The following is a 71,861-nucleotide window of genomic DNA, read 5'->3' as shown; positions in this document are numbered from 1 at the left end:
AACATGCTAGATGAAGTACGGCTTTCACACACACTTATCTCCCAGAACTGAGCATGTGGATAGACGTTCGTTCATCTAGCACCAAGGGAAAGGGTTGCAGGAGAAACTTGTACTCTGGTTTCCCAGTCTGTTTCCTAGTGCCGGTATGAAGTTCCTGCCGTTTTCACTGTAAAACAGTGTTGGAGCTAGTACATCCCCATACATATGTATGGAGAAGAGTTTGCACCTGAAAAGAAACTTTGTGTTCCCAACAAGCTATGTGAAGGACGGCTTTCACACACACTTTTCTCTCAGAACTGAGCATGTGGAGAGACGTTCGTTCATCTAGCACCAAGGGAACGGGTTGCAGGAGAAACTTTTACTCAGGTTTCTCAGTCTGTTTCCTAGTGCCGGTTTGAAGTTCCTGCAGTTTTCACTGTAAAACCGAGTTGGAGCTTGTACCTCCCCATATATATGTATGGAGTGGAGTTTGCACCTGAAAAGAAACTTTGTGTTCCCAACAAGCTAGGTGAAGGACGGCTTTCACACACACTTATCTCCCAGAACTGAGCATGTGGAGAGACGTTCGTTCATCTAGCACCAAGGGAAAGGGTTCAGGAGAAACTTGTACTCTGGTTTCCCAGTCTGTTTCCTAGTGCCGGTATGAAGTTCCTGCCGTTTTCACTGTAAAACCGAGTTGGAGCTAGTACATCCCCATACATATGTATGGAGAGGAGTTTGCAACTAAAAAGAAATTTTGTGTTCCCAACAAGCTAGGTGAAGGACGGCTTTCACACACACTTATCTCCCAGAACTGAACATGTGGAGAGACGTTCGTTCATCTAGCACCAAGGGAAAGGGTTGCAGGAGAAACTTGTACTCTGGTTTCCCAGTCTGTTTCCTAGTGCCGGTATGAAGTTCCTGCCGTTTTCACTGTAAAACAGTGTTGGAGCTAGTACATCCCCATACATATGTATGGAGAAGAGTTTGCAACTAAAAAGAAACTTTGTGTTCCCAACAAGCTAGGTGAAGGACGGCTTTCACACACACTTATCTCTCAGAACTGAGCATGTGGAGAGACGTTCGTTCATCTAGCACCAAGGGAACGGGTTGCAGGAGAAACTATTACTCTGGTTTCTCAGTCTGTTTCCTAGTGCCGGTTTGAAGTTCCTGCAGTTTTCACTGTAAAACAGAGTTGGAGCTTGTACCTCCCCATATATATGTATAGAGTGGAGTTTGCACCTGAAAAGAAACTTTGTGTTCCCAACAAGCTAGGTGAAGGACGTCTTTCACACACACTTATCTCCCAGAACTGAACATGTGGAGAGACGTTCGTTCATCTAGCACCAAGGGAAAGGGTTGCAGGAGAAACTTGTACTCTGGTTTCCCAGTCTGTTTCCTAGTGCCGGTATGAAGTTCCTGCCGTTTTCACTGTAAAACAGAGTTGGAGCTAGTACATCCCCATACATATGTATGGAGAGGAGTTAGCAACTAAAAAGAAACTTTGTGTTCCCAACAAGCTAGGTGAAGGACGGCTTTCACACACACTTATCTCTCAGAACTGAGCTTGTGGAGAGACGATCGTTCATCTAGCACCAAGGGAACGGGTTGAAGGAGAAACTTTTACTCAGTTTTCTCAGTCTGTTTCCTACTGCCGGTTTGAAGTTCCTGCAGTTTTCACTGTAAAACCGAGTTGGAGCTTGTACCTCCCCTTATATATGTATGGAGTGGTGTTTGCACCTGAAAAGAAACTGTGTTCCCAAAAAGCTAGGTGAAGGACGGCTTTCACACACACTTATCTCTCAGAACTGAGCATGTGGAGAGACGTTCGTTCATCTAGCACCAAGGGAACGGGTTGCAGGAGAAACTTTTACTCAGGTTTCTCAGTCTGTTTTCTAGTGCCGGTTTGAAGTTCCTGCAGTTTTCACTGTAAAACCGAGTTGGAGCTTGTACCTCCCCATATATATGTATGGAGTGGAGTTTGCACCTGAAAAGAAACTTTGTGTTCCCAACATGCTAGATGAAGTACGGCTTTCACACACACTTATCTCCCAGAACTGAGCATGTGGATAGACGTTCGTTCATCTAGCACCAAGGGAAAGGTTTGCAGGAGAAACTTGTACTCTGGTTTCCCAGTCTGTTTCCTAGTGCCGGTATGAAGTTCCTGCCGTTTTCACTGTAAAACAGTGTTGGAGCTAGTACATCCCCATATATATGTATGGAGAGGAGTTTGCAACTAAAAAGAAACTTTGTGTTCCCAACAAGCTAGGTGAAGTACGGCTTTCACACACACTTATCTCTCAGAACTGAGCATGTGGAGAGACGTTCGTTCATCTAGCACCAAGGGAACGGGTTGCAGGAGAAACTATTACTCTGGTTTCTCAGTCTGTTTCCTAGTGCCGGTTTGAAGTTCCTGCAGTTTTCACTGTAAAACCGAGTTGGAGCTTGTACCTCCCCATATATATGTATAGAGTGGAGTTTGCACCTGAAAAGAAACTTTGTGTTCCCAACAAGCTAGGTGAAGGACGTCTTTCACACACACTTATCTCCCAGAACTGAACATGTGGAGAGACGTTCGTTCATCTAGCACCAAGGGAAAGGGTTGCAGGAGAAACTTGTACTCTGGTTTCCCAGTCTGTTTCCTAGTGCCGGTATGAAGTTCCTGCCGTTTTCACTGTAAAACAGTGTTGGAGCTAGTACATCCCCATACATATGTATGGAGAAGAGTTTGCAACTAAAAAGAAACTTTGTGTTCCCAACAAGCTAGGTGAAGGACGGCTTTCACACACACTTATCTCTCAGAACTGAGCATGTGGAGAGACGTTCGTTCATCTAGCACCAAGGGAACGGGTTGCAGGAGAAACTATTACTCTGGTTTCTCAGTCTGTTTCCTAGTGCCGGTTTGAAGTTCTTGCAGTTTTCACTGTAAAACAGAGTTGGAGCTTGTACCTCCCCATATATATGTATAGAGTGGAGTTTGCACCTGAAAAGAAACTTTGTGTTCCCAACAAGCTAGGTGAAGGACGTCTTTCACACACACTTATCTCCCAGAACTGAACATGTGGAGAGACGTTCGTTCATCTAGCACCAAGGGAAAGGATTGCAGGAGAAACTTGTACTCTGGTTTCCCAGTCTGTTTCCTAGTGCCGGTATGAAGTTCCTGCCGTTTTCACTGTAAAACAGAGTTGGAGCTAGTACATCCCCATACATATGTATGGAGAGGAGTTAGCAACTAAAAAGAAACTTTGTGTTCCCAACAAGCTAGGTGAAGGACGGCTTTCACACACACTTATCTCTCAGAACTGAGCTTGTGGAGAGACGATCGTTCATCTAGCACCAAGGGAACGGGTTGAAGGAGAAACTTTTACTCAGGTTTCTCAGTCTGTTTCCTACTGCCGGTTTGAAGTTCCTGCAGTTTTCACTGTAAAACCGAGTTGGAGCTTGTACCTCCCCTTATATATGTATGGAGTGGAGTTTGCACCTGAAAAGAAACTGTGTTCCCAACAAGCTAGGTGAAGGACGGCTTTCACACACACTTATCTCCCAGAACTGAGCATGTGGAGAGACGTTCGTTCATCTAGCACCAAGGGAAAGGGTTGCAGGAGAAACTTGTACTCTGGTTTCCCAGTCTGTTTCCTAGTGCCGGTATGAAGTTCCTGCCGTTTTCACTGTAAAACCGAGTTGGAGCTAGTACATCCCCATACATATGTATGGAGAGGAGTTTGCAACTAAAAAGAAACTTTGTGTTCCCAAAAAGCTAGGTGAAGAACGGCTTTCACACACACTTATCTCTCAGAACTGAGCATGTGGAGAGACGTTCGTTCATCTAGCACCAAGGGAACGGGTTGCAGGAGAAACTTTTACTCAGGTTTCTCAGTCTGTTTCCTAGTGCCGGTTTGAAGTTCCTGCAGTTTTCACTGTAAAACCGAGTTGGAGCTTGTACCTCCCCATATATATGTATGGAGTGGAGTTTGCACCTGAAAAGAAACTTTGTGTTCCCAACAAGCTAGGTGAAGGACGGCTTTCACACACACTTATCTCCCAGAACTGAGCATGTGGAGAGACGTTCGTTCATCTAGCACCAAGGGAAAGGGTTCAGGAGAAACTTGTACTCTGGTTTCCCAGTCTGTTTCCTAGTGCCGGTATGAAGTTCCTGCCGTTTTCACTGTAAAACCGAGTTGGAGCTAGTACATCCCCATACATATGTATGGAGAGGAGTTTGCAACTAAAAAGAAATTTTGTGTTCCCAACAAGCTAGGTGAAGGACGGCTTTCACACACACTTATCTCTCAGAACTGAGCATGTGGAGAGACGTTCGTTCATCTAGCACCAAGGGAACGGGTTGCAGGAGAAACTATTCCTCTGGTTTCTCAGTCTGTTTCCTAGTGCCGGTTTGAAGTTCCTGCAGTTTTCATTGTAAAACCGAGTTGGAGCTTGTACCTCCCCATATATATGTATAGAGTGGAGTTTGCACCTGAAAAGAAACTTTGTGTTCCCAACAAGCTAGGTGAAGGACGTCTTTCACACACACTTATCTCCCAGAACTGAACATGTGGAGAGACGTTCGTTCATCTAGCACCAAGGGAAAGGGTTGCAGGAGAAACTTGTACTCTGGTTTCCCAGTCTGTTTCCTAGTGCCGGTATGAAGTTCCTGCCGTTTTCACTGTAAAACAGTGTTGGAGCTAGTACATCCCCATACATATGTATGGAGAAGAGTTTGCAACTAAAAAGAAACTTTGTGTTCCCAACAAGCTAGGTGAAGGACGGCTTTCACACACACTTATCTCTCAGAACTGAGCATGTGGAGAGACGTTCGTTCATCTAGCACCAAGGGAACGGGTTGCAGGAGAAACTATTACTCTGGTTTCTCAGTCTGTTTCCTAGTGCCGGTTTGAAGTTCCTGCAGTTTTCACTGTAAAACCGAGTTGGAGCTTGTACCTCCCCATATATATGTATGGAGTGGAGATTGCACCTGAAAAGAAACTGTGTTCCCAACAAGCTAGGTGAAGGACGGCTTTCACACACACTTATCTCCCAGAACTGAGCATGTGGAGAGACGTTCGTTCATCTAGCACCAAGGGAAAGGGTTGCAGGAGAAACTTGTACTCTGGTTTCCCAGTCTGTTTCCTAGTGCCGGTATGAAGTTCCTGCCGTTTTCACTGTAAAACCGAGTTGGAGCTAGTACATCCCCATACATATGTATGGAGAGGAGTTTGCAAATAAAAAGAAACTTTGTGTTCCCAAAAAGCTAGGTGAAGGACGGCTTTCACACACACTTATCTCTCAGAACTGAGCATGTGGAGAGACGTTCGTTCATCTAGCACCAAGGGAATGGGTTGCAGGAGAAACTTTTACTCAGGTTTCTCAGTCTGTTTTCTAGTGCCGGTTTGAAGTTCCTGCAGATTTCACTGTAAAACCGAGTTGGAGCTTGTACCTCCCCATATATATGTATGGAGTGGAGTTTGCACCTGAAAAGAAATTTTGTGTTCCCAAAAAGCTAGGTGAAGGACGTCTTTCACACACACTTACCTCCCAGAACTGAACATGTGGAGAGACGTTCGTTCATCTAGCAACAAGGGAAAGGGTTGCAGGAGAAACTTGTACTCTGGTTTCCCAGTCTGTTTCCTAGTGCCGGTATGAAGTCCTGCCGTTTTCACTGTAAAACCGATTTGGAGCTAGTACATCCCCATACATATGTATGGAGAGGAGTTTGCAACTAAAAACAAACTTTGTGTTCCCAACAAGCTAGGTGAAGGACGGCTTTCACACACACTTATCTCTCAGAACTGAACATGTGGAGAGACGTTCGTTCATCTAGCAACAAGGGAACGGTTTGCAGGAGAAACTTTTACTCTGGTTTCTCAGTTTTTTGCTACTGCCGGTTTGAAGTTCCTGCAGTTTTCACTGTAAAACCGAGTTGGAGCTTGTACCTCCCCATATATATGTATGGAGTGGAGTTTGCACCTGAAAAGAAACTTTGTGTTCCCAACAAGCTAGGTGAAGGACGGCTTTCACACACACTTATCTCCCAGAACTGAGCATGTGGAGAGACGTTCGTTCATCTAGCACCAAGGGAAAGGGTTGCAGGAGAAACTTGTACTCTGGTTTCCCAGTCTGTTTCCTAGTGCCGGTATGAAGTTCCTGCCGTTTTCACTGTAAAACCGAGTTGGAGCTAGTACATCCCCATACATATGTATGGAGAGGAGTTTGCAACTAAAAAGAAACTTTGTGTTCCCAACAAGCTAGGTGAAGGACGGCTTTCACACACACTTATCTCTCAGAACTGAGCATGTGGAGAGACTTTCGTTCATCTAGCACCAAGGGAACGGGTTGCAGGAGAAACTTTTACTCAGGTTTCTCAGTCTGTTTCCTAGTGCCGGTATGAAGTTCCTGCCGTTTTCACTGTAAAACCGAGTTGGAGCTAGTACATCCCCATACATATGTATGGAGAGGAGTTTGCAACTAAAAAGAAACTTTGTGTTCCCAACAAGCTAGGTGAAGGACGGCTTTCACACACACTTATCTCTCAGAACTGAGCATGTGGAGAGACTTTCGTTCATCTAGCACCAAGGGAACGGGTTGCAGGAGAAACTTTTACTCAGGTTTCTCAGTCTGTTTCCTACTGCCTGTTTGAAGTTCCTGCAGTTTTCAATGTAAAACCGAGTTGGAGCTTGTACCTCCCCATATATATGTATGGAGTGGAATTTGCACCTGAAAAGAAACTTTGTGTTCCCATCAAGCTAGGTGAAGGACGGCTTTCACACCCACTTATCTCCCAGAACTGAGCATGTGGAGAGTCTGTCGTTCATCTAGCACCAAGGGAACGGGTTGCAGGAGAAACTTTTACTCTGGTTTCTCAGTCTGTTTCCTAGTGCAGGTTTGACGTTCCTGCAGTTTTCACTGTTAAGCCGAGTTGGAGCTAGTACCTACCCACATATATGTATGGAGTGGAGTTTGCACCTGAAAAGAAACTTTGTGTTCCCAACAAGCTAGGTGAAGGACGGCTTTCACACACACTTATCTCTCAGAACTGAGCATGTGGAGAGACGTTCGTTCATCTAGCACCAAGGGAACGGGTTGCAGGAGAAACTTGTACTCTGGTTTCTCAGTCTGTTTCTAGTGCCGGTTTGAAGTTCCTGCAGTTTTCTCTGTAAAAGCGAGTTGGAGCTTGTACCTCCCCATATATATGTATGGAGAGAAGTTTGCACCTGAAAAGAAACTTTGTGTTCCCAACAAGCTAGGTGAAGGACGGCTTTCACACACACTTATCTCTCAGAACTGAGCATGTGGAGAGACTTTCGTTCATCTAGCACAAAGGGAACCGGTTGCAGGAGAAACTTTTACTCTGGTTTCTCAGTCTGTTTCCAAGTGCCGGTTTGAAGTTCCTGCAGTTTTCACTGTAAAACCGAGTTGGAGCTTGTACCTCCCCATATATATGTATGGAGTGGAGTTTGCACCTGAAAAGAAACTTTGTGTTCCCAACAAGCTAGGTGAAGGACGGCTTTCACACACACTTATCTCCCAGAACTGAGCATGTGGAGAGACGTTCGTTCATCTAGCACCAAGGGAAAGGGTTGCAGGAGAAACTTGTACTCTGGTTTCCCAGTCTGTTTCCTAGTGCCGGTATGAAGTTCCTGCAGTTTTCACTGTAAAACCGAGTTGGAGCTAGTACATCCCCATACATATGTATGGAGAGGAGTTTGCAACTAAAAAGAAACTTTGTGTTCCCAACAAGCTAGGTGAAGGACGGCTTTCACACACACTTATCTCTCAGAACTGAGCATGTGGAGAGACGTTCGTTCATCTAGCACCAAGGGAACGGGTTGCAGGAGAAACTTTTACTCAGGTTTCTCAGTCTGTTTCCTACTGCCTGTTTGAAGTTCCTGCAGTTTTCACTGTAAAACCGAGTTGGAGCTTGTACCTCCCCATGTATATGTATGGAGTGGAGTTTGCACCTGAAAAGAAACTTTGTGTTCCCAACAAGCTAGGTGAAGGACGGCTTTCACACACACTTATCTCCCAGAACTGAGCATGTGGAGAGACTTTCGTTCATCTAGCACCAAGGGAACGGGTTGCAGGAGAAACTTTTACTCTGGTTTCTCAGTCTGTTTCCTAGTGCAGTTTTGACGTTCCTGCAGTTTTCACTGTTAAGCCGAGTTGGAGCTAGTACCTACCCATATATATGTATGGAGTGTAGTTTGCACCTGAAAAGAAACTTTGTGTTCCCAACAAGCTAGGTGAAGGACGGCTTTCACACACACTTATCTCTCAGAACTGAGCATGTGGAGAGACGTTCGTTCATCTAGCACCTAGGGAACGGGTTGCAGGAGAAACTTGTACTCTGGTTTCTCAGTCTGTTTCCTAGTGCCGGTTTGAAGTTCCTGCAGTTTTCTCTGTAAAAGCGAGTTGGAGCTAGTACCTCCCCATATATATGTATGGAGAGAAGTTTGCACCTGAAAAGAAACTTTGTGTTCCCAACAAGCTAGGTGAAGGACGGCTTTCACACACACTTATCTCTCAGAACTGAGCCTGTGGAGAGACTTTCGTTCATCTAGCACAAAGGGAACGGGTTGCAGGAGAAACTTTTACTCTGGTTTCTCAGTCTGTTTCCAAGTGCCGGTTTGAAGTTCCTGCAGTTTTCACTGTAAAACCGAGTTGGAGCTTGTACCTCCCCATATATATGTATGGAGTGGATTTTGCACCTGAAAAGAAACTTTGTGTTCCCAACAAGCTAGGTGAAGGACGGCTTTCACACACACTTATCTCCCAGAACTGTGCATGTGGAGAGACGTTCGTTCATCTAGCACCAAGGGAAAGGGTTGCAGGAGAAACTTGTACTCTGGTTTCCCAGTCTGTTTCCTAGTGCCGGTATGAAGTTCCTGCCGTTTTCACTGTAAAACCGAGTTGGAGCTAGTACATCCCCATACATATGAATTTAGAGGAGTTTGCAACTAAAAAGAAACTTTGTGTTCCCAACAAGCTAGTTGAAGGACGGCTTTCACACACACTTATCTCTCAGAACTGAGCATGTGGAGAGACGTTCGTTCATCTAGCACCAAGGGAACGGGTTGCAGGAGAAACTTTTACTCAGGTTTCTCAGTCTGTTTCCTAGTGCCGGTTTGAAGTTCCTGCAGTTTTCACTGTAAAACCGAGTTGGAGCTTGTACCTCCCCATATATATGTACGGAGTGGAGTTTGCACCTGAAAAGAAACTTTGTGTTCCCAACAAGCTAGGTGAAGGACGTCTTTCACACACACTTATCTCCCAGAACTGAACATGTGGAGAGACGTTCGTTCATATAGCACCAAGGGAAAGGGTTGCAGGAGAAACTTGTACTCTGGTTTCCCAGTCTGTTTCCTAGTGCCGGTATGAAGTTCCTGCCGTTTTCACTGTAAAACCGAGTTGGAGCTAGTACATCCCCATACATATGTATGGAGAGGAGTTTGGAACTAAAAAGAAACTTTGTGTTCCCAACAAGCTATGTGAAGGACGGCTTTCACACACACTTATCTCTCAGAACTGAGCATGTGGAGAGACGTTCGTTCATCTAGCATCAAGGGAACGGGTTGCAGGAGAAACTTTTACTCAGGTTTCTCATTCTGTTTCCTAGTGCCGGTTTGACGTTCCTGCAGTTTTCACTGTAAAACAGAGTTGGAGCTTGTACCTCCCCATATATATGTATGGAGTGGAGTTTGCACCTGAAAAGAAACTTTGTGTTCCCAACAAGCTAGGTGAAGGACGGCTTTCACACACACTTATCTCTGAGAACTGAGCCTGTGGAGAGACTTTCGTTCATCTAGCACAAAGGGAACGGGTTGCAGGAGAAACTTTTACTCTGGTTTCTCAGTCTGTTTCCAAGTGCCGGTTTGAAGTTCCTGCAGTTTTCACTGTAAAACCGAGTTGGAGCTTGTACCTCCCCATATATATGTATGGAGTGGATTTTGCACCTGAAAAGAAACTTTGTGTTCCCAACAGGCTAGTTGAAGGACGGCTTTCACACACACTTCTCTCCCAGAACTGTGCATGTGGAGAGACGTTCGTTCATCTAGCACCAAGGGAAAGGGTTGCAGGAGAAACTTGTACTCTGGTTTCCCAGTCTGTTTCCTAGTGCCGGTATGAAGTTCCTGCCGTTTTCACTGTAAAACCGAGTTGGAGCTACTACATCCCCATACATAAGTATGGAGAGGAGTTTGCAACTAAAAAGAAACTTTGTGTTCCCAACAAGCTAGGTGAAGAACGGCTTTCACACACACTTATCTCTCAGAACTGAGCATGTGGAGAGACGTTCGTTCATCTAGCACCAAGGGAACGGGTTGCAGGAGAAACTTTTACTCTGGTTTCTCAGTCTGTTTCCTAGTGCCGGTTTGAAGTTCCTGCAGTTTTCACTGTAAAACCGAGTTGGAGCTTGTACCTCCCCATATATATGTATGGAGTGGAGTTTGCACCTGAAAAGAAACTTTGTGTTCCCAACAAGCTAGGTGAAGGACGGCTTTCTCACACACTTATCTCCCAGAACTGAGCATGTGGAGAGACGTTCGTTCATCTAGCACCAAGGGAACGGGTTGTAGGAGAAACTTGTACTCTGGTTTCTCAGTCTGTTTCCTAGTGCCGGTTTGAAGTTCCTGCAGTTTTCTCTGTAAAAGCGAGTTGGAGCTAGTACCTCCCCATATATATGTATGGAGAGAAGTTTGCACCTGAAAAGAAACTTTGTGTTCCCAACAAGCCAGGTGAAGGACGGCTTTCACACACACTTATCTCTCAGAACTGAGCATGTGGAGAGACGTTCGTTCATCTAGCACCAAGGGAACTGGTTGCAGGAGAAACTTTTACTCTGGTTTCTCAGTCTGTTTCCTAGTGCCGGTTTGAAGTTCCTGCAGTTTTCACTGTAAAACCGAGTTGGAGCTACTACATCCCCATACATATGTATGGAGAGGATTTTGCAACTAAAAAGAAACTTTGTGTTCCCAACAAGCTAGGTGAAGGACGGCTTTCACACACACTTATCTCTCAGAACTGAGCATGTGGAGAGACGTTCGTTCGTCTAGCACCAAGGGAACGGGTTGCAGGAGAAACTTTTACTCTGGTTTCTCAGTCTGTTTCCTAGTGCCGGTTTGAAGTTCCTGCAGTTTTCACTGTAAAACCGAGTTGGAGCTTGTACCTCCCCATATATATGTATGGAGTGGAGTTTGCACCTGAAAAGAAACTTTGTGTTCCCAACAAGCTAGGTGAAGGACGGCATTCTCACACACTTATCTCCCAGAACTGAGCATGTGGAGATACTTTCGTTCATCTAGCACCAAGGGAAAGGGTTGCAGGAGAAACTTGTACTCTATAATCCCAGTCTGTTTCCTAGTGCCGGTATGAAGTTCCTGCCGTTTTCACTGTAAAACCGAGTTGGAGCTAGTACATTCCCATACATATGTATGGAGAGGAGTTTGCAACTGAAAAGAAACTTTGTGTTCCCAACAAGCTAGGTGAAGGACGGCTTTCACACACACTTATCTCTCAGAACTGAGTATGTGGAGAGACGTTCGTTCATCTAGCACCAAGGGAACGGGTTGCAGGAGAAACTTTTACTCTGGATTCTCAGTCTGTTTCCTAGTGCAGGTTTGAAGTTCCAGCAGTTTTCACTGTAAAACCGAGTTGGAGCTTGTACCTCCCCATATATATGTATGGAGTGGAGTTTGCCCCTGAAAAGAAACTTTGTGTTCCCAACAAGCTAGGTGAAAGACGGCTTTGTCACACACTTATCTCCCAGAACTGAGCATGTGGAGAGACGTTCGTTCATCTAGCACCAAGGGAAAGGGTTGCAGGGGAAACTTGTACTCTGGATTCCCAGTCTGTTTCCTAGTGCCGGTATGAAGTTCCTGCCGTTTTCACTGTAAAACCGAGTTGGAGCTAGTACATCCCCATACATATGTATGGAGAGGAGTTTGCAACTAAAAAGAAACTTTGTGTTCCCAACAAGCTAGGTGAAGGACGGCTTTCACACACACTTATCTCTCAGAACTGAGCATGTGGAGAGACTTTCGTTCATCTAGCACCAAGGGAACGGGTTGCAGGAGAAACTTTTACTCAGGTTTCTCAGTCTGTTTCCTACTGCCTGTTTGAAGTTCCTGCAGTTTTCAATGTAAAACCGAGTTGGAGCTTGTACCTCCCCATATATATGTATGGAGTGGAATTTGCACCTGAAAAGAAACTTTGTGTTCCCATCAAGCTAGGTGAAGGACGGCTTTCACACCCACTTATCTCCCAGAACTGAGCATGTGGAGAGTCTGTCGTTCATCTAGCACCAAGGGAACGGGTTGCAGGAGAAACTTTTACTCTGGTTTCTCAGTCTGTTTCCTAGTGCAGGTTTGACGTTCCTGCAGTTTTCACTGTTAAGCCGAGTTGGAGCTAGTACCTACCCACATATATGTATGGAGTGGAGTTTGCACCTGAAAAGAAACTTTGTGTTCCCAACAAGCTAGGTGAAGGACGGCTTTCACACACACTTATCTCTCAGAACTGAGCATGTGGAGAGACGTTCGTTCATCTAGCACCAAGGGAACGGGTTGCAGGAGAAACTTGTACTCTGGTTTCTCAGTCTGTTTCCTAGTGCCGGTTTGAAGTTCCTGCAGTTTTCTCTGTAAAAGCGAGTTGGAGCTTGTACCTCCCCATATATATGTATGGAGAGAAGTTTGCACCTGAAAAGAAACTTTGTGTTCCCAACAAGCTAGGTGAAGGACGGCTTTCACACACACTTATCTCTCAGAACTGAGCATGTGGAGAGACTTTCGTTCATCTAGCACAAAGGGAACGGGTTGCAGGAGAAACTTTTACTCTGGTTTCTCAGTCTGTTTCCAAGTGCCGGTTTGAAGTTCCTGCAGTTTTCACTGTAAAACCGAGTTGGAGCTTGTACCTCCCCATATATATGTATGGAGTGGAGTTTGCACCTGAAAAGAAACTTTGTGTTCCCAACAAGCTAGGTGAAGGACGGCTTTCACACACACTTATCTCCCAGAACTGAGCATGTGGAGAGACGTTCGTTCATCTAGCACCAAGGGAAAGGGTTGCAGGAGAAACTTGTACTCTGGTTTCCCAGTCTGTTTCCTAGTGCCGGTATGAAGTTCCTGCAGTTTTCACTGTAAAACCGAGTTGGAGCTAGTACATCCCCATACATATGTATGGAGAGGAGTTTGCAACTAAAAAGAAACTTTGTGTTCCCAACAAGCTAGGTGAAGGACGGCTTTCACACACACTTATCTCTCAGAACTGAGCATGTGGAGAGACGTTCGTTCATCTAGCACCTAGGGAACGGGTTGCAGGAGAAACTTGTACTCTGGTTTCTCAGTCTGTTTCCTAGTGCCGGTTTGAAGTTCCTGCAGTTTTCTCTGTAAAAGCGAGTTGGAGCTAGTACCTCCCCATATATATGTATGGAGAGAAGTTTGCACCTGAAAAGAAACTTTGTGTTCCCAACAAGCTAGGTGAAGGACGGCTTTCACACACACTTATCTCTCAGAACTGAGCCTGTGGAGAGACTTTCGTTCATCTAGCACAAAGGGAACGGGTTGCAGGAGAAACTTTTACTCTGGTTTCTCAGTCTGTTTCCAAGTGCCGGTTTGAAGTTCCTGCAGTTTTCACTGTAAAACCGAGTTGGAGCTTGTACCTCCCCATATATATGTATGGAGTGGATTTTGCACCTGAAAAGAAACTTTGTGTTCCCAACAAGCTAGGTGAAGGACGGCTTTCACACACACTTATCTCCCAGAACTGTGCATGTGGAGAGACGTTCGTTCATCTAGCACCAAGGGAAAGGGTTGCAGGAGAAACTTGTACTCTGGTTTCCCAGTCTGTTTCCTAGTGCCGGTATGAAGTTCCTGCCGTTTTCACTGTAAAACCGAGTTGGAGCTAGTACATCCCCATACATATGAATTTAGAGGAGTTTGCAACTAAAAAGAAACTTTGTGTTCCCAACAAGCTAGTTGAAGGACGGCTTTCACACACACTTATCTCTCAGAACTGAGCATGTGGAGAGACGTTCGTTCATCTAGCACCAAGGGAACGGGTTGCAGGAGAAACTTTTACTCAGGTTTCTCAGTCTGTTTCCTAGTGCCGGTTTGAAGTTCCTGCAGTTTTCACTGTAAAACCGAGTTGGAGCTTGTACCTCCCCATATATATGTACGGAGTGGAGTTTGCACCTGAAAAGAAACTTTGTGTTCCCAACAAGCTAGGTGAAGGACGTCTTTCACACACACTTATCTCCCAGAACTGAACATGTGGAGAGACGTTCGTTCATATAGCACCAAGGGAAAGGGTTGCAGGAGAAACTTGTACTCTGGTTTCCCAGTCTGTTTCCTAGTGCCGGTATGAAGTTCCTGCCGTTTTCACTGTAAAACCGAGTTGGAGCTAGTACATCCCCATACATATGTATGGAGAGGAGTTTGGAACTAAAAAGAAACTTTGTGTTCCCAACAAGCTATGTGAAGGACGGCTTTCACACACACTTATCTCTCAGAACTGAGCATGTGGAGAGACGTTCGTTCATCTAGCATCAAGGGAACGGGTTGCAGGAGAAACTTTTACTCAGGTTTCTCATTCTGTTTCCTAGTGCCGGTTTGACGTTCCTGCAGTTTTCACTGTAAAACAGAGTTGGAGCTTGTACCTCCCCATATATATGTATGGAGTGGAGTTTGCACCTGAAAAGAAACTTTGTGTTCCCAACAAGCTAGGTGAAGGACGGCTTTCACACACACTTATCTCTCAGAACTGAGCCTGTGGAGAGACTTTCGTTCATCTAGCACAAAGGGAACGGGTTGCAGGAGAAACTTTTACTCTGGTTTCTCAGTCTGTTTCCAAGTGCCGGTTTGAAGTTCCTGCAGTTTTCACTGTAAAACCGAGTTGGAGCTTGTACCTCCCCATATATATGTATGGAGTGGATTTTGCACCTGAAAAGAAACTTTGTGTTCCCAACAGGCTAGTTGAAGGACGGCTTTCACACACACTTCTCTCCCAGAACTGTGCATGTGGAGAGACGTTCGTTCATCTAGCACCAAGGGAAAGGGTTGCAGGAGAAACTTGTACTCTGGTTTCCCAGTCTGTTTCCTAGTGCCGGTATGAAGTTCCTGCCGTTTTCACTGTAAAACCGAGTTGGAGCTAGTACATCCCCATACATATGAATTTAGAGGAGTTTGCAACTAAAAAGAAACTTTGTGTTCCCAACAAGCTAGTTGAAGGACGGCTTTCACACACACTTATCTCTCAGAACTGAGCATGTGGAGAGACGTTCGTTCATCTAGCACCAAGGGAACGGGTTGCAGGAGAAACTTTTACTCAGTTTTCTCAGTCTGTTTCCTAGTGCCGGTTTGAAGTTCCTGCAGTTTTCACTGTAAAACCGAGTTGGAGCTTGTACCTCCCCATATATATGTACGGAGTGGAGTTTGCACCTGAAAAGAAACTTTGTGTTCCCAACAAGCTAGTTGAAGGACGTCTTTCACACACACTTATCTCCCAGAACTGAACATGTGGAGAGACGTTCGTTCATCTAGCACCAAGGGAAAGGGTTGCAGGAGAAACTTGTACTCTGGTTTCCCAGTCTGTTTCCTAGTGCCGGTATGAAGTTCCTGCCGTTTTCACTGTAAAACCGAGTTGGAGCTAGTACATCCCCATACATATGTATGGAGAGGAGTTTGGAACTAAAAAGAAACTTTGTGTTCCCAACAAGCTATGTGAAGGACGGCTTTCACACACACTTATCTCTCAGAACTGAGCATGTGGAGAGACGTTCGTTCATCTAGCACCAAGGGAACGGGTTGCAGGAGAAACTTTTACTCAGGTTTCTCAGTCTGTTTCCTAGTGCCGGTTTGACGTTCCTGCAGTTTTCACTGTAAAACAGAGTTGGAGCTTGTACCTCCCCATATATATGTACGGAGTGGAGTTTGCACCTGAAAAGAAACTTTGTGTTCCCAACAAGCTAGGTGAAGGACGGCTTTCACACACACTTATCTCTCAGAACTGAGCATGTGGAGAGACGTTCGTTCATGTAGCACAAAGGGAACGGGTTGCAGGAGAAACTTTTACTCTGGTTTCTCAGTCTGTTTCCTAGTGCAGGTTTGAAGTTCCTGCAGTTTTCACTGTTAAGCCGAGTTGGAGTTAGTACCTCCCCATATATATGTATGGAGTGGAGTTTGCACCTGAAAAGAAACTTTGTGTTCCCAACAAGCTAACTGAAGGACGGCTTTCACACACACTTATCTCTCAGAACTGAGCATGGGGAGAGACGTTCGTTCATCTAGCACCAAGGGAACGGGTTGCAGGAGAAACTTTTACTCTGGTTTCTCAGTCTTTTTCCTAGTGCCGGTTTGAAGTTCCTGCAGTTTTCACTGTAAAACCGAGTTGGAGCTACTACATCCCCATACATAAGTATGGAGAGGAGTTTGCAACTAAAAAGAAACTTTGTGTTCCCAACAAGCTAGGTGAAGAACGGCTTTCACACACACTTATCTCTCAGAACTGAGCATGTGGAGAGACGTTCGTTCATCTAGCACCAAGGGAACGGGTTGCAGGAGAAACTTTTACTCTGGTTTCTCAGTCTGTTTCCTAGTGCCGGTTTGAAGTTCCTGCAGTTTTCACTGTAAAACAGAGTTGGAGCTTGTACCTCCCCATATATATGTATGGAGTGGAGTTTGCACCTGAAAAGAAACTTTGTGTTCCCAACAAGCTAGGTGAAGGACGGCTTTCTCACACACTTATCTCCCAGAACTGAGCATGTGGAGAGACGTTCGTTCATCTAGCACCAAGGGAACGGGTTGTAGGAGAAACTTGTACTCTGGTTTCTCAGTCTGTTTCCTAGTGCCGGTTTGAAGTTCCTGCAGTTTTCTCTGTAAAAGCGAGTTGGAGCTAGTACCTCCCCATATATATGTATGGAGAGAAGTTTGCACCTGAAAAGAAACTTTGTGTTCCCAACAAGCCAGGTGAAGGACGGCTTTCACACACACTTATCTCTCAGAACTGAGCATGTGGAGAGACGTTCGTTCATCTAGCACCAAGGGAACGGGTTGCAGGAGAAACTTTTACTCTGGTTTCTCAGTCTGTTTCCTAGTGCCGGTTTGAAGTTCCTGCAGTTTTCACTGTAAAACCGAGTTGGAGCTACTACATCCCCATACATATGTATGGAGAGGATTTTGCAACTAAAAAGAAACTTTGTGTTCCCAACAAGCTAGGTGAAGGACGGCTTTCACACACACTTATCTCTCAGAACTGAGCATGTGGAGAGACGTTCGTTCGTCTAGCACCAAGGGAACGGGTTGCAGGAGAAACTTTTACTCTGGTTTCTCAGTCTGTTTCCTAGTGCCGGTTTGAAGTTCCTGCAGTTTTCACTGTAAAACCGAGTTGGAGCTTGTACCTCCCCATATATATGTATGGAGTGGAGTTTGCACCTGAAAAGAAACTTTGTGTTCCCAACAAGCTAGGTGAAGGACGGCTTTCTCACACACTTATCTCCCAGAACTGAGCATGTGGAGATACTTTCGTTCATCTAGCACCAAGGGAAAAGGTTGCAGGAGAAACTTGTACTCTGGAATCCCAGTCTGTTTCCTAGTGCCGGTATGAAGTTCCTGCCGTTTTCACTGTAAAACCGAGTTGGAGCTAGTACATTCCCATACATATGTATGGAGAGGAGTTTGCAACTGAAAAGAAACTTTGTGTTCCCAACAAGCTAGGTGAAGGACGGCTTTCACACACACTTATCTCTCAGAACTGAGTATGTGGAGAGACGTTCGTTCATCTAGCACCAAGGGAACGGGTTGCAGGAGAAACTTTTACTCTGGATTCTCAGTCTGTTTCCTAGTGCAGGTTTGAAGTTCCAGCAGTTTTCACTGTAAAACCGAGTTGGAGCTTGTACCTCCCCATATATATGTATGGAGTGGAGTTTGCCCCTGAAAAGAAACTTTGTGTTCCCAACAAGCTAGGTGAAAGACGGCTTTCTCACACACTTATCTCCCAGAACTGAGCATGTGGAGAGACGTTCGTTCATCTAGCACCAAGGGAAAGGGTTGCAGGGGAAACTTGTACTCTGGATTCCCAGTCTGTTTCCTAGTGCCGGTATGAAGTTCCTGCCGTTTTCACTGTAAAACCGAGTTGGAGCTAGTACATCCCCATACATATGTATGGAGAGGAGTTTGCAACTAAAAAGAAACTTTGTGTTCCCAACAAGCTAGGTGAAGGACGGCTTTCACACACACTTATCTCTCAGAACTGAGCATGTGGAGAGACGTTCGTTCGTCTAGCACCAAGGGAACGGGTTGCAGGAGAAACTTTTACTCTGGTTTCTCAGTCTGTTTCCTAGTGCCGGTTTGAAGTTCCTGCAGTTTTCACTGTAAAACCGAGTTGGAGCTTGTACCTCCCCATATATATGTATGGAGTGGAGTTTGACCTGAAAAGAAACTTTGTGTTCCCAACAAGCTAGGTGAAGGACGGCTTTCTCACACACTTATCTCCCAGAACTGAGCATGTGGAGAGACGTTCGTTCATCTAGCACCAAGGGAACGGGTTGTAGGAGAAACTTGTACTCTGGTTTCTCAGTCTGTTTCCTAGTGCCGGTTTGAAGTTCCTGCAGTTTTCTCTGTAAAAGCGAGTTGGAGCTAGTACCTCCCCATATATATGTATGGAGAGAAGTTTGCACCTGAAAAGAAACTTTGTGTTCCCAACAAGCCAGGTGAAGGACGGCTTTCACACACACTTATCTCTCAGAACTGAGCATGTGGAGAGACGTTCGTTCGTCTAGCACCAAGGGAACGGGTTGCAGGAGAAACTTTTACTCTGGTTTCTCAGTCTGTTTCCTAGTGCAGGTTTGAAGTTCCTGCAGTTTTCACTGTAAAACCGAGTTGGAGCTTGTACCTCCCCATATATATGTATGGAGTGGAGTTTGCACCTGAAAAGAAACTTTGTGTTCCCAACAAGCTAGGTGAAGGACGGCTTTCTCACACACTTATCTCCCAGAACTGAGCATGTGGAGATACTTTCGTTCATCTAGCACCAAGGGAAAGGGTTGCAGGAGAAACTTGTACTCTGGATTCCCAGTCTGTTTCCTAGTGCCGGTATGAAGTTCCTGCCGTTTTCACTGTAAAACCGAGTTGGAGCTAGTACATTCCCATACATATGTATGGAGAGGAGTTTGCAACTGAAAAGAAACTTTGTGTTCCCAACAAGCTAGGTGAAGGACGGCTTTCACACACACTTATCTCTCAGAACTGAGTATGTGGAGAGACGTTCGTTCATCTAGCACCAAGGGAACGGGTTGCAGGAGAAACTTTTACTCTGGATTCTCAGTCTGTTTCCTAGTGCAGGTTTGAAGTTCCAGCAGTTTTCACTGTAAAACCGAGTTGGAGCTTGTACCTCCCCATATATATGTATGGAGTGGAGTTTGCCCCTGAAAAGAAACTTTGTGTTCCCAACAAGCTAGGTGAAAGACGGCTTTCTCACACACTTATCTCCCAGAACTGAGCATGTGGAGAGACGTTCGTTCATCTAGCACCAAGGGAAAGGGTTGCAGGGGAAACTTGTACTCTGGATTCCCAGTCTGTTTCCTAGTGCCGGTATGAAGTTCCTGCCGTTTTCACTGTAAAACCGAGTTGGAGCTTGTACATCCCCATACATATGTATGGAGTGGAGTTTGCACCTGAAAAGAAACTTTGTGTTCCCAACAAGCTAGGTGAAGGACGGCTTTCTCACACACTTATCTCCCAGAACTGAGCATGTGGAGAGACGTTCTTTCATCTAGCACCAAGGGAACGGGTTGTAGGAGAAACTTGTACTCTGGTTTCTCAGTCTGTTTCCTAGTGCCGGTTTGAAGTTCCTGCAGTTTTCTCTGTAAAAGCGAGTTGGAGCTAGTACCTCCCCATATACATGTATGGAGAGAAGTTTGCACCTGAAAAGAAACTTTGTGTTCCCAACAAGCCAGGTGAAGGACGGCTTTCACAAACACTTATCTCTCAGAACTGAGCATGTGGAGAGACGTTCGTTCAACTAGCACCAAGGGAACGGGTTGCAGGAGAAACTTTTACTCTGGTTTCTCAGTCTGTTTCCTAGTGTCGGTTTGAAGTTCCTGCAGTTTTCACTGTAAAACCGAGTTGGAGCTACTACATCCCCATACATATGTATGGAGAGGAGTTTGCAACTAAAAAGAAACTTTGTGTTCCCAACAAGCTAGGTGAAGGACGGCTTTCACACACACTTATCTCTCAGAACTGAGCATGTGGAGAGACGTTCGTTCGTCTAGCACCAAGGGAACGGGTTGCAGGAGAAACTTTTACTCTGGTTTCTCAGTCTGTTTCCTAGTGCCGGTTTGAAGTTCCTGCAGTTTTCACTGTAAAACCGAGTTGGAGCTTGTACCTCCCCATATATATGTATGGAGTGGAGTTTGCACCTGAAAAGAAACTTTGTGTTCCCAACAAGCTAGGTGAAGGACGGCTTTCTCACACACTTATCTCCCAGAACTGAGCATGTGGAGAGACGTTCGTTCATCTAGCACCAAGGGAAAGGGTTGCAGGAGAAACTTGTACTCTGGATTCCCAGTCTGTTTCCTAGTGCCGGTATGAAGTTCCTGCCGTTTTCACTGTAAAACCGAGTTGGAGCTAGTACATTCCCATACATATGTATGGAGAGGAGTTTGCAACTGAAAAGAAACTTTGTGTTCCCAACAAGCTAGGTGAAGGACGGCTTTCACACACACTTATCTCTCAGAACTGAGTATGTGGAGAGACGTTCGTTCATCTAGCACCAAGGGAACGGGTTGCAGGAGAAACTTTTACTCTGGATTCTCAGTCTGTTTCCTAGTGCAGGTTTGAAGTTCCAGCAGTTTTCACTGTAAAACCGAGTTGGAGCTTGTACCTCCCCATATATATGTATGGAGTGGAGTTTGCCCCTGAAAAGAAACTTTGTGTTCCCAACAAGCTAGGTGAAAGACGGCTTTCTCACACACTTATCTCCCAGAACTGAGCATGTGGAGAGACGTTCGTTCATCTAGCACCAAGGGAAAGGGTTGCAGGGGAAACTTGTACTCTGGATTCCCAGTCTGTTTCCTAGTGCCGGTATGAAGTTCCTGCCGTTTTCACTGTAAAACCGAGTTGGAGCTAGTACATCCCCATACATATGTATGGAGTGGAGTTTGCACCTGAAAAGAAACTTTGTGTTCCCAACAAGCTAGGTGAAGGACGGCTTTCTCACACACTTATCTCCCAGAACTGAGCATGTGGAGAGACGTTCTTTCATCTAGCACCAAGGGAACGGGTTGTAGGAGAAACTTGTACTCTGGTTTCTCAGTCTGTTTCCTAGTGCCGGTTTGAAGTTCCTGCAGTTTTCTCTGTAAAAGCGAGTTGGAGCTAGTACCTCCCCATATACATGTATGGAGAGAAGTTTGCACCTGAAAAGAAACTTTGTGTTCCCAACAAGCCAGGTGAAGGACGGCTTTCACAAACACTTATCTCTCAGAACTGAGCATGTGGAGAGACGTTCGTTCATCTAGCACCAAGGGAACGGGTTGCAGGAGAAACTTTTACTCTGGTTTCTCAGTCTGTTTCCTAGTGTCGGTTTGAAGTTCCTGCAGTTTTCACTGTAAAACCGAGTTGGAGCTACTACATCCCCATACATATGTATGGAGAGGAGTTTGCAACTAAAAAGAAACTTTGTATTCCCAACAAGCTAGGTGAAGGACGGCTTTCACACACACTTATCTCTCAGAACTGAGCATGTGGAGAGACGTTCGTTCGTCTAGCACCAAGGGAACGGGTTGCAGGAGAAACTTTTACTCTGGTTTCTCAGTCTGTTTCCTAGTGCCGGTTTGAAGTTCCTGCAGTTTTCACTGTAAAACCGAGTTGGAGCTTGTACCTCCCCATATATATGTATGGAGTGGAGTTTGCACCTGAAAAGAAACTTTGTGTTCCCAACAAGCTAGGTGAAGGACGGCTTTCTCACACACTTATCTCCCAGAACTGAGCATGTGGAGATACTTTCGTTCATCTAGCACCAAGGGAAAGGGTTGCAGGAGAAACTTGTACTCTGGATTCCTAGTCTGTTTCCTAGTGCCGGTATGAAGTTCCTGCCGTTTTCACTGTAAAACCGAGTTGGAGCTAGTACATTCCCATACATATGTATGGAGAGGAGTTTGCAACTGAAAAGAAACTTTGTGTTCCCAACAAGCTAGGTGAAGGATGGCTTTCACACACACTTATCTCTCAGAACTGAGTATGTGGAGAGACGTTCGTTCATCTAGCACCAAGGGAACGGGTTGCAGGAGAAACTTTTACTCTGGATTCTCAGTCTGTTTCCTAGTGCAGGTTTGAAGTTCCAGCAGTTTTCACTGTAAAACCGAGTTGGAGCTTGTACCTCCCCATATATATGTATGGAGTGGAGTTTGCCCCTGAAAAGAAACTTTGTGTTCCCAACAAGCTAGGTGAAAGACGGCTTTCTCACACACTTATCTCCCAGAACTGAGCATGTGGAGAGACGTTCGTTCATCTAGCACCAAGGGAAAGGGTTGCAGGGGAAACTTGTACTCTGGATTCCCAGTCTGTTTCCTAGTGCCGGTATGAAGTTCCTGCCGTTTTCACTGTAAAACCGAGTTGGAGCTAGTACATCCCCATACATATGTATGGAGTGGAGTTTGCACCTGAAAAGAAACTTTGTGTTCCCAACAAGCTAGGTGAAGGACGGCTTTCTCACACACTTATCTCCCAGAACTGAGCATGTGGAGAGACGTTCTTTCATCTAGCACCAAGGGAACGGGTTGTAGGAGAAACTTGTACTCTGGTTTCTCAGTCTGTTTCCTAGTGCCGGTTTGAAGTTCCTGCAGTTTTCTCTGTAAAAGCGAGTTGGAGCTAGTACCTCCCCATATACATGTATGGAGAGAAGTTTGCACCTGAAAAGAAACTTTGTGTTCCCAACAAGCCAGGTGAAGGACGGCTTTCACAAACACTTATCTCTCAGAACTGAGCATGTGGAGAGACGTTCGTTCATCTAGCACCAAGGGAACGGGTTGCAGGAGAAACTTTTACTCTGGTTTCTCAGTCTGTTTCCTAGTGTCGGTTTGAAGTTCCTGCAGTTTTCACTGTAAAACCGAGTTGGAGCTACTACATCCCCATACATATGTATGGAGAGGAGTTTGCAACTAAAAAGAAACTTTGTGTTCCCAACAAGCTAGGTGAAGGACGGCTTTCACACACACTTATCTCTCAGAACTGAGCATGTGGAGAGACGTTCGTTCGTCTAGCACCAAGGGAACGGGTTGCAGGAGAAACTTTTACTCTGGTTTCTCAGTCTGTTTCCTAGTGCCGGTTTGAAGTTCCTGCAGTTTTCACTGTAAAACCGAGTTGGAGCTTGTACCTCCCCATATATATGTATGGAGTGGAGTTTGCACCTGAAAAGAAACTTTGTGTTCCCAACAAGCTAGGTGAAGGACGGCTTTCTCACACACTTATCTCCCAGAACTGAGCATGTGGAGATACTTTCGTTCATCTAGCACCAAGGGAAAGGGTTGCAGGAGAAACTTGTACTCTGGATTCCTAGTCTGTTTCCTAGTGCCGGTATGAAGTTCCTGCCGTTTTCACTGTAAAACCGAGTTGGAGCTTGTACATTCCCATACATATGTATGGAGAGGAGTTTGCAACTGAAAAGAAACTTTGTGTTCCCAACAAGCTAGGTGAAGGACGGCTTTCACACACACTTATCTCTCAGAACTGAGTATGTGGAGAGACGTTCGTTCATCTAGCACCAAGGGAACGGGTTGCAGGGGAAACTTTTACTCTGGATTCTCAGTCTGTTTCCTAGTGCAGGTTTGAAGTTCCTGCAGTTTTCACTGTAAAACCGAGTTGGAGCTTGTACCTCCCCATATATATGTATGGAGTGGAGTTTGCCCCTGAAAAGAAACTTTGTGTTCCCAACAAGCTAGGTGAAAGACGGCTTTCTCACACACTTATCTCCCAGAACTGAGCATGTGGAGAGACGTTCGTTCATCTAGCACCAAGGGAAAGGGTTGCAGGGGAAACTTGTACTCTGGATTCCCAGTCTGTTTCCTAGTGCCGGTATGAAGTTCCTGCCGTTTTCACTGTAAAACCGAGTTGGAGCTAGTACATCCCCATACATATGTATGGAGAGGAGTTTGCAACTAAAAAGAAACTTTGTGTTCCCAACAAGCTAGGTGAAGGACGGCTTTCACACACACTTATCTCTCAGAACTGAGCATGTGGAGAGACTTTCGTTCATCTAGCACAAAGTGAACGGGTTGCAGGACAAACTTTTACTCTGGTTTCTCAGTCTGTTTCCAAGTGCCGGTTTGAAGTTCCTGCAGTTTTCACTGTAAAACCGAGTAGGAGTTTGTACCTCCCCATATATATGTATGGAGTGGATTTTGCACGTGAAAAGAAACTTTGTGTTCCCAACAAGCTAGGTGAAGGACGGCTTTCACACACACTTATCTCTCAGAACTGAGCATGTGGAGAGACGTTCGTTCATCTAGCACCAAGGGAACGGGTTGCAGGAGAAACTTTTTCTCTGGTTTCTCAGTCTGTTTCCTAGTGCAGGTTTGAAGTTCCTGCAGTTTTCACTGTTAAGCCGAGTTGGAGTTAGTACCTACCCATATATATGTATGGAGTGGAGTTTGCACCTGAAAAGAAACTTTGTGTTCCCAACAAGCTAACTGAAGGACGGCTTTCACACACACTTATCTCTCAGAACTGAGCATGTGGAGAGACGTTCGTTCATCTAGCACCACGGGAACGGGTTGCAGGAGAAACTTTTACTCTGGTTTCTCAGTCTGTTTCCCTGTGCCGGTTTGAAGTTCCTGCAGTTTTCACTGTAAAACCGAGTTGGAGCTAGTACATCCCCATACATATGTATGGAGAGGATTTTGCAACTAAAAAGAAACTTTGTGTTCCCAACATGCTAGGTGAAGGACGGCTTTCACACACACTTATCTCTAGAACTGAGCATGTGGAGAGACGTTCGTTCATCTAGCACCAAGGGAACGGTTTACAGGAGAAACTTTTACTCTGGTTTCTCAGTCTGTTTCCTAGTGCCGGTTTGAAGTTCCTGCAGTTTTCACTGTAAAACCGAGTTGGAGCTTGTACCTCCCCATATATATGTATGGAGTGGAGTTTGCACCTGAAAAGAAACTTTGTGTTCCCAACAAGCTAGGTGAAGGACGGCTTTCTCACACACTTATCTCCCAGAACTGAGCATGTGGAGAGACGTTCGTTCATCTAGCACCAAGGGAAAGGGTTGCAGGAGAAACTTGTACTCTGGATTCCCAGTCTGTTTCCTAGTGCCGGTATGAAGTTCCTGCCGTTTTCACTGTAAAACCGAGTTGGAGCTAGTACATCCCCATACATATGTATGGAGAGGAGTTTGCAACTAAAAAGAAACTTTGTGTTCCCAACAAGCTAGGTGAAGGACGGCTTTCACACACACTTATCTCTCAGAACTGAGCATGTGGAGAGACGTTCGTTCATCTAGCACCAAGGGAACGGTTGCAGGAGAAACTTGTACTCTGGTTTCTCAGTCTGTTTCCTAGTGCCGGTTTGAAGTTCCTGCAGTTTTCTCTGTAAAAGCGAGTTGGAGCTAGTACCTCCCCATATATATGTATGGAGAGAAGTTTGCACCTGAAAAGAAACTTTGTGTTCCCAACAAGCTAGGTGAAGGACGGCTTTCACACACACTTATCTCTCCGAACTGAGCATGTGGAGAGACTTTCGTTCATCTAGCACAAAGGGAACGGGTTGCAGGAGAAACTTTTTCTCTGGTTTCTCAGTCTGTTTCCAAGTGCCGGTTTGAAGTTCCTGCAGTTTTCACTGTAAAATCGAGTTGGAGCTTGTACCTCCCCATATAAATGTATGGAGTGGAGTTTGCTCCTGAAAAGAAACTTTGTGTTCCCAACAAGCTAGGTGAAGGACAACTTTCACACACACATATTTCTCAGAACTGAACATGTGGAGAGACGTTCGTTCATCTAGCACCAAGGGAACGGTTTGCAGGAGAAACTTTTACTCTGGTTTCTCAGTCTCTTTCCTACTGACGGTTTGAAATTCCTGCAGTTTTCACTGTAAAACCGAGTTGGAGCTTGTACCTCCCCATATATATGTATGGAGTGGAGTTTGCACCTGAAAGGAAACTTTGTGTTCCCAACAAGCTAGGTGAAGGACGGCTTTCACACACACTTATCTCTCAGAACTGAGCATGTGGAGAGACGTTTGTTCATCTAGCACCAAGGGAACGGGTTGCAGGAGAAACCTTTACTCAGGTTTCTCAGTCTGTTTCCTACTGCCGGTTTGAAGTTCCTGCAGTTTTCACTGTAAAAGCGAGTTGGAGCTTGTACCTCCCCATATATATGTATGGAGTGGAGTTTGCACCTGAAAAGAAACTTTGTGTTCCCAACAAGCTAGGTGAAGGACGGCTTTCACACACACTTATTTCTCAGAACTGAACATGTGGAGAGACGTTCGTTCATCTAGCACCAAGGGAAAGGTTTGCAGGAGAAATTTTACTCTGGTTTCTCAGTCTGTTTCCTACTGCCGGTTTGAAGTTCCTGCAGTTTTCACTGTAAAACCGAGTTGGAGCTTGTACCTCCCCATATATATGTATGGAGTGGAGTTTGCACCTGAAAGGAAATTTTGTGTTCCCAACAAGCTAGGTGAAGGACGGCTTTCACACACACTTATCTCCCAGAACTGAGCATGTGGAGAGACTTTCGTTCATCTAGCAACAAGGGAACGGGTTGCAGGAGAAACTTTTACTCTGGTTTCTCAGTCTGTTTCCTAGTGCAGGTTTGAAGTTCCTGCAGTTTTCACTGTTAAGCCGAGTTGGAGCTTGTATCTACCCATATATATGTATGGAGTGGAGTTTGCACCTGAAAAGAAACTTTGGGTTCCCAACAAGCTAGGTGAAGGACGGCTTTCACACACACTTATCTCTCAGAACTGAGCATGTGGAGAGACGTTCGTTCATCTAGCACCAAGGGAACGGGTTGCAGGAGAAACTTTTTCTCTGGTTTCTCAGTCTGTTTCCAAGGGCCGGTTTGAAGTTCCTGCAGTTTTCACTGTAAAACCGAGTTGGAGTTTGTACCTCCCCATATATATGTATGGAGTGTATTTTGCACGTGAAAAGAAACTTTGTGTTCCCAACAAGCTATGTGAAGGACGGCTTTCACACACACTTATCTCTCAGAACTGAGCATGTGGAGAGACGTTCGTTCATCTAGCACCAAGGGAACGGGTTGCAGGAGAAACTTTTACTCTGGTTTCTCAGTCTGTTTCCTAGTGCAGGTTTGAAGTTCCTGCAGTTTTCACTGTTAAGCCGAGTTGGAGCTAGTACCTACCCATATATATGTATTTAGTGGAGTTTGCACCTGAAAAGAAACTTTGTGTTCCCAACAAGCTAACTGAAGGACGGCTTTCACACACACTTATCTCTCAGAACTGAGCATGTGGAGAGACGTTCGTTCATCTAGCACCAAGGGAACGGGTTGCAGGAGAAACTTGTACTCTGGTTTCTCAGTCTGTTTCCTAGTGCCGGTTTGAAGTTCCTGCAGTTTTCACTGTAAAACCGAGTTGGAGCTAGTACATCCCCATACATATGTAAGGAGAGGAGTTTGCAACTAAAAAGAAACTTTGCGTTCCCAACCAGCTAGGTGAAGGACGGCTTTCACACACACTTATCTCTCAGAACTGAGCATGTGGAGAGATGTTCGTTCATCTAGCACCAAGGGAACGGGTTGCAGGAGAAACTTTTACTCAGGTTTCTCAGTCTGTTTCCTAGTGCCGGTTTGAAGTTCCTGCAGTTTTCACTGGAAAAGCGAGTTGGAGCTTGTACCTCCCCATATATATGTATGGAGTGGAGTTTGCATCTGAAAAGAAACTTTGTGTTCCCAACAAGCTGGGTGAAGGACGGCTTTCACACTCACTTATCTCCCTGAACTGAGCATGTGGAGAGACGTTCGTTCATCTAGCACCAAGGGAAAGGGTTGCAGGAGAAACTTATACTCTGGTTTCCCAATCTGTTTCCTAGTGCCGGTATGAAGTTCCTGCCGTTTTCACTGTAAAACCGAGTTGGAGCTAGTACATCCCCATACATATGTATGGAGAGGAGTTTGAAACTAAAAAGAAACTATGTGTTCCCAACAAGCTAAATGAAGGACGGCTTTCACACACACTTATCTGTCAGAACTGAGTATGTGGAGAGTCGTTCGTTCATCTAGCACCAAGGGAAAGGGTTGCAAGAGAAACTTTTACTCTGGTTTCTCAGTCTGTTTCCTAGTGCCGGTTTGAAGTTCCTGCAGTTTTCACTGGAAAAGCGAGTTGGAGCTTGTACCTCCCCATATATATGTATGGAGTGGAGTTTGCACCTGAAAAGAAACTTTGTGTTCCCAACAAGCTAGGTGAAGGACGGCTTTCTCACACACTTATCTCTCAGAACTGAGCATGTGGAGAGACTTTCGTTCATCTAGCACCAAGGGAACGGGTTGCAGGAGAAACTTTTACTCTGGTTTCTCAGTCTGTTTCCAAGTGCCGGTTTGAAGTTCCTGCAGTTTTCACTGTAAAACCGAGTTGGAGATTGTACCTCCCCATATATATGTATGGAGTGGATTTTGCACGTGAAAAGAAACTTTGTGTTCCCAACAAGCTAGGTGAAGGACGGCTTTCACACACACTTATCTCTCAGAACTGAGCATGTGGAGAGACGTTCGTTCATCTAGCACCAAGGGAACGGGTTGCAGGAGAAACTTTTACTCTGGTTTCTCAGTCTGTTTCCTAGTGCAGGTTTGAAGTTCCTGCAGTTTTCACTGTTAAGCCGAGTTGAAGCTAGTACCTACCCATATATATGTATTTAGTGGAGTTTGCACCTGAAAAAAACTTTGTGTTCCCAACAAGCTAACTGAAGGACGGCTTTCACACACACTTATCTCTCAGAACTGAGCATGTGGAGAGACGTTCGTTCATCTAGTACCAAGGGAACGGGTTGCAGGAGAAACTTTTACTCTGGTTTCTCAGTCTGTTTCCTAGTGCAGGTTTGAAGTTCCTGCAGTTTTCACTGTTAAGCCGAGTTGGAGCTAGTACCTACCCATATATATGTATTTAGTGGAGTTTGCAACTGAAAAGAAACTTTGTGTTCCCAACAAGCTAACTGAAGGACGGCTTTCACACACACTTATCTCTCAGAACTGAGCATGTGGAGAGACGTTCGTTCATCTAGCACCAAGGGAACGGGTTGTAGGAGAAACTTGTACTCTGGTTTCTCAGTCTGTTTCCTAGTGCCGGTTTGAAGTTCCTGCAGTTTTCTCTGTAAAAGCGAGTTGGAGCTAGTACCTCCCCATATACATGTATGGAGAGAAGTTTGCACCTGAAAAGAAACTTTGTGTTCCCAACAAGCCAGGTGAAGGACGGCTTTCACAAACACTTATCTCTCAGAACTGAGCATGTGGAGAGACGTTCGTTCATCTAGCACCAAGGGAACGGGTTGCAGGAGAAACTTTTACTCTGGTTTCTCAGTCTGTTTCCTAGTGTCGGTTTGAAGTTCCTGCAGTTTTCACTGTAAAACCGAGTTGGAGCTACTACATCCCCATACATATGTATGGAGAGGAGTTTGCAACTAAAAAGAAACTTTGTGTTCCCAACAAGCTAGGTGAAGGACGGCTTTCACACACACTTATCTCTCAGAACTGAGCATGTGGAGAGACGTTCGTTCGTCTAGCACCAAGGGAACGGGTTGCAGGAGAAACTTTTACTCTGGTTTCTCAGTCTGTTTCCTAGTGCCGGTTTGAAGTTCCTGCAGTTTTCACTGTAAAACCGAGTTGGAGCTTGTACCTCCCCATATATATGTATGGAGTGGAGTTTGCACCTGAAAAGAAACTTTGTGTTCCCAACAAGCTAGGTGAAGGACGGCTTTCTCACACACTTATCTCCCAGAACTGAGCATGTGGAGATACTTTCGTTCATCTAGCACCAAGGGAAAGGGTTGCAGGAGAAACTTGTACTCTGGATTCCTAGTCTGTTTCCTAGTGCCGGTATGAAGTTCCTGCCGTTTTCACTGTAAAACCGAGTTGGAGCTTGTACATTCCCATACATATGTATGGAGAGGAGTTTGCAACTGAAAAGAAACTTTGTGTTCCCAACAAGCTAGGTGAAGGACGGCTTTCACACACACTTATCTCTCAGAACTGAGTATGTGGAGAGACGTTCGTTCATCTAGCACCAAGGGAACGGGTTGCAGGGGAAACTTTTACTCTGGATTCTCAGTCTGTTTCCTAGTGCAGGTTTGAAGTTCCTGCAGTTTTCACTGTAAAACCGAGTTGGAGCTTGTACCTCCCCATATATATGTATGGAGTGGAGTTTGCCCCTGAAAAGAAACTTTGTGTTCCCAACAAGCTAGGTGAAAGACGGCTTTCTCACACACTTATCTCCCAGAACTGAGCATGTGGAGAGACGTTCGTTCATCTAGCACCAAGGGAAAGGGTTGCAGGGGAAACTTGTACTCTGGATTCCCAGTCTGTTTCCTAGTGCCGGTATGAAGTTCCTGCCGTTTTCACTGTAAAACCGAGTTGGAGCTAGTACATCCCCATACATATGTATGGAGAGGAGTTTGCAACTAAAAAGAAACTTTGTGTTCCCAACAAGCTAGGTGAAGGACGGCTTTCACACACACTTATCTCTCAGAACTGAGCATGTGGAGAGACTTTCGTTCATCTAGCACAAAGTGAACGGGTTGCAGGACAAACTTTTACTCTGGTTTCTCAGTCTGTTTCCAAGTGCCGGTTTGAAGTTCCTGCAGTTTTCACTGTAAAACCGAGTAGGAGTTTGTACCTCCCCATATATATGTATGGAGTGGATTTTGCACGTGAAAAGAAACTTTGTGTTCCCAACAAGCTAGGTGAAGGACGGCTTTCACACACACTTATCTCTCAGAACTGAGCATGTGGAGAGACGTTCGTTCATCTAGCACCAAGGGAACGGGTTGCAGGAGAAACTTTTTCTCTGGTTTCTCAGTCTGTTTCCTAGTGCAGGTTTGAAGTTCCTGCAGTTTTCACTGTTAAGCCGAGTTGGAGTTAGTACCTACCCATATATATGTATGGAGTGGAGTTTGCACCTGAAAAGAAACTTTGTGTTCCCAACAAGCTAACTGAAGGACGGCTTTCACACACACTTATCTCTCAGAACTGAGCATGTGGAGAGACGTTCGTTCATCTAGCACCACGGGAACGGGTTGCAGGAGAAACTTTTACTCTGGTTTCTCAGTCTGTTTCCCTGTGCCGGTTTGAAGTTCCTGCAGTTTTCACTGTAAAACCGAGTTGGAGCTAGTACATCCCCATACATATGTATGGAGAGGATTTTGCAACTAAAAAGAAACTTTGTGTTCCCAACATGCTAGGTGAAGGACGGCTTTCACACACACTTATCTCTAGAACTGAGCATGTGGAGAGACGTTCGTTCATCTAGCACCAAGGGAACGGTTTACAGGAGAAACTTTTACTCTGGTTTCTCAGTCTGTTTCCTAGTGCCGGTTTGAAGTTCCTGCAGTTTTCACTGTAAAACCGAGTTGGAGCTTGTACCTCCCCATATATATGTATGGAGTGGAGTTTGCACCTGAAAAGAAACTTTGTGTTCCCAACAAGCTAGGTGAAGGACGGCTTTCTCACACACTTATCTCCCAGAACTGAGCATGTGGAGAGACGTTCGTTCATCTAGCACCAAGGGAAAGGGTTGCAGGAGAAACTTGTACTCTGGATTCCCAGTCTGTTTCCTAGTGCCGGTATGAAGTTCCTGCCGTTTTCACTGTAAAACCGAGTTGGAGCTAGTACATCCCCATACATATGTATGGAGAGGAGTTTGCAACTAAAAAGAAACTTTGTGTTCCCAACAAGCTAGGTGAAGGACGGCTTTCACACACACTTATCTCTCAGAACTGAGCATGTGGAGAGACGTTCGTTCATCTAGCACCAAGGGAACGGTTGCAGGAGAAACTTGTACTCTGGTTTCTCAGTCTGTTTCCTAGTGCCGGTTTGAAGTTCCTGCAGTTTTCTCTGTAAAAGCGAGTTGGAGCTAGTACCTCCCCATATATATGTATGGAGAGAAGTTTGCACCTGAAAAGAAACTTTGTGTTCCCAACAAGCTAGGTGAAGGACGGCTTTCACACACACTTATCTCTCCGAACTGAGCATGTGGAGAGACTTTCGTTCATCTAGCACAAAGGGAACGGGTTGCAGGAGAAACTTTTTCTCTGGTTTCTCAGTCTGTTTCCAAGTGCCGGTTTGAAGTTCCTGCAGTTTTCACTGTAAAATCGAGTTGGAGCTTGTACCTCCCCATATAAATGTATGGAGTGGAGTTTGCACCTGAAAAGAAACTTTGTGTTCCCAACAAGCTAGGTGAAGGACAACTTTCACACACACATATTTCTCAGAACTGAACATGTGGAGAGACGTTCGTTCATCTAGCACCAAGGGAACGGTTTGCAGGAGAAACTTTTACTCTGGTTTCTCAGTCTCTTTCCTACTGACGGTTTGAAATTCCTGCAGTTTTCACTGTAAAACCGAGTTGGAGCTTGTACCTCCCCATATATATGTATGGAGTGGAGTTTGCACCTGAAAGGAAACTTTGTGTTCCCAACAAGCTAGGTGAAGGACGGCTTTCACACACACTTATCTCTCAGAACTGAGCATGTGGAGAGACGTTTGTTCATCTAGCACCAAGGGAACGGGTTGCAGGAGAAACCTTTACTCAGGTTTCTCAGTCTGTTTCCTACTGCCGGTTTGAAGTTCCTGCAGTTTTCACTGTAAAAGCGAGTTGGAGCTTGTACCTCCCCATATATATGTATGGAGTGGAGTTTGCACCTGAAAAGAAACTTTGTGTTCCCAACAAGCTAGGTGAAGGACGGCTTTCACACACACTTATTTCTCAGAACTGAACATGTGGAGAGACGTTCGTTCATCTAGCACCAAGGGAAAGGTTTGCAGGAGAAATTTTACTCTGGTTTCTCAGTCTGTTTCCTACTGCCGGTTTGAAGTTCCTGCAGTTTTCACTGTAAAACCGAGTTGGAGCTTGTACCTCCCCATATATATGTATGGAGTGGAGTTTGCACCTGAAAGGAAATTTTGTGTTCCCAACAAGCTAGGTGAAGGACGGCTTTCACACACACTTATCTCCCAGAACTGAGCATGTGGAGAGACTTTCGTTCATCTAGCAACAAGGGAACGGGTTGCAGGAGAAACTTTTACTCTGGTTTCTCAGTCTGTTTCCTAGTGCAGGTTTGAAGTTCCTGCAGTTTTCACTGTTAAGCCGAGTTGGAGCTAGTATCTACCCATATATATGTATGGAGTGGAGTTTGCACCTGAAAAGAAACTTTGGGTTCCCAACAAGCTAGGTGAAGGACGGCTTTCACACACACTTATCTCTCAGAACTGAGCATGTGGAGAGACGTTCGTTCATCTAGCACCAAGGGAACGGGTTGCAGGAGAAACTTTTTCTCTGGTTTCTCAGTCTGTTTCCAAGGGCCGGTTTGAAGTTCCTGCAGTTTTCACTGTAAAACCGAGTTGGAGCTTGTACCTCCCCATATATATGTATGGAGTGTATTTTGCACGTGAAAAGAAACTTTGTGTTCCCAACAAGCTATGTGAAGGACGGCTTTCACACACACTTATCTCTCAGAACTGAGCATGTGGAGAGACGTTCGTTCATCTAGCACCAAGGGAACGGGTTGCAGGAGAAACTTTTACTCTGGTTTCTCAGTCTGTTTCCTAGTGCAGGTTTGAAGTTCCTGCAGTTTTCACTGTTAAGCCGAGTTGGAGCTAGTACCTACCCATATATATGTATTTAGTGGAGTTTGCACCTGAAAAGAAACTTTGTGTTCCCAACAAGCTAACTGAAGGACGGCTTTCACACACACTTATCTCTCAGAACTGAGCATGTGGAGAGACGTTCGTTCATCTAGCACCAAGGGAACGGGTTGCAGGAGAAACTTGTACTCTGGTTTCTCAGTCTGTTTCCTAGTGCCGGTTTGAAGTTCCTGCAGTTTTCACTGTAAAACCGAGTTGGAGCTAGTACATCCCCATACATATGTAAGGAGAGGAGTTTGCAACTAAAAAGAAACTTTGCGTTCCCAACCAGCTAGGTGAAGGACGGCTTTCACACACACTTATCTCTCAGAACTGAGCATGTGGAGAGATGTTCGTTCATCTAGCACCAAGGGAACGGGTTGCAGGAGAAACTTTTACTCAGGTTTCTCAGTCTGTTTCCTAGTGCCGGTTTGAAGTTCCTGCAGTTTTCACTGGAAAAGCGAGTTGGAGCTTGTACCTCCCCATATATATGTATGGAGTGGAGTTTGCATCTGAAAAGAAACTTTGTGTTCCCAACAAGCTGGGTGAAGGACGGCTTTCACACTCACTTATCTCCCTGAACTGAGCATGTGGAGAGACGTTCGTTCATCTAGCACCAAGGGAAAGGGTTGCAGGAGAAACTTATACTCTGGTTTCCCAATCTGTTTCCTAGTGCCGGTATGAAGTTCCTGCCGTTTTCACTGTAAAACCGAGTTGGAGCTAGTACATCCCCATACATATGTATGGAGAGGAGTTTGAAACTAAAAAGAAACTATGTGTTCCCAACAAGCTAAATGAAGGACGGCTTTCACACACACTTATCTGTCAGAACTGAGTATGTGGAGAGTCGTTCGTTCATCTAGCACCAAGGGAAAGGGTTGCAAGAGAAACTTTTACTCTGGTTTCTCATTCTGTTTCCTAGTGCCGGTTTGAAGTTCCTGCAGTTTTCACTGGAAAAGCGAGTTGGAGCTTGTACCTCCCCATATATATGTATGGAGTGGAGTTTGCACCTGAAAAGAAACTTTGTGTTCCCAACAAGCTAGGTGAAGGACGGCTTTCTCACACACTTATCTCTCAGAACTGAGCATGTGGAGAGACTTTCGTTCATCTAGCACCAAGGGAACGGGTTGCAGGAGAAACTTTTACTCTGGTTTCTCAGTCTGTTTCCAAGTGCCGGTTTGAAGTTCCTGCAGTTTTCACTGTAAAACCGAGTTGGAGATTGTACCTCCCCATATATATGTATGGAGTGGATTTTGCACGTGAAAAGAAACTTTGTGTTCCCAACAAGCTAGGTGAAGGACGGCTTTCACACACACTTATCTCTCAGAACTGAGCATGTGGAGAGACGTTCGTTCATCTAGCACCAAGGGAACGGGTTGCAGGAGAAACTTTTACTCTGGTTTCTCAGTCTGTTTCCTAGTGCAGGTTTGAAGTTCCTGCAGTTTTCACTGTTAAGCCGAGTTGAAGCTAGTACCTACCCATATATATGTATTTAGTGGAGTTTGCACCTGAAAAAAACTTTGTGTTCCCAACAAGCTAACTGAAGGACGGCTTTCACACACACTTATCTCTCAGAACTGAGCATGTGGAGAGACGTTCGTTCATCTAGCACCAAGGGAACGGGTTGCAGGAGAAACTTTTACTCTGGTTTCTCAGTCTGTTTCCTAGTGCAGGTTTGAAGTTCCTGCAGTTTTCACTGTTAAGCCGAGTTGGAGCTAGTACCTACCCATATATATGTATTTAGTGGAGTTTGCAACTGAAAAGAAACTTTGTGTTCCCAACAAGCTAACTGAAGGACGGCTTTCACACACACTTATCTCTCAGAACTGAGCATGTGGAGAGACGTTCGTTCATCTAGCACCAAGGGAACGGGTTGCAGGAGAAACTTTTACTCTGGTTTCTCATTCTGTTTCCTACTGACGGTTTGAAGTTCCTGCAGTTTTCACTGTAAAACCGAGTTGGAGCTTGTACCTCCCCATATATATGTATGGAGTGGAGTTTGCACATGAAAAGAAACTTTGTGTTCCCAACAAGCTAGGTGAAGGATGGCTTTCTCACACACTTATCTCCCAGAACTGAGCATGTGGAGAGACGTTCGTTCATCTAGCACCAAGGGAAAGGGTTGCAGGAGAAACTTGTACTCTGGATTCCCAGTCTGTTTCCTAGTGCCGGTATGAAGTTCCTGCCGTTTTCACTGTAAAACAGAGTTGGAGCTAGTACATCCCCATACATATGTATGGAGAGGAGTTTGCAACTAAAAAGAAACTTTGTGTTCCCAACAAGCTAGGTGAAGGACGGCTTTCACACACACTTATCTCTCAGTACTGAGTATGTGGAGAGACGTTCGTTCATCTAGCACCAAGGGAACGGGTTGCAGGAGAAACTTGTACTCTGGTTTCTCAGTCTGTTTCCTAGTGCAGGTTTGAAGTTCCTGCAGTTTTCACTGTAAAACCGAGTTGGAGCTTGTACCTCCCCATATATATATATGGAGTGGAGTTTGCACCTGAAAGGAAACTTTGTGTTCCCAACAAGCTAGGTGAAGGACGGCTTTCACACACACTTATTTCTCAGAACTGAACATGTGGAGAGACGTTCGTTCATCTAGCACCAAGGGAACGGGTTGCAGGAGAAACTTTTACTCTGGTTTCTCATTCTGTTTCCTACTGACGGTTTGAAGTTCCTGCAGTTTTCACTGTAAAACCGAGTTGGAGCTTGTACCTCCCCATATATATGTATGGAGTGGAGTTTGCACATGAAAAGAAACTTTGTGTTCCCAACAAGCTAGGTGAAGGATGGCTTTCTCACACACTTATCTCCCAAGAACTGAGCATGTGGAGAGACGTTCGTTCATCTAGCACCAAGGGAAAGGGTTGCAGGAGAAACTTGTACTCTGGATTCCCAGTCTGTTTCCTAGTGCCGGTATGAAGTTCCTGCCGTTTTCACTGTAAAACAGAGTTGGAGCTAGTACATCCCCATACATATGTATGGAGAGGAGTTTGCAACTAAAAAGAAACTTTGTGTTCCCAACAAGCTAGGTGAAGGACGGCTTTCACACACACTTATCTCTCAGTACTGAGTATGTGGAGAGACGTTCGTTCATCTAGCACCAAGGGAACGGGTTGCAGGAGAAACTTGTACTCTGGTTTCTCAGTCTGTTTCCTAGTGCAGGTTTGAAGTTCCTGCAGTTTTCACTGTAAAACCGAGTTGGAGCTTGTACCTCCCCATATATATATATGGAGTGGAGTTTGCACCTGAAAGGAAACTTTGTGTTCCCAACAAGCTAGGTGAAGGACGGCTTTCACACACACTTATTTCTCAGAACTGAACATGTGGAGAGACGTTCGTTCATCTAGCACCAAGGGAAAGGTTTGCAGGAGAAACTTTTACTCTGGTTTCTCAGTCTGTTTCCTACTGCCGGTTTGAAGTTCCTGCAGTTTTCACTGTAAAACCGAGTTGGAGCTTGTACCTCCCCATATATATGTATGGAGTGGAGTTTGCACCTGAAAGGAAACTTTGTGTTCCCAACAAACTAGGTGAAGGACGGCTTTCACACACACTTATCTCCCAGAACTGAGCATGTGGAGAGATTTTCGTTCATCTAGCACCAAGGGAACGGGTTGCAGGAGAAACTTTTACTCTGGTTTCTCAGTCTGTTTCCTAGTGCAGGTTTGACGTTCCTGCAGTTTTCACTGTTAAGCCGAGTTGGAGCTAGTACCTACCCATATATATGTATGGAGTGGAGTTTGCACCTGAAAAGAAACTTTGTGTTCCCAACAAGCTAGGTGAAGGACGGCTTTCACACACACTTATCTCTCAGAACTGAGCATGTGGAGAGACGTTCGTTCATCTAGCACCAAGGGAACGGGTTGCAGGAGAAACTTGTACTCTGGTTTCTCAGTCTGTTTCCTAGTGCCGGTTTGAAGTTCCTGCAGTTTTCTCTGTAAAAGCGATTTGGAGCTAGTACCTCCCCATATATATGTATAGAGAGAAGTTTGCACCTGAAAAGAAACTTTGTGTTCCCAACAAGCTAGGTGAAGGACGGCTTTCACACACACTTATCTCTCAGAACTGAGCATGTGGAGAGACGTTCGTTCATCTAGCACCAAGGGAACGGGTTGCAGGAGAAACTTTTTCTCTGGTTTCTCAGTCTGTTTCCTAGTGCAGGTTTGAAGTTCCTGCAGTTTTCACTGTTAAGCCGAGTTGGAGTTAGTACCTACCCATATATATGTATGGAGTGGAGTTTGCACCTGAAAAGAAACTTTGTGTTCCCAACAAGCTAACTGAAGGACGGCTTTCACACACACTTATCTCTCAGAACTGAGCATGTGGAGAGACGTTCGTTCATCTAGCACCACGGGAACGGGTTGCAGGAGAAACTTTTACTCTGGTTTCTCAGTCTGTTTCCCTGTGCCGGTTTGAAGTTCCTGCAGTTTTCACTGTAAAACCGAGTTGGAGCTAGTACATCCCCATACATATGTATGGAGAGGATTTTGCAACTAAAAAGAAACTTTGTGTTCCCAACATGCTAGGTGAAGGACGGCTTTCACACACACTTATCTCTAGAACTGAGCATGTGGAGAGACGTTCGTTCATCTAGCACCAAGGGAACGGTTTACAGGAGAAACTTTTACTCTGGTTTCTCAGTCTGTTTCCTAGTGCCGGTTTGAAGTTCCTGCAGTTTTCACTGTAAAACCGAGTTGGAGCTTGTACCTCCCCATATATATGTATGGAGTGGAGTTTGCACCTGAAAAGAAACTTTGTGTTCCCAACAAGCTAGGTGAAGGACGGCTTTCTCACACACTTATCTCCCAGAACTGAGCATGTGGAGAGACGTTCGTTCATCTAGCACCAAGGGAAAGGGTTGCAGGAGAAACTTGTACTCTGGATTCCCAGTCTGTTTCCTAGTGCCGGTATGAAGTTCCTGCCGTTTTCACTGTAAAACCGAGTTGGAGCTAGTACATCCCCATACATATGTATGGAGAGGAGTTTGCAACTAAAAAGAAACTTTGTGTTCCCAACAAGCTAGGTGAAGGACGGATTTCACACACACTTATCTCTCAGAACTGAGCATGTGGAGAGACGTTCGTTCATCTAGCACCAAGGGAACGGTTGCAGGAGAAACTTGTACTCTGGTTTCTCAGTCTGTTTCCTAGTGCCGGTTTGAAGTTCCTGCAGTTTTCTCTGTAAAAGCGAGTTGGAGCTAGTACCTCCCCATATATATGTATGGAGAGAAGTTTGCACCTGAAAAGAAACTTTGTGTTCCCAACAAGCTAGGTGAAGGACGGCTTTCACACACACTTATCTCTCCGAACTGAGCATGTGGAGAGACTTTCGTTCATCTAGCACAAAGGGAACGGGTTGCAGGAGAAACTTTTACTCTGGTTTCTCAGTCTGTTTCCAAGTGCCGGTTTGAAGTTCCTGCAGTTTTCACTGTAAAATCGAGTTGGAGCTTGTACCTCCCCATATAAATGTATGGAGTGGAGTTTGCACCTGAAAAGAAACTTTGTGTTCCCAACAAGCTAGGTGAAGGACAACTTTCACACACACATATTTCTCAGAACTGAACATGTGGAGAGACGTTCGTTCATCTAGCACCAAGGGAACGGTTTGCAGGAGAAACTTTTACTCTGGTTTCTCAGTCTCTTTCCTACTGACGGTTTGAAATTCCTGCAGTTTTCACTGTAAAACCGAGTTGGAGCTTGTACCTCCCCATATATATGTATGGAGTGGAGTTTGCACCTGAAAGGAAACTTTGTGTTCCCAACAAGCTAGGTGAAGGACGGCTTTCACACACACTTATCTCTCAGAACTGAGCATGTGGAGAGACGTTTGTTCATCTAGCACCAAGGGAACGGGTTGCAGGGGAAACCTTTACTCAGGTTTCTCAGTCTGTTTCCTACTGCCGGTTTGAAGTTCCTGCAGTTTTCACTGTAAAAGCGAGTTGGAGCTTGTACCTCCCCATATATATGTATGGAGTGGAGTTTGCACCTGAAAAGAAACTTTGTGTTCCCAACAAGCTAGGTGAAGGACGGCTTTCACACACACTTATTTCTCAGAACTGAACATGTGGAGAGACGTTCGTTCATCTAGCACCAAGGGAAAGGTTTGCAGGAGAAATTTTACTCTGGTTTCTCAGTCTGTTTCCTACTGCCGGTTTGAAGTTCCTGCAGTTTTCACTGTAAAACCGAGTTGGAGCTTGTACCTCCCCATATATATGTATGGAGTGGAGTTTGCACCTGAAAGGAAATTTTGTGTTCCCAACAAGCTAGGTGAAGGACGGCTTTCACACACACTTATCTCCCAGAACTGAGCATGTGGAGAGACTTTCGTTCATCTAGCAACAAGGGAACGGGTTGCAGGAGAAACTTTTACTCTGGTTTCTCAGTCTGTTTCCTAGTGCAGGTTTGAAGTTCCTGCAGTTTTCACTGTTAAGCCGAGTTGGAGCTAGTATCTACCCATATATATGTATGGAGTGGAGTTTGCACCTGAAAAGAAACTTTGGGTTCCCAACAAGCTAGGTGAAGGACGGCTTTCACACACACTTATCTCTCAGAACTGAGCATGTGGAGAGACGTTCGTTCATCTAGCACCAAGGGAACGGGTTGCAGGAGAAACTTTTTCTCTGGTTTCTCAGTCTGTTTCCAAGGGCCGGTTTGAAGTTCCTGCAGTTTTCACTGTAAAACCGAGTTGGAGTTTGTACCTCCCCATATATATGTATGGAGTGTATTTTGCACGTGAAAAGAAACTTTGTGTTCCCAACAAGCTATGTGAAGGACGGCTTTCACACACACTTATCTCTCAGAACTGAGCATGTGGAGAGACGTTCGTTCATCTAGCACCAAGGGAACGGGTTGCAGGAGAAACTTTTACTCTGGTTTCTCAGTCTGTTTCCTAGTGCAGGTTTGAAGTTCCTGCAGTTTTCACTGTTAAGCCGAGTTGGAGCTTGTACCTACCCATATATATGTATTTAGTGGAGTTTGCACCTGAAAAGAAACTTTGTGTTCCCAACAAGCTAACTGAAGGACGGCTTTCACACACACTTATCTCTCAGAACTGAGCATGTGGAGAGACGTTCGTTCATCTAGCACCAAGGGAACGGGTTGCAGGAGAAACTTGTACTCTGGTTTCTCAGTCTGTTTCCTAGTGCCGGTTTGAAGTTCCTGCAGTTTTCACTGTAAAGCCGAGTTGGAGCTAGTTCATCCCCATACATATGTAAGGAGAGGAGTTTGCAACTAAAAAGAAACTTTGCGTTCCCAACAAGCTAGGTGAAGGACGGCTTTCACACACACTTATCTCTCAGAACTGAGCATGTGGAGAGACGTTCGTTCGTCTAGCACCAAGGGAACGGGTTGCAGGAGAAACTTTTACTCTGGTTTCTCAGTCTGTTTCCTAGTGCCGGTTTGAAGTTCCTGCAGTTTTCACTGTAAAACCGAGTTGGAGCTTGTACCTCCCCATATATATGTATGGAGTGGAGTTTGACCTGAAAAGAAACTTTGTGTTCCCAACAAGCTAGGTGAAGGACGGCTTTCTCACACACTTATCTCCCAGAACTGAGCATGTGGAGAGACGTTCGTTCATCTAGCACCAAGGGAACGGGTTGTAGGAGAAACTTGTACTCTGGTTTCTCAGTCTGTTTCCTAGTGCCGGTTTGAAGTTCCTGCAGTTTTCTCTGTAAAAGCGAGTTGGAGCTAGTACCTCCCCATATATATGTATGGAGAGAAGTTTGCACCTGAAAAGAAACTTTGTGTTCCCAACAAGCCAGGTGAAGGACGGCTTTCACACACACTTATCTCTCAGAACTGAGCATGTGGAGAGACGTTCGTTCGTCTAGCACCAAGGGAACGGGTTGCAGGAGAAACTTTTACTCTGGTTTCTCAGTCTGTTTCCTAGTGCAGGTTTGAAGTTCCTGCAGTTTTCACTGTAAAACCGAGTTGGAGCTTGTACCTCCCCATATATATGTATGGAGTGGAGTTTGCACCTGAAAAGAAACTTTGTGTTCCCAACAAGCTAGGTGAAGGACGGCTTTCTCACACACTTATCTCCCAGAACTGAGCATGTGGAGATACTTTCGTTCATCTAGCACCAAGGGAAAGGGTTGCAGGAGAAACTTGTACTCTGGATTCCCAGTCTGTTTCCTAGTGCCGGTATGAAGTTCCTGCCGTTTTCACTGTAAAACCGAGTTGGAGCTAGTACATTCCCATACATATGTATGGAGAGGAGTTTGCAACTGAAAAGAAACTTTGTGTTCCCAACAAGCTAGGTGAAGGACGGCTTTCACACACACTTATCTCTCAGAACTGAGTATGTGGAGAGACGTTCGTTCATCTAGCACCAAGGGAACGGGTTGCAGGAGAAACTTTTACTCTGGATTCTCAGTCTGTTTCCTAGTGCAGGTTTGAAGTTCCAGCAGTTTTCACTGTAAAACCGAGTTGGAGCTTGTACCTCCCCATATATATGTATGGAGTGGAGTTTGCCCCTGAAAAGAAACTTTGTGTTCCCAACAAGCTAGGTGAAAGACGGCTTTCTCACACACTTATCTCCCAGAACTGAGCATGTGGAGAGACGTTCGTTCATCTAGCACCAAGGGAAAGGGTTGCAGGGGAAACTTGTACTCTGGATTCCCAGTCTGTTTCCTAGTGCCGGTATGAAGTTCCTGCCGTTTTCACTGTAAAACCGAGTTGGAGCTAGTACATCCCCATACATATGTATGGAGTGGAGTTTGCACCTGAAAAGAAACTTTGTGTTCCCAACAAGCTAGGTGAAGGACGGCTTTCTCACACACTTATCTCCCAGAACTGAGCATGTGGAGAGACGTTCTTTCATCTAGCACCAAGGGAACGGGTTGTAGGAGAAACTTGTACTCTGGTTTCTCAGTCTGTTTCCTAGTGCCGGTTTGAAGTTCCTGCAGTTTTCTCTGTAAAAGCGAGTTGGAGCTAGTACCTCCCCATATACATGTATGGAGAGAAGTTTGCACCTGAAAAGAAACTTTGTGTTCCCAACAAGCCAGGTGAAGGACGGCTTTCACAAACACTTATCTCTCAGAACTGAGCATGTGGAGAGACGTTCGTTCATCTAGCACCAAGGGAACGGGTTGCAGGAGAAACTTTTACTCTGGTTTCTCAGTCTGTTTCCTAGTGTCGGTTTGAAGTTCCTGCAGTTTTCACTGTAAAACCGAGTTGGAGCTACTACATCCCCATACATATGTATGGAGAGGAGTTTGCAACTAAAAAGAAACTTTGTGTTCCCAACAAGCTATGTGAAGGACGGCTTTCACACACACTTATCTCTCAGAACTGAGCATGTGGAGAGACGTTCGTTCATCTAGCACCAAGGGAACGGGTTGCAGGAGAAACTTTTACTCTGGTTTCTCAGTCTGTTTCCTAGTGCAGGTTTGAAGTTCCTGCAGTTTTCACTGTTAAGCCGAGTTGGAGCTAGTACCTACCCATATATATGTATTTAGTGGAGTTTGCACCTGAAAAGAAACTTTGTGTTCCCAACAAGCTAACTGAAGGACGGCTTTCACACACACTTATCTCTCAGAACTGAGCATGTGGAGAGACGTTCGTTCATCTAGCACCAAGGGAACGGGTTGCAGGAGAAACTTGTACTCTGGTTTCTCAGTCTGTTTCCTAGTGCCGGTTTGAAGTTCCTGCAGTTTTCACTGTAAAACCGAGTTGGAGCTAGTACATCCCCATACATATGTAAGGAGAGGAGTTTGCAACTAAAAAGAAACTTTGCGTTCCCAACCAGCTAGGTGAAGGACGGCTTTCACACACACTTATCTCTCAGAACTGAGCATGTGGAGAGATGTTCGTTCATCTAGCACCAAGGGAACGGGTTGCAGGAGAAACTTTTACTCAGGTTTCTCAGTCTGTTTCCTAGTGCCGGTTTGAAGTTCCTGCAGTTTTCACTGGAAAAGCGAGTTGGAGCTTGTACCTCCCCATATATATGTATGGAGTGGAGTTTGCATCTGAAAAGAAACTTTGTGTTCCCAACAAGCTGGGTGAAGGACGGCTTTCACACTCACTTATCTCCCTGAACTGAGCATGTGGAGAGACGTTCGTTCATCTAGCACCAAGGGAAAGGGTTGCAGGAGAAACTTATACTCTGGTTTCCCAATCTGTTTCCTAGTGCCGGTATGAAGTTCCTGCCGTTTTCACTGTAAAACCGAGTTGGAGCTAGTACATCCCCATACATATGTATGGAGAGGAGTTTGAAACTAAAAAGAAACTATGTGTTCCCAACAAGCTAAATGAAGGACGGCTTTCACACACACTTATCTGTCAGAACTGAGTATGTGGAGAGTCGTTCGTTCATCTAGCACCAAGGGAAAGGGTTGCAAGAGAAACTTTTACTCTGGTTTCTCATTCTGTTTCCTAGTGCCGGTTTGAAGTTCCTGCAGTTTTCACTGGAAAAGCGAGTTGGAGCTTGTACCTCCCCATATATATGTATGGAGTGGAGTTTGCACCTGAAAAGAAACTTTGTGTTCCCAACAAGCTAGGTGAAGGACGGCTTTCTCACACACTTATCTCTCAGAACTGAGCATGTGGAGAGACTTTCGTTCATCTAGCACCAAGGGAACGGGTTGCAGGAGAAACTTTTACTCTGGTTTCTCAGTCTGTTTCCAAGTGCCGGTTTGAAGTTCCTGCAGTTTTCACTGTAAAACCGAGTTGGAGATTGTACCTCCCCATATATATGTATGGAGTGGATTTTGCACGTGAAAAGAAACTTTGTGTTCCCAACAAGCTAGGTGAAGGACGGCTTTCACACACACTTATCTCTCAGAACTGAGCATGTGGAGAGACGTTCGTTCATCTAGCACCAAGGGAACGGGTTGCAGGAGAAACTTTTACTCTGGTTTCTCAGTCTGTTTCCTAGTGCAGGTTTGAAGTTCCTGCAGTTTTCACTGTTAAGCCGAGTTGAAGCTAGTACCTACCCATATATATGTATTTAGTGGAGTTTGCACCTGAAAAAAACTTTGTGTTCCCAACAAGCTAACTGAAGGACGGCTTTCACACACACTTATCTCTCAGAACTGAGCATGTGGAGAGACGTTCGTTCATCTAGCACCAAGGGAACGGGTTGCAGGAGAAACTTTTACTCTGGTTTCTCAGTCTGTTTCCTAGTGCAGGTTTGAAGTTCCTGCAGTTTTCACTGTTAAGCCGAGTTGGAGCTAGTACCTACCCATATATATGTATTTAGTGGAGTTTGCAACTGAAAAGAAACTTTGTGTTCCCAACAAGCTAACTGAAGGACGGCTTTCACACACACTTATCTCTCAGAACTGAGCATGTGGAGAGACGTTCGTTCATCTAGCACCAAGGGAACGGGTTGCAGGAGAAACTTTTACTCTGGTTTCTCATTCTGTTTCCTACTGACGGTTTGAAGTTCCTGCAGTTTTCACTGTAAAACCGAGTTGGAGCTTGTACCTCCCCATATATATGTATGGAGTGGAGTTTGCACATGAAAAGAAACTTTGTGTTCCCAACAAGCTAGGTGAAGGATGGCTTTCTCACACACTTATCTCCCAGAACTGAGCATGTGGAGAGACGTTCGTTCATCTAGCACCAAGGGAAAGGGTTGCAGGAGAAACTTGTACTCTGGATTCCCAGTCTGTTTCCTAGTGCCGGTATGAAGTTCCTGCCGTTTTCACTGTAAAACAGAGTTGGAGCTAGTACATCCCCATACATATGTATGGAGAGGAGTTTGCAACTAAAAAGAAACTTTGTGTTCCCAACAAGCTAGGTGAAGGACGGCTTTCACACACACTTATCTCTCAGTACTGAGTATGTGGAGAGACGTTCGTTCATCTAGCACCAAGGGAACGGGTTGCAGGAGAAACTTGTACTCTGGTTTCTCAGTCTGTTTCCTAGTGCAGGTTTGAAGTTCCTGCAGTTTTCACTGTAAAACCGAGTTGGAGCTTGTACCTCCCCATATATATATATGGAGTGGAGTTTGCACCTGAAAGGAAACTTTGTGTTCCCAACAAGCTAGGTGAAGGACGGCTTTCACACACACTTATTTCTCAGAACTGAACATGTGGAGAGACGTTCGTTCATCTAGCACCAAGGGAACGGGTTGCAGGAGAAACTTTTACTCTGGTTTCTCATTCTGTTTCCTACTGACGGTTTGAAGTTCCTGCAGTTTTCACTGTAAAACCGAGTTGGAGCTTGTACCTCCCCATATATATGTATGGAGTGGAGTTTGCACATGAAAAGAAACTTTGTGTTCCCAACAAGCTAGGTGAAGGATGGCTTTCTCACACACTTATCTCCCAAGAACTGAGCATGTGGAGAGACGTTCGTTCATCTAGCACCAAGGGAAAGGGTTGCAGGAGAAACTTGTACTCTGGATTCCCAGTCTGTTTCCTAGTGCCGGTATGAAGTTCCTGCCGTTTTCACTGTAAAACAGAGTTGGAGCTAGTACATCCCCATACATATGTATGGAGAGGAGTTTGCAACTAAAAAGAAACTTTGTGTTCCCAACAAGCTAGGTGAAGGACGGCTTTCACACACACTTATCTCTCAGTACTGAGTATGTGGAGAGACGTTCGTTCATCTAGCACCAAGGGAACGGGTTGCAGGAGAAACTTGTACTCTGGTTTCTCAGTCTGTTTCCTAGTGCAGGTTTGAAGTTCCTGCAGTTTTCACTGTAAAACCGAGTTGGAGCTTGTACCTCCCCATATATATATATGGAGTGGAGTTTGCACCTGAAAGGAAACTTTGTGTTCCCAACAAGCTAGGTGAAGGACGGCTTTCACACACACTTATTTCTCAGAACTGAACATGTGGAGAGACGTTCGTTCATCTAGCACCAAGGGAAAGGTTTGCAGGAGAAACTTTTACTCTGGTTTCTCAGTCTGTTTCCTACTGCCGGTTTGAAGTTCCTGCAGTTTTCACTGTAAAACCGAGTTGGAGCTTGTACCTCCCCATATATATGTATGGAGTGGAGTTTGCACCTGAAAGGAAACTTTGTGTTCCCAACAAACTAGGTGAAGGACGGCTTTCACACACACTTATCTCCCAGAACTGAGCATGTGGAGAGATTTTCGTTCATCTAGCACCAAGGGAACGGGTTGCAGGAGAAACTTTTACTCTGGTTTCTCAGTCTGTTTCCTAGTGCAGGTTTGACGTTCCTGCAGTTTTCACTGTTAAGCCGAGTTGGAGCTAGTACCTACCCATATATATGTATGGAGTGGAGTTTGCACCTGAAAAGAAACTTTGTGTTCCCAACAAGCTAGGTGAAGGACGGCTTTCACACACACTTATCTCTCAGAACTGAGCATGTGGAGAGACGTTCGTTCATCTAGCACCAAGGGAACGGGTTGCAGGAGAAACTTGTACTCTGGTTTCTCAGTCTGTTTCCTAGTGCCGGTTTGAAGTTCCTGCAGTTTTCTCTGTAAAAGCGATTTGGAGCTAGTACCTCCCCATATATATGTATAGAGAGAAGTTTGCACCTGAAAAGAAACTTTGTGTTCCCAACAAGCTAGGTGAAGGACGGCTTTCACACACACTTATCTCTCAGAACTGAGCATGTGGAGAGACGTTCGTTCATCTAGCACCAAGGGAACGGGTTGCAGGAGAAACTTTTTCTCTGGTTTCTCAGTCTGTTTCCTAGTGCAGGTTTGAAGTTCCTGCAGTTTTCACTGTTAAGCCGAGTTGGAGTTAGTACCTACCCATATATATGTATGGAGTGGAGTTTGCACCTGAAAAGAAACTTTGTGTTCCCAACAAGCTAACTGAAGGACGGCTTTCACACACACTTATCTCTCAGAACTGAGCATGTGGAGAGACGTTCGTTCATCTAGCACCACGGGAACGGGTTGCAGGAGAAACTTTTACTCTGGTTTCTCAGTCTGTTTCCCTGTGCCGGTTTGAAGTTCCTGCAGTTTTCACTGTAAAACCGAGTTGGAGCTAGTACATCCCCATACATATGTATGGAGAGGATTTTGCAACTAAAAAGAAACTTTGTGTTCCCAACATGCTAGGTGAAGGACGGCTTTCACACACACTTATCTCTAGAACTGAGCATGTGGAGAGACGTTCGTTCATCTAGCACCAAGGGAACGGTTTACAGGAGAAACTTTTACTCTGGTTTCTCAGTCTGTTTCCTAGTGCCGGTTTGAAGTTCCTGCAGTTTTCACTGTAAAACCGAGTTGGAGCTTGTACCTCCCCATATATATGTATGGAGTGGAGTTTGCACCTGAAAAGAAACTTTGTGTTCCCAACAAGCTAGGTGAAGGACGGCTTTCTCACACACTTATCTCCCAGAACTGAGCATGTGGAGAGACGTTCGTTCATCTAGCACCAAGGGAAAGGGTTGCAGGAGAAACTTGTACTCTGGATTCCCAGTCTGTTTCCTAGTGCCGGTATGAAGTTCCTGCCGTTTTCACTGTAAAACCGAGTTGGAGCTAGTACATCCCCATACATATGTATGGAGAGGAGTTTGCAACTAAAAAGAAACTTTGTGTTCCCAACAAGCTAGGTGAAGGACGGATTTCACACACACTTATCTCTCAGAACTGAGCATGTGGAGAGACGTTCGTTCATCTAGCACCAAGGGAACGGTTGCAGGAGAAACTTGTACTCTGGTTTCTCAGTCTGTTTCCTAGTGCCGGTTTGAAGTTCCTGCAGTTTTCTCTGTAAAAGCGAGTTGGAGCTAGTACCTCCCCATATATATGTATGGAGAGAAGTTTGCACCTGAAAAGAAACTTTGTGTTCCCAACAAGCTAGGTGAAGGACGGCTTTCACACACACTTATCTCTCCGAACTGAGCATGTGGAGAGACTTTCGTTCATCTAGCACAAAGGGAACGGGTTGCAGGAGAAACTTTTACTCTGGTTTCTCAGTCTGTTTCCAAGTGCCGGTTTGAAGTTCCTGCAGTTTTCACTGTAAAATCGAGTTGGAGCTTGTACCTCCCCATATAAATGTATGGAGTGGAGTTTGCACCTGAAAAGAAACTTTGTGTTCCCAACAAGCTAGGTGAAGGACAACTTTCACACACACATATTTCTCAGAACTGAACATGTGGAGAGACGTTCGTTCATCTAGCACCAAGGGAACGGTTTGCAGGAGAAACTTTTACTCTGGTTTCTCAGTCTCTTTCCTACTGACGGTTTGAAATTCCTGCAGTTTTCACTGTAAAACCGAGTTGGAGCTTGTACCTCCCCATATATATGTATGGAGTGGAGTTTGCACCTGAAAGGAAACTTTGTGTTCCCAACAAGCTAGGTGAAGGACGGCTTTCACACACACTTATCTCTCAGAACTGAGCATGTGGAGAGACGTTTGTTCATCTAGCACCAAGGGAACGGGTTGCAGGGGAAACCTTTACTCAGGTTTCTCAGTCTGTTTCCTACTGCCGGTTTGAAGTTCCTGCAGTTTTCACTGTAAAAGCGAGTTGGAGCTTGTACCTCCCCATATATATGTATGGAGTGGAGTTTGCACCTGAAAAGAAACTTTGTGTTCCCAACAAGCTAGGTGAAGGACGGCTTTCACACACACTTATTTCTCAGAACTGAACATGTGGAGAGACGTTCGTTCATCTAGCACCAAGGGAAAGGTTTGCAGGAGAAATTTTACTCTGGTTTCTCAGTCTGTTTCCTACTGCCGGTTTGAAGTTCCTGCAGTTTTCACTGTAAAACCGAGTTGGAGCTTGTACCTCCCCATATATATGTATGGAGTGGAGTTTGCACCTGAAAGGAAATTTTGTGTTCCCAACAAGCTAGGTGAAGGACGGCTTTCACACACACTTATCTCCCAGAACTGAGCATGTGGAGAGACTTTCGTTCATCTAGCAACAAGGGAACGGGTTGCAGGAGAAACTTTTACTCTGGTTTCTCAGTCTGTTTCCTAGTGCAGGTTTGAAGTTCCTGCAGTTTTCACTGTTAAGCCGAGTTGGAGCTAGTATCTACCCATATATATGTATGGAGTGGAGTTTGCACCTGAAAAGAAACTTTGGGTTCCCAACAAGCTAGGTGAAGGACGGCTTTCACACACACTTATCTCTCAGAACTGAGCATGTGGAGAGACGTTCGTTCATCTAGCACCAAGGGAACGGGTTGCAGGAGAAACTTTTTCTCTGGTTTCTCAGTCTGTTTCCAAGGGCCGGTTTGAAGTTCCTGCAGTTTTCACTGTAAAACCGAGTTGGAGTTTGTACCTCCCCATATATATGTATGGAGTGTATTTTGCACGTGAAAAGAAACTTTGTGTTCCCAACAAGCTATGTGAAGGACGGCTTTCACACACACTTATCTCTCAGAACTGAGCATGTGGAGAGACGTTCGTTCATCTAGCTCCAAGGGAACGGGTTGCAGGAGAAACTTTTACTCTGGTTTCTCAGTCTGTTTCCTAGTGCAGGTTTGAAGTTCCTGCAGTTTTCACTGTTAAGCCGAGTTGGAGCTTGTACCTACCCATATATATGTATTTAGTGGAGTTTGCACCTGAAAAGAAACTTTGTGTTCCCAACAAGCTAACTGAAGGACGGCTTTCACACACACTTATCTCTCAGAACTGAGCATGTGGAGAGACGTTCGTTCATCTAGCACCAAGGGAACGGGTTGCAGGAGAAACTTGTACTCTGGTTTCTCAGTCTGTTTCCTAGTGCCGGTTTGAAGTTCCTGCAGTTTTCACTGTAAAACCGAGTTGGAGCTAGTACATCCCCATACATATGTAAGGAGAGGAGTTTGCAACTAAAAAGAAACTTTGCGTTCCCAACAAGCTAGGTGAAGGACGGCTTTCACACACACTTATCTCTCAGAACTGAGCATGTGGAGAGACGTTCGTTCGTCTAGCACCAAGGGAACGGGTTGCAGGAGAAACTTTTACTCTGGTTTCTCAGTCTGTTTCCTAGTGCCGGTTTGAAGTTCCTGCAGTTTTCACTGTAAAACCGAGTTGGAGCTTGTACCTCCCCATATATATGTATGGAGTGGAGTTTGACCTGAAAAGAAACTTTGTGTTCCCAACAAGCTAGGTGAAGGACGGCTTTCTCACACACTTATCTCCCAGAACTGAGCATGTGGAGAGACGTTCGTTCATCTAGCACCAAGGGAACGGGTTGTAGGAGAAACTTGTACTCTGGTTTCTCAGTCTGTTTCCTAGTGCCGGTTTGAAGTTCCTGCAGTTTTCTCTGTAAAAGCGAGTTGGAGCTAGTACCTCCCCATATATATGTATGGAGAGAAGTTTGCACCTGAAAAGAAACTTTGTGTTCCCAACAAGCCAGGTGAAGGACGGCTTTCACACACACTTATCTCTCAGAACTGAGCATGTGGAGAGACGTTCGTTCGTCTAGCACCAAGGGAACGGGTTGCAGGAGAAACTTTTACTCTGGTTTCTCAGTCTGTTTCCTAGTGCAGGTTTGAAGTTCCTGCAGTTTTCACTGTAAAACCGAGTTGGAGCTTGTACCTCCCCATATATATGTATGGAGTGGAGTTTGCACCTGAAAAGAAACTTTGTGTTCCCAACAAGCTAGGTGAAGGACGGCTTTCTCACACACTTATCTCCCAGAACTGAGCATGTGGAGATACTTTCGTTCATCTAGCACCAAGGGAAAGGGTTGCAGGAGAAACTTGTACTCTGGATTCCCAGTCTGTTTCCTAGTGCCGGTATGAAGTTCCTGCCGTTTTCACTGTAAAACCGAGTTGGAGCTAGTACATTCCCATACATATGTATGGAGAGGAGTTTGCAACTGAAAAGAAACTTTGTGTTCCCAACAAGCTAGGTGAAGGACGGCTTTCACACACACTTATCTCTCAGAACTGAGTATGTGGAGAGACGTTCGTTCATCTAGCACCAAGGGAACGGGTTGCAGGAGAAACTTTTACTCTGGATTCTCAGTCTGTTTCCTAGTGCAGGTTTGAAGTTCCAGCAGTTTTCACTGTAAAACCGAGTTGGAGCTTGTACCTCCCCATATATATGTATGGAGTGGAGTTTGCCCCTGAAAAGAAACTTTGTGTTCCCAACAAGCTAGGTGAAAGACGGCTTTCTCACACACTTATCTCCCAGAACTGAGCATGTGGAGAGACGTTCGTTCATCTAGCACCAAGGGAAAGGGTTGCAGGGGAAACTTGTACTCTGGATTCCCAGTCTGTTTCCTAGTGCCGGTATGAAGTTCCTGCCGTTTTCACTGTAAAACCGAGTTGGAGCTAGTACATCCCCATACATATGTATGGAGTGGAGTTTGCACCTGAAAAGAAACTTTGTGTTCCCAACAAGCTAGGTGAAGGACGGCTTTCTCACACACTTATCTCCCAGAACTGAGCATGTGGAGAGACGTTCTTTCATCTAGCACCAAGGGAACGGGTTGTAGGAGAAACTTGTACTCTGGTTTCTCAGTCTGTTTCCTAGTGCCGGTTTGAAGTTCCTGCAGTTTTCTCTGTAAAAGCGAGTTGGAGCTAGTACCTCCCCATATACATGTATGGAGAGAAGTTTGCACCTGAAAAGAAACTTTGTGTTCCCAACAAGCCAGGTGAAGGACGGCTTTCACAAACACTTATCTCTCAGAACTGAGCATGTGGAGAGACGTTCGTTCATCTAGCACCAAGGGAACGGGTTGCAGGAGAAACTTTTACTCTGGTTTCTCAGTCTGTTTCCTAGTGTCGGTTTGAAGTTCCTGCAGTTTTCACTGTAAAACCGAGTTGGAGCTACTACATCCCCATACATATGTATGGAGAGGAGTTTGCAACTAAAAAGAAACTTTGTGTTCCCAACAAGCTAGGTGAAGGACGGCTTTCACACACACTTATCTCTCAGAACTGAGCATGTGGAGAGACGTTCGTTCGTCTAGCACCAAGGGAACGGGTTGCAGGAGAAACTTTTACTCTGGTTTCTCAGTCTGTTTCCTAGTGCCGGTTTGAAGTTCCTGCAGTTTTCACTGTAAAACCGAGTTGGAGCTTGTACCTCCCCATATATATGTATGGAGTGGAGTTTGACCTGAAAAGAAACTTTGTGTTCCCAACAAGCTAGGTGAAGGACGGCTTTCTCACACACTTATCTCCCAGAACTGAGCATGTGGAGAGACGTTCGTTCATCTAGCACCAAGGGAACGGGTTGTAGGAGAAACTTGTACTCTGGTTTCTCAGTCTGTTTCCTAGTGCCGGTTTGAAGTTCCTGCAGTTTTCTCTGTAAAAGCGAGTTGGAGCTAGTACCTCCCCATATATATGTATGGAGAGAAGTTTGCACCTGAAAAGAAACTTTGTGTTCCCAACAAGCCAGGTGAAGGACGGCTTTCACACACACTTATCTCTCAGAACTGAGCATGTGGAGAGACGTTCGTTCGTCTAGCACCAAGGGAACGGGTTGCAGGAGAAACTTTTACTCTGGTTTCTCAGTCTGTTTCCTAGTGCAGGTTTGAAGTTCCTGCAGTTTTCACTGTAAAACCGAGTTGGAGCTTGTACCTCCCCATATATATGTATGGAGTGGAGTTTGCACCTGAAAAGAAACTTTGTGTTCCCAACAAGCTAGGTGAAGGACGGCTTTCTCACACACTTATCTCCCAGAACTGAGCATGTGGAGATACTTTCGTTCATCTAGCACCAAGGGAAAGGGTTGCAGGAGAAACTTGTACTCTGGATTCCCAGTCTGTTTCCTAGTGCCGGTATGAAGTTCCTGCCGTTTTCACTGTAAAACCGAGTTGGAGCTAGTACATTCCCATACATATGTATGGAGAGGAGTTTGCAACTGAAAAGAAACTTTGTGTTCCCAACAAGCTAGGTGAAGGACGGCTTTCACACACACTTATCTCTCAGAACTGAGTATGTGGAGAGACGTTCGTTCATCTAGCACCAAGGGAACGGGTTGCAGGAGAAACTTTTACTCTGGATTCTCAGTCTGTTTCCTAGTGCAGGTTTGAAGTTCCAGCAGTTTTCACTGTAAAACCGAGTTGGAGCTTGTACCTCCCCATATATATGTATGGAGTGGAGTTTGCCCCTGAAAAGAAACTTTGTGTTCCCAACAAGCTAGGTGAAAGACGGCTTTCTCACACACTTATCTCCCAGAACTGAGCATGTGGAGAGACGTTCGTTCATCTAGCACCAAGGGAAAGGGTTGCAGGGGAAACTTGTACTCTGGATTCCCAGTCTGTTTCCTAGTGCCGGTATGAAGTTCCTGCCGTTTTCACTGTAAAACCGAGTTGGAGCTAGTACATCCCCATACATATGTATGGAGTGGAGTTTGCACCTGAAAAGAAACTTTGTGTTCCCAACAAGCTAGGTGAAGGACGGCTTTCTCACACACTTATCTCCCAGAACTGAGCATGTGGAGAGACGTTCTTTCATCTAGCACCAAGGGAACGGGTTGTAGGAGAAACTTGTACTCTGGTTTCTCAGTCTGTTTCCTAGTGCCGGTTTGAAGTTCCTGCAGTTTTCTCTGTAAAAGCGAGTTGGAGCTAGTACCTCCCCATATACATGTATGGAGAGAAGTTTGCACCTGAAAAGAAACTTTGTGTTCCCAACAAGCCAGGTGAAGGACGGCTTTCACAAACACTTATCTCTCAGAACTGAGCATGTGGAGAGACGTTCGTTCATCTAGCACCAAGGGAACGGGTTGCAGGAGAAACTTTTACTCTGGTTTCTCAGTCTGTTTCCTAGTGTCGGTTTGAAGTTCCTGCAGTTTTCACTGTAAAACCGAGTTGGAGCTACTACATCCCCATACATATGTATGGAGAGGAGTTTGCAACTAAAAAGAAACTTTGTGTTCCCAACAAGCTAGGTGAAGGACGGCTTTCACACACACTTATCTCTCAGAACTGAGCATGTGGAGAGACGTTCGTTCGTCTAGCACCAAGGGAACGGGTTGCAGGAGAAACTTTTACTCTGGTTTCTCAGTCTGTTTCCTAGTGCCGGTTTGAAGTTCCTGCAGTTTTCACTGTAAAACCGAGTTGGAGCTTGTACCTCCCCATATATATGTATGGAGTGGAGTTTGCACCTGAAAAGAAACTTTGTGTTCCCAACAAGCTAGGTGAAGGACGGCTTTCTCACACACTTATCTCCCAGAACTGAGCATGTGGAGAGACGTTCGTTCATCTAGCACCAAGGGAAAGGGTTGCAGGAGAAACTTGTACTCTGGATTCCCAGTCTGTTTCCTAGTGCCGGTATGAAGTTCCTGCCGTTTTCACTGTAAAACCGAGTTGGAGCTAGTACATTCCCATACATATGTATGGAGAGGAGTTTGCAACTGAAAAGAAACTTTGTGTTCCCAACAAGCTAGGTGAAGGACGGCTTTCACACACACTTATCTCTCAGAACTGAGTATGTGGAGAGACGTTCGTTCATCTAGCACCAAGGGAACGGGTTGCAGGAGAAACTTTTACTCTGGATTCTCAGTCTGTTTCCTAGTGCAGGTTTGAAGTTCCAGCAGTTTTCACTGTAAAACCGAGTTGGAGCTTGTACCTCCCCATATATATGTATGGAGTGGAGTTTGCCCCTGAAAAGAAACTTTGTGTTCCCAACAAGCTAGGTGAAAGACGGCTTTCTCACACACTTATCTCCCAGAACTGAGCATGTGGAGAGACGTTCGTTCATCTAGCACCAAGGGAAAGGGTTGCAGGGGAAACTTGTACTCTGGATTCCCAGTCTGTTTCCTAGTGCCGGTATGAAGTTCCTGCCGTTTTCACTGTAAAACCGAGTTGGAGCTAGTACATCCCCATACATATGTATGGAGTGGAGTTTGCACCTGAAAAGAAACTTTGTGTTCCCAACAAGCTAGGTGAAGGACGGCTTTCTCACACACTTATCTCCCAGAACTGAGCATGTGGAGAGACGTTCTTTCATCTAGCACCAAGGGAACGGGTTGTAGGAGAAACTTGTACTCTGGTTTCTCAGTCTGTTTCCTAGTGCCGGTTTGAAGTTCCTGCAGTTTTCTCTGTAAAAGCGAGTTGGAGCTAGTACCTCCCCATATACATGTATGGAGAGAAGTTTGCACCTGAAAAGAAACTTTGTGTTCCCAACAAGCCAGGTGAAGGACGGCTTTCACAAACACTTATCTCTCAGAACTGAGCATGTGGAGAGACGTTCGTTCATCTAGCACCAAGGGAACGGGTTGCAGGAGAAACTTTTACTCTGGTTTCTCAGTCTGTTTCCTAGTGTCGGTTTGAAGTTCCTGCAGTTTTCACTGTAAAACCGAGTTGGAGCTACTACATCCCCATACATATGTATGGAGAGGAGTTTGCAACTAAAAAGAAACTTTGTGTTCCCAACAAGCTAGGTGAAGGACGGCTTTCACACACACTTATCTCTCAGAACTGAGCATGTGGAGAGACGTTCGTTCGTCTAGCACCAAGGGAACGGGTTGCAGGAGAAACTTTTACTCTGGTTTCTCAGTCTGTTTCCTAGTGCCGGTTTGAAGTTCCTGCAGTTTTCACTGTAAAACCGAGTTGGAGCTTGTACCTCCCCATATATATGTATGGAGTGGAGTTTGCACCTGAAAAGAAACTTTGTGTTCCCAACAAGCTAGGTGAAGGACGGCTTTCTCACACACTTATCTCCCAGAACTGAGCATGTGGAGATACTTTCGTTCATCTAGCACCAAGGGAAAGGGTTGCAGGAGAAACTTGTACTCTGGATTCCTAGTCTGTTTCCTAGTGCCGGTATGAAGTTCCTGCCGTTTTCACTGTAAAACCGAGTTGGAGCTTGTACATTCCCATACATATGTATGGAGAGGAGTTTGCAACTGAAAAGAAACTTTGTGTTCCCAACAAGCTAGGTGAAGGACGGCTTTCACACACACTTATCTCTCAGAACTGAGTATGTGGAGAGACGTTCGTTCATCTAGCACCAAGGGAACGGGTTGCAGGGGAAACTTTTACTCTGGATTCTCAGTCTGTTTCCTAGTGCAGGTTTGAAGTTCCTGCAGTTTTCACTGTAAAACCGAGTTGGAGCTTGTACCTCCCCATATATATGTATGGAGTGGAGTTTGCCCCTGAAAAGAAACTTTGTGTTCCCAACAAGCTAGGTGAAAGACGGCTTTCTCACACACTTATCTCCCAGAACTGAGCATGTGGAGAGACGTTCGTTCATCTAGCACCAAGGGAAAGGGTTGCAGGGGAAACTTGTACTCTGGATTCCCAGTCTGTTTCCTAGTGCCGGTATGAAGTTCCTGCCGTTTTCACTGTAAAACCGAGTTGGAGCTAGTACATCCCCATACATATGTATGGAGAGGAGTTTGCAACTAAAAAGAAACTTTGTGTTCCCAACAAGCTAGGTGAAGGACGGCTTTCACACACACTTATCTCTCAGAACTGAGCATGTGGAGAGACTTTCGTTCATCTAGCACAAAGTGAACGGGTTGCAGGACAAACTTTTACTCTGGTTTCTCAGTCTGTTTCCAAGTGCCGGTTTGAAGTTCCTGCAGTTTTCACTGTAAAACCGAGTAGGAGTTTGTACCTCCCCATATATATGTATGGAGTGGATTTTGCACGTGAAAAGAAACTTTGTGTTCCCAACAAGCTAGGTGAAGGACGGCTTTCACACACACTTATCTCTCAGAACTGAGCATGTGGAGAGACGTTCGTTCATCTAGCACCAAGGGAACGGGTTGCAGGAGAAACTTTTTCTCTGGTTTCTCAGTCTGTTTCCTAGTGCAGGTTTGAAGTTCCTGCAGTTTTCACTGTTAAGCCGAGTTGGAGTTAGTACCTACCCATATATATGTATGGAGTGGAGTTTGCACCTGAAAAGAAACTTTGTGTTCCCAACAAGCTAACTGAAGGACGGCTTTCACACACACTTATCTCTCAGAACTGAGCATGTGGAGAGACGTTCGTTCATCTAGCACCACGGGAACGGGTTGCAGGAGAAACTTTTACTCTGGTTTCTCAGTCTGTTTCCCTGTGCCGGTTTGAAGTTCCTGCAGTTTTCACTGTAAAACCGAGTTGGAGCTAGTACATCCCCATACATATGTATGGAGAGGATTTTGCAACTAAAAAGAAACTTTGTGTTCCCAACATGCTAGGTGAAGGACGGCTTTCACACACACTTATCTCTAGAACTGAGCATGTGGAGAGACGTTCGTTCATCTAGCACCAAGGGAACGGTTTACAGGAGAAACTTTTACTCTGGTTTCTCAGTCTGTTTCCTAGTGCCGGTTTGAAGTTCCTGCAGTTTTCACTGTAAAACCGAGTTGGAGCTTGTACCTCCCCATATATATGTATGGAGTGGAGTTTGCACCTGAAAAGAAACTTTGTGTTCCCAACAAGCTAGGTGAAGGACGGCTTTCTCACACACTTATCTCCCAGAACTGAGCATGTGGAGAGACGTTCGTTCATCTAGCACCAAGGGAAAGGGTTGCAGGAGAAACTTGTACTCTGGATTCCCAGTCTGTTTCCTAGTGCCGGTATGAAGTTCCTGCCGTTTTCACTGTAAAACCGAGTTGGAGCTAGTACATCCCCATACATATGTATGGAGAGGAGTTTGCAACTAAAAAGAAACTTTGTGTTCCCAACAAGCTAGGTGAAGGACGGCTTTCACACACACTTATCTCTCAGAACTGAGCATGTGGAGAGACGTTCGTTCATCTAGCACCAAGGGAACGGTTGCAGGAGAAACTTGTACTCTGGTTTCTCAGTCTGTTTCCTAGTGCCGGTTTGAAGTTCCTGCAGTTTTCTCTGTAAAAGCGAGTTGGAGCTAGTACCTCCCCATATATATGTATGGAGAGAAGTTTGCATCTGAAAAGAAACTTTGTGTTCCCAACAAGCTAGGTGAAGGACGGCTTTCACACACACTTATCTCTCCGAACTGAGCATGTGGAGAGACTTTCGTTCATCTAGCACAAAGGGAACGGGTTGCAGGAGAAACTTTTTCTCTGGTTTCTCAGTCTGTTTCCAAGTGCCGGTTTGAAGTTCCTGCAGTTTTCACTGTAAAATCGAGTTGGAGCTTGTACCTCCCCATATAAATGTATGGAGTGGAGTTTGCACCTGAAAAGAAACTTTGTGTTCCCAACAAGCTAGGTGAAGGACAACTTTCACACACACATATTTCTCAGAACTGAACATGTGGAGAGACGTTCGTTCATCTAGCACCAAGGGAACGGTTTGCAGGAGAAACTTTTACTCTGGTTTCTCAGTCTCTTTCCTACTGACGGTTTGAAATTCCTGCAGTTTTCACTGTAAAACCGAGTTGGAGCTTGTACCTCCCCATATATATGTATGGAGTGGAGTTTGCACCTGAAAGGAAATTTTGTGTTCCCAACAAGCTAGGTGAAGGACGGCTTTCACACACACTTATCTCCCAGAACTGAGCATGTGGAGAGACTTTCGTTCATCTAGCAACAAGGGAACGGGTTGCAGGAGAAACTTTTACTCTGGTTTCTCAGTCTGTTTCCTAGTGCAGGTTTGAAGTTCCTGCAGTTTTCACTGTTAAGCCGAGTTGGAGCTAGTATCTACCCATATATATGTATGGAGTGGAGTTTGCACCTGAAAAGAAACTTTGGGTTCCCAACAAGCTAGGTGAAGGACGGCTTTCACACACACTTATCTCTCAGAACTGAGCATGTGGAGAGACGTTCGTTCATCTAGCACCAAGGGAACGGGTTGCAGGAGAAACTTTTTCTCTGGTTTCTCAGTCTGTTTCCAAGGGCCGGTTTGAAGTTCCTGCAGTTTTCACTGTAAAACCGAGTTGGAGTTTGTACCTCCCCATATATATGTATGGAGTGTATTTTGCACGTGAAAAGAAACTTTGTGTTCCCAACAAGCTATGTGAAGGACGGCTTTCACACACACTTATCTCTCAGAACTGAGCATGTGGAGAGACGTTCGTTCATCTAGCACCAAGGGAACGGGTTGCAGGAGAAACTTTTACTCTGGTTTCTCAGTCTGTTTCCTAGTGCAGGTTTGAAGTTCCTGCAGTTTTCACTGTTAAGCCGAGTTGGAGCTAGTACCTACCCATATATATGTATTTAGTGGAGTTTGCACCTGAAAAGAAACTTTGTGTTCCCAACAAGCTAACTGAAGGACGGCTTTCACACACACTTATCTCTCAGAACTGAGCATGTGGAGAGACGTTCGTTCATCTAGCACCAAGGGAACGGGTTGCAGGAGAAACTTGTACTCTGGTTTCTCAGTCTGTTTCCTAGTGCCGGTTTGAAGTTCCTGCAGTTTTCACTGTAAAACCGAGTTGGAGCTAGTACATCCCCATACATATGTAAGGAGAGGAGTTTGCAACTAAAAAGAAACTTTGCGTTCCCAACCAGCTAGGTGAAGGACGGCTTTCACACACACTTATCTCTCAGAACTGAGCATGTGGAGAGATGTTCGTTCATCTAGCACCAAGGGAACGGGTTGCAGGAGAAACTTTTACTCAGGTTTCTCAGTCTGTTTCCTAGTGCCGGTTTGAAGTTCCTGCAGTTTTCACTGGAAAAGCGAGTTGGAGCTTGTACCTCCCCATATATATGTATGGAGTGGAGTTTGCATCTGAAAAGAAACTTTGTGTTCCCAACAAGCTGGGTGAAGGACGGCTTTCACACTCACTTATCTCCCTGAACTGAGCATGTGGAGAGACGTTCGTTCATCTAGCACCAAGGGAAAGGGTTGCAGGAGAAACTTATACTCTGGTTTCCCAATCTGTTTCCTAGTGCCGGTATGAAGTTCCTGCCGTTTTCACTGTAAAACCGAGTTGGAGCTAGTACATCCCCATACATATGTATGGAGAGGAGTTTGAAACTAAAAAGAAACTATGTGTTCCCAACAAGCTAAATGAAGGACGGCTTTCACACACACTTATCTGTCAGAACTGAGTATGTGGAGAGTCGTTCGTTCATCTAGCACCAAGGGAAAGGGTTGCAAGAGAAACTTTTACTCTGGTTTCTCAGTCTGTTTCCTAGTGCCGGTTTGAAGTTCCTGCAGTTTTCACTGGAAAAGCGAGTTGGAGCTTGTACCTCCCCATATATATGTATGGAGTGGAGTTTGCACCTGAAAAGAAACTTTGTGTTCCCAACAAGCTAGGTGAAGGACGGCTTTCTCACACACTTATCTCTCAGAACTGAGCATGTGGAGAGACTTTCGTTCATCTAGCACCAAGGGAACGGGTTGCAGGAGAAACTTTTACTCTGGTTTCTCAGTCTGTTTCCAAGTGCCGGTTTGAAGTTCCTGCAGTTTTCACTGTAAAACCGAGTTGGAGATTGTACCTCCCCATATATATGTATGGAGTGGATTTTGCACGTGAAAAGAAACTTTGTGTTCCCAACAAGCTAGGTGAAGGACGGCTTTCACACACACTTATCTCTCAGAACTGAGCATGTGGAGAGACGTTCGTTCATCTAGCACCAAGGGAACGGGTTGCAGGAGAAACTTTTACTCTGGTTTCTCAGTCTGTTTCCTAGTGCAGGTTTGAAGTTCCTGCAGTTTTCACTGTTAAGCCGAGTTGAAGCTAGTACCTACCCATATATATGTATTTAGTGGAGTTTGCACCTGAAAAAAACTTTGTGTTCCCAACAAGCTAACTGAAGGACGGCTTTCACACACACTTATCTCTCAGAACTGAGCATGTGGAGAGACGTTCGTTCATCTAGCACCAAGGGAACGGGTTGCAGGAGAAACTTTTACTCTGGTTTCTCAGTCTGTTTCCTAGTGCAGGTTTGAAGTTCCTGCAGTTTTCACTGTTAAGCCGAGTTGGAGCTAGTACCTACCCATATATATGTATTTAGTGGAGTTTGCAACTGAAAAGAAACTTTGTGTTCCCAACAAGCTAACTGAAGGACGGCTTTCACACACACTTATCTCTCAGAACTGAGCATGTGGAGAGACGTTCGTTCATCTAGCACCAAGGGAACGGGTTGTAGGAGAAACTTGTACTCTGGTTTCTCAGTCTGTTTCCTAGTGCCGGTTTGAAGTTCCTGCAGTTTTCTCTGTAAAAGCGAGTTGGAGCTAGTACCTCCCCATATACATGTATGGAGAGAAGTTTGCACCTGAAAAGAAACTTTGTGTTCCCAACAAGCCAGGTGAAGGACGGCTTTCACAAACACTTATCTCTCAGAACTGAGCATGTGGAGAGACGTTCGTTCATCTAGCACCAAGGGAACGGGTTGCAGGAGAAACTTTTACTCTGGTTTCTCAGTCTGTTTCCTAGTGTCGGTTTGAAGTTCCTGCAGTTTTCACTGTAAAACCGAGTTGGAGCTACTACATCCCCATACATATGTATGGAGAGGAGTTTGCAACTAAAAAGAAACTTTGTGTTCCCAACAAGCTAGGTGAAGGACGGCTTTCACACACACTTATCTCTCAGAACTGAGCATGTGGAGAGACGTTCGTTCGTCTAGCACCAAGGGAACGGGTTGCAGGAGAAACTTTTACTCTGGTTTCTCAGTCTGTTTCCTAGTGCCGGTTTGAAGTTCCTGCAGTTTTCACTGTAAAACCGAGTTGGAGCTTGTACCTCCCCATATATATGTATGGAGTGGAGTTTGCACCTGAAAAGAAACTTTGTGTTCCCAACAAGCTAGGTGAAGGACGGCTTTCTCACACACTTATCTCCCAGAACTGAGCATGTGGAGATACTTTCGTTCATCTAGCACCAAGGGAAAGGGTTGCAGGAGAAACTTGTACTCTGGATTCCTAGTCTGTTTCCTAGTGCCGGTATGAAGTTCCTGCCGTTTTCACTGTAAAACCGAGTTGGAGCTTGTACATTCCCATACATATGTATGGAGAGGAGTTTGCAACTGAAAAGAAACTTTGTGTTCCCAACAAGCTAGGTGAAGGACGGCTTTCACACACACTTATCTCTCAGAACTGAGTATGTGGAGAGACGTTCGTTCATCTAGCACCAAGGGAACGGGTTGCAGGGGAAACTTTTACTCTGGATTCTCAGTCTGTTTCCTAGTGCAGGTTTGAAGTTCCTGCAGTTTTCACTGTAAAACCGAGTTGGAGCTTGTACCTCCCCATATATATGTATGGAGTGGAGTTTGCCCCTGAAAAGAAACTTTGTGTTCCCAACAAGCTAGGTGAAAGACGGCTTTCTCACACACTTATCTCCCAGAACTGAGCATGTGGAGAGACGTTCGTTCATCTAGCACCAAGGGAAAGGGTTGCAGGGGAAACTTGTACTCTGGATTCCCAGTCTGTTTCCTAGTGCCGGTATGAAGTTCCTGCCGTTTTCACTGTAAAACCGAGTTGGAGCTAGTACATCCCCATACATATGTATGGAGAGGAGTTTGCAACTAAAAAGAAACTTTGTGTTCCCAACAAGCTAGGTGAAGGACGGCTTTCACACACACTTATCTCTCAGAACTGAGCATGTGGAGAGACTTTCGTTCATCTAGCACAAAGTGAACGGGTTGCAGGACAAACTTTTACTCTGGTTTCTCAGTCTGTTTCCAAGTGCCGGTTTGAAGTTCCTGCAGTTTTCACTGTAAAACCGAGTAGGAGTTTGTACCTCCCCATATATATGTATGGAGTGGATTTTGCACGTGAAAAGAAACTTTGTGTTCCCAACAAGCTAGGTGAAGGACGGCTTTCACACACACTTATCTCTCAGAACTGAGCATGTGGAGAGACGTTCGTTCATCTAGCACCAAGGGAACGGGTTGCAGGAGAAACTTTTTCTCTGGTTTCTCAGTCTGTTTCCTAGTGCAGGTTTGAAGTTCCTGCAGTTTTCACTGTTAAGCCGAGTTGGAGTTAGTACCTACCCATATATATGTATGGAGTGGAGTTTGCACCTGAAAAGAAACTTTGTGTTCCCAACAAGCTAACTGAAGGACGGCTTTCACACACACTTATCTCTCAGAACTGAGCATGTGGAGAGACGTTCGTTCATCTAGCACCACGGGAACGGGTTGCAGGAGAAACTTTTACTCTGGTTTCTCAGTCTGTTTCCCTGTGCCGGTTTGAAGTTCCTGCAGTTTTCACTGTAAAACCGAGTTGGAGCTAGTACATCCCCATACATATGTATGGAGAGGATTTTGCAACTAAAAAGAAACTTTGTGTTCCCAACATGCTAGGTGAAGGACGGCTTTCACACACACTTATCTCTAGAACTGAGCATGTGGAGAGACGTTCGTTCATCTAGCACCAAGGGAACGGTTTACAGGAGAAACTTTTACTCTGGTTTCTCAGTCTGTTTCCTAGTGCCGGTTTGAAGTTCCTGCAGTTTTCACTGTAAAACCGAGTTGGAGCTTGTACCTCCCCATATATATGTATGGAGTGGAGTTTGCACCTGAAAAGAAACTTTGTGTTCCCAACAAGCTAGGTGAAGGACGGCTTTCTCACACACTTATCTCCCAGAACTGAGCATGTGGAGAGACGTTCGTTCATCTAGCACCAAGGGAAAGGGTTGCAGGAGAAACTTGTACTCTGGATTCCCAGTCTGTTTCCTAGTGCCGGTATGAAGTTCCTGCCGTTTTCACTGTAAAACCGAGTTGGAGCTAGTACATCCCCATACATATGTATGGAGAGGAGTTTGCAACTAAAAAGAAACTTTGTGTTCCCAACAAGCTAGGTGAAGGACGGCTTTCACACACACTTATCTCTCAGAACTGAGCATGTGGAGAGACGTTCGTTCATCTAGCACCAAGGGAACGGTTGCAGGAGAAACTTGTACTCTGGTTTCTCAGTCTGTTTCCTAGTGCCGGTTTGAAGTTCCTGCAGTTTTCTCTGTAAAAGCGAGTTGGAGCTAGTACCTCCCCATATATATGTATGGAGAGAAGTTTGCACCTGAAAAGAAACTTTGTGTTCCCAACAAGCTAGGTGAAGGACGGCTTTCACACACACTTATCTCTCCGAACTGAGCATGTGGAGAGACTTTCGTTCATCTAGCACAAAGGGAACGGGTTGCAGGAGAAACTTTTTCTCTGGTTTCTCAGTCTGTTTCCAAGTGCCGGTTTGAAGTTCCTGCAGTTTTCACTGTAAAATCGAGTTGGAGCTTGTACCTCCCCATATAAATGTATGGAGTGGAGTTTGCACCTGAAAAGAAACTTTGTGTTCCCAACAAGCTAGGTGAAGGACAACTTTCACACACACATATTTCTCAGAACTGAACATGTGGAGAGACGTTCGTTCATCTAGCACCAAGGGAACGGTTTGCAGGAGAAACTTTTACTCTGGTTTCTCAGTCTCTTTCCTACTGACGGTTTGAAATTCCTGCAGTTTTCACTGTAAAACCGAGTTGGAGCTTGTACCTCCCCATATATATGTATGGAGTGGAGTTTGCACCTGAAAGGAAACTTTGTGTTCCCAACAAGCTAGGTGAAGGACGGCTTTCACACACACTTATCTCTCAGAACTGAGCATGTGGAGAGACGTTTGTTCATCTAGCACCAAGGGAACGGGTTGCAGGAGAAACCTTTACTCAGGTTTCTCAGTCTGTTTCCTACTGCCGGTTTGAAGTTCCTGCAGTTTTCACTGTAAAAGCGAGTTGGAGCTTGTACCTCCCCATATATATGTATGGAGTGGAGTTTGCACCTGAAAAGAAACTTTGTGTTCCCAACAAGCTAGGTGAAGGACGGCTTTCACACACACTTATTTCTCAGAACTGAACATGTGGAGAGACGTTCGTTCATCTAGCACCAAGGGAAAGGTTTGCAGGAGAAATTTTACTCTGGTTTCTCAGTCTGTTTCCTACTGCCGGTTTGAAGTTCCTGCAGTTTTCACTGTAAAACCGAGTTGGAGCTTGTACCTCCCCATATATATGTATGGAGTGGAGTTTGCACCTGAAAGGAAATTTTGTGTTCCCAACAAGCTAGGTGAAGGACGGCTTTCACACACACTTATCTCCCAGAACTGAGCATGTGGAGAGACTTTCGTTCATCTAGCAACAAGGGAACGGGTTGCAGGAGAAACTTTTACTCTGGTTTCTCAGTCTGTTTCCTAGTGCAGGTTTGAAGTTCCTGCAGTTTTCACTGTTAAGCCGAGTTGGAGCTAGTATCTACCCATATATATGTATGGAGTGGAGTTTGCACCTGAAAAGAAACTTTGGGTTCCCAACAAGCTAGGTGAAGGACGGCTTTCACACACACTTATCTCTCAGAACTGAGCATGTGGAGAGACGTTCGTTCATCTAGCACCAAGGGAACGGGTTGCAGGAGAAACTTTTTCTCTGGTTTCTCAGTCTGTTTCCAAGGGCCGGTTTGAAGTTCCTGCAGTTTTCACTGTAAAACCGAGTTGGAGTTTGTACCTCCCCATATATATGTATGGAGTGTATTTTGCACGTGAAAAGAAACTTTGTGTTCCCAACAAGCTATGTGAAGGACGGCTTTCACACACACTTATCTCTCAGAACTGAGCATGTGGAGAGACGTTCGTTCATCTAGCACCAAGGGAACGGGTTGCAGGAGAAACTTTTACTCTGGTTTCTCAGTCTGTTTCCTAGTGCAGGTTTGAAGTTCCTGCAGTTTTCACTGTTAAGCCGAGTTGGAGCTAGTACCTACCCATATATATGTATTTAGTGGAGTTTGCACCTGAAAAGAAACTTTGTGTTCCCAACAAGCTAACTGAAGGACGGCTTTCACACACACTTATCTCTCAGAACTGAGCATGTGGAGAGACGTTCGTTCATCTAGCACCAAGGGAACGGGTTGCAGGAGAAACTTGTACTCTGGTTTCTCAGTCTGTTTCCTAGTGCCGGTTTGAAGTTCCTGCAGTTTTCACTGTAAAACCGAGTTGGAGCTAGTACATCCCCATACATATGTAAGGAGAGGAGTTTGCAACTAAAAAGAAACTTTGCGTTCCCAACCAGCTAGGTGAAGGACGGCTTTCACACACACTTATCTCTCAGAACTGAGCATGTGGAGAGATGTTCGTTCATCTAGCACCAAGGGAACGGGTTGCAGGAGAAACTTTTACTCAGGTTTCTCAGTCTGTTTCCTAGTGCCGGTTTGAAGTTCCTGCAGTTTTCACTGGAAAAGCGAGTTGGAGCTTGTACCTCCCCATATATATGTATGGAGTGGAGTTTGCATCTGAAAAGAAACTTTGTGTTCCCAACAAGCTGGGTGAAGGACGGCTTTCACACTCACTTATCTCCCTGAACTGAGCATGTGGAGAGACGTTCGTTCATCTAGCACCAAGGGAAAGGGTTGCAGGAGAAACTTATACTCTGGTTTCCCAATCTGTTTCCTAGTGCCGGTATGAAGTTCCTGCCGTTTTCACTGTAAAACCGAGTTGGAGCTAGTACATCCCCATACATATGTATGGAGAGGAGTTTGAAACTAAAAAGAAACTATGTGTTCCCAACAAGCTAAATGAAGGACGGCTTTCACACACACTTATCTGTCAGAACTGAGTATGTGGAGAGTCGTTCGTTCATCTAGCACCAAGGGAAAGGGTTGCAAGAGAAACTTTTACTCTGGTTTCTCAGTCTGTTTCCTAGTGCCGGTTTGAAGTTCCTGCAGTTTTCACTGGAAAAGCGAGTTGGAGCTTGTACCTCCCCATATATATGTATGGAGTGGAGTTTGCACCTGAAAAGAAACTTTGTGTTCCCAACAAGCTAGGTGAAGGACGGCTTTCTCACACACTTATCTCTCAGAACTGAGCATGTGGAGAGACTTTCGTTCATCTAGCACCAAGGGAACGGGTTGCAGGAGAAACTTTTACTCTGGTTTCTCAGTCTGTTTCCAAGTGCCGGTTTGAAGTTCCTGCAGTTTTCACTGTAAAACCGAGTTGGAGATTGTACCTCCCCATATATATGTATGGAGTGGATTTTGCACGTGAAAAGAAACTTTGTGTTCCCAACAAGCTAGGTGAAGGACGGCTTTCACACACACTTATCTCTCAGAACTGAGCATGTGGAGAGACGTTCGTTCATCTAGCACCAAGGGAACGGGTTGCAGGAGAAACTTTTACTCTGGTTTCTCAGTCTGTTTCCTAGTGCAGGTTTGAAGTTCCTGCAGTTTTCACTGTTAAGCCGAGTTGAAGCTAGTACCTACCCATATATATGTATATAGTGGAGTTTGCACCTGAAAAAAACTTTGTGTTCCCAACAAGCTAACTGAAGGACGGCTTTCACACACACTTATCTCTCAGAACTGAGCATGTGGAGAGACGTTCGTTCATCTAGCACCAAGGGAACGGGTTGCAGGAGAAACTTTTACTCTGGTTTCTCAGTCTGTTTCCTTGTGCAGGTTTGAAGTTCCTGCAGTTTTCACTGTTAAGCCGAGTTGGAGCTAGTACCTACCCATATATATGTATTTAGTGGAGTTTGCAACTGAAAAGAAACTTTGTGTTCCCAACAAGCTAACTGAAGGACGGCTTTCACACACACTTATCTCTCAGAACTGAGCATGTGGAGAGACGTTCGTTCATCTAGCACCAAGGGAACGGGTTGCAGGAGAAACTTTTACTCTGGTTTCTCATTCTGTTTCCTACTGACGGTTTGAAGTTCCTGCAGTTTTCACTGTAAAACCGAGTTGGAGCTTGTACCTCCCCATATATATGTATGGAGTGGAGTTTGCACATGAAAAGAAACTTTGTGTTCCCAACAAGCTAGGTGAAGGATGGCTTTCTCACACACTTATCTCCCAGAACTGAGCATGTGGAGAGACGTTCGTTCATCTAGCACCAAGGGAAAGGGTTGCAGGAGAAACTTGTACTCTGGATTCCCAGTCTGTTTCCTAGTGCCGGTATGAAGTTCCTGCCGTTTTCACTGTAAAACAGAGTTGGAGCTAGTACATCCCCATACATATGTATGGAGAGGAGTTTGCAACTAAAAAGAAACTTTGTGTTCCCAACAAGCTAGGTGAAGGACGGCTTTCACACACACTTATCTCTCAGTACTGAGTATGTGGAGAGACGTTCGTTCATCTAGCACCAAGGGAACGGGTTGCAGAAGAAACTTGTACTCTGGTTTCTCAGTCTGTTTCCTAGTGCAGGTTTGAAGTTCCTGCAGTTTTCACTGTAAAACCGAGTTGGAGCTTGTACCTCCCCATATATATATATGGAGTGGAGTTTGCACCTGAAAGGAAACTTTGTGTTCCCAACAAGCTAGGTGAAGGACGGCTTTCACACACACTTATTTCTCAGAACTGAACATGTGGAGAGACGTTCGTTCATCTAGCACCAAGGGAACGGGTTGCAGGAGAAACTTTTACTCTGGTTTCTCATTCTGTTTCCTACTGACGGTTTGAAGTTCCTGCAGTTTTCACTGTAAAACCGAGTTGGAGCTTGTACCTCCCCATATATATGTATGGAGTGGAGTTTGCACATGAAAAGAAACTTTGTGTTCCCAACAAGCTAGGTGAAGGATGGCTTTCTCACACACTTATCTCCCAAGAACTGAGCATGTGGAGAGACGTTCGTTCATCTAGCACCAAGGGAAAGGGTTGCAGGAGAAACTTGTACTCTGGATTCCCAGTCTGTTTCCTAGTGCCGGTATGAAGTTCCTGCCATTTTCACTGTAAAACAGAGTTGGAGCTAGTACATCCCCATACATATGTATGGAGAGGAGTTTGCAACTAAAAAGAAACTTTGTGTTCACAACAAGCTAGGTGAAGGACGGCTTTCACACACACTTATCTCTCAGTACTGAGTATGTGGAGAGACGTTCGTTCATCTAGCACCAAGGGAACGGGTTGCAGGAGAAACTTGTACTCTGGTTTCTCAGTCTGTTTCCTAGTGCAGGTTTGAAATTCCTGCAGTTTTCACTGTAAAACCGAGTTGGAGCTTGTACCTCCCCATATATATATATGGAGTGGAGTTTGCACCTGAAAGGAAACTTTGTGTTCCCAACAAGCTAGGTGAAGGACGGCTTTCACACACACTTATTTCTCAGAACTGAACATGTGGAGAGACGTTCGTTCATCTAGCACCAAGGGAAAGGTTTGCAGGAGAAACTTTTACTCTGGTTTCTCAGTCTGTTTCCTACTGCCGGTTTGAAGTTCCTGCAGTTTTCACTGTAAAACCGAGTTGGAGCTTGTACCTCCCCATATATATGTATGGAGTGGAGTTTGCACCTGAAAGGAAACTTTGTGTTCCCAACAAACTAGGTGAAGGACGGCTTTCACACACACTTATCTCCCAGAACTGAGCATGTGGAGAGATTTTCGTTCATCTAGCACCAAGGGAACGGGTTGCAGGAGAAACTTGTCCTCTGGTTTCTCAGTCTGTTTCCTAGTGCAGGTTTGACGTTCCTGCAGTTTTCACTGTTAAGCCGAGTTGGAGCTAGTACCTACCCATATATATGTATGGAGTGGAGTTTGCACCTGAAAAGAAACTTTGTGTTCCCAACAAGCTAGGTGAAGGACGGCTTTCACACACCCTTATCTCTCAGAACTGAGCATGTGGAGAGACGTTCGTTCATCTAGCACCAAGGGAACGGGTTGCAGGAGAAACTTGTACTCTGGTTTCTCAGTCTGTTTCCTAGTGCCGGTTTGAAGTTCCTGCAGTTTTCTCTGTAAAAGCGATTTGGAGCTAGTACCTCCCCATATATATGTATAGAGAGAAGTTTGCACCTGAAAAGAAACTTTGTGTTCCCAACAAGCTAGGTGAAGGACGGCTTTCACACACACTTATCTCTCAGAACTGAGCATGTGGAGAGACGTTCGTTCATCTAGCACCAAGGGAACGGGTTGCAGGAGAAACTTTTTCTCTGGTTTCTCAGTCTGTTTCCTAGTGCAGGTTTGAAGTTCCTGCAGTTTTCACTGTTAAGCCGAGTTGGAGTTAGTACCTACCCATATATATGTATGGAGTGGAGTTTGCACCTGAAAAGAAACTTTGTGTTCCCAACAAGCTAACTGAAGGACGGCTTTCACACACACTTATCTCTCAGAACTGAGCATGTGGAGAGACGTTCGTTCATCTAGCACCACGGGAACGGGTTGCAGGAGAAACTTTTACTCTGGTTTCTCAGTCTGTTTCCCTGTGCCGGTTTGAAGTTCCTGCAGTTTTCACTGTAAAACCGAGTTGGAGCTAGTACATCCCCATACATATGTATGGAGAGGATTTTGCAACTAAAAAGAAACTTTGTGTTCCCAACATGCTAGGTGAAGGACGGCTTTCACACACACTTATCTCTAGAACTGAGCATGTGGAGAGACGTTCGTTCATCTAGCACCAAGGGAACGGTTTACAGGAGAAACTTTTACTCTGGTTTCTCAGTCTGTTTCCTAGTGCCGGTTTGAAGTTCCTGCAGTTTTCACTGTAAAACCGAGTTGGAGCTTGTACCTCCCCATACATATGTATGGAGTGGAGTTTGCACCTGAAAAGAAACTTTGTGTTCCCAACAAGCTAGGTGAAGGACGGCTTTCTCACACACTTATCTCCCAGAACTGAGCATGTGGAGAGACGTTCGTTCATCTAGCACCAAGGGAAAGGGTTGCAGGAGAAACTTGTACTCTGGATTCCCAGTCTGTTTCCTAGTGCCGGTATGAAGTTCCTGCCGTTTACACTGTAAAACCGAGTTGGAGCTAGTACATCCCCATACATATGTATGGAGAGGAGTTTGCAACTAAAAAGAAACTTTGTGTTCCCAACAAGCTAGGTGAAGGACGGCTTTCACACACACTTATCTCTCAGAACTGAGCATGTGGAGAGACGTTCGTTCATCTAGCACCAAGGGAACGGTTGCAGGAGAAACTTGTACTCTGGTTTCTCAGTCTGTTTCCTAGTGCCGGTTTGAAGTTCCTGCAGTTTTCTCTGTAAAAGCGAGTTGGAGCTAGTACCTCCCCATATATATGTATGGAGAGAAGTTTGCACCTGAAAAGAAACTTTGTGTTCCCAACAAGCTAGGTGAAGGACGGCTTTCACACACACTTATCTCTCCGAACTGAGCATGTGGAGAGACTTTCGTTCATCTAGCACAAAGGGAACGGGTTGCAGGAGAAACTTTTACTCTGGTTTCTCAGTCTGTTTCCAAGTGCCGGTTTGAAGTTCCTGCAGTTTTCACTGTAAAATCGAGTTGGAGCTTGTACCTCCCCATATAAATGTATGGAGTGGAGTTTGCACCTGAAAAGAAACTTTGTGTTCCCAACAAGCTAGGTGAAGGACAACTTTCACACACACATATTTCTCAGAACTGAAAATGTGGAGAGACGTTCGTTCATCTAGCACCAAGGGAACGGTTTGCAGGAGAAACTTTTACTCTGGTTTCTCAGTCTCTTTCCTACTGACGGTTTGAAATTCCTGCAGTTTTCACTGTAAAACCGAGTTGGAG

Source organism: Camelus dromedarius, unplaced genomic scaffold (genome assembly GCF_036321535.1).
Source record: "Camelus dromedarius isolate mCamDro1 unplaced genomic scaffold, mCamDro1.pat HAP1_SCAFFOLD_195, whole genome shotgun sequence".
In the NCBI taxonomy this organism is placed as follows: domain Eukaryota; kingdom Metazoa; phylum Chordata; class Mammalia; order Artiodactyla; family Camelidae; genus Camelus; species Camelus dromedarius.
This window is presented reverse-complemented; position numbering follows the sequence as displayed.